Below are 72,089 nucleotides of genomic sequence, written 5' to 3'. Positions count from 1 at the left end.
TCGCCCTTCTTGAAAGAACAAATGGCTCCCACTCTACAAATACAAAGGAAAATGTTGATTTTGTCTAGCAACATTTTCAAAAATTACTATCCAATACAAGTAGCTTTATGCCAAGACTTAGAGTTTATGTGTGCAATGATTTTAGACTGTGTGGAGTCCCACAAGGTAGCTCTATGATAAGCTAATGGTAATAATACAACCATGACGATAGGTTGGGACAAGTAGCAAGTTAAACTGATAACTGTGAGAGAGCTTAGGCTAGCACTAACAAATTAGGCATAGAAGGGGGCATGGGTGCTTGACCTTAAATCTAAACCCAAAATGTTTCGCCTTGAGAAGGGTGATGATGTAAGGTCTAGGGAATGTTGAGGTATTTTACTGTGAAGTCTACTTAGGAATCATCGAAGTAATTTTAGTGTTTTATTGTTCCCAACTTGACTGTTGCACCAAGTGAAATCCCTACATGATCCCACATCCACCAACTGCAAATAAATTTGAATTTTCAAAAAAGAGAGGGAAATTTGAATTCATTATAAATTTGAATTCAAATTTGTGTTCAACATTCTTCTCATACTTTCTTCTCGTATGTTCCTTTTGAATTCAAATTTGTGTTCAACATTCTTCTTGATACTTTCTTCTCATAAGTCCCTTTCATTCTTCTCATAAGTCCCTTTCATTCTTCTCGTAAGTCAAATCTTATTTGTCGCTCTTGCTCGTGATAGTAAGTCAAATCTTATTTGTCGCTCTTGCTTGTGATAGTAATCTTATTTGAGTAAGAATCTTATTTGTCGCTCTTGCTCGTGATAGTTCTACTCTTAGTTGTAAGAATTCAAATTTGTGTTCAACATTCTTCTTGATACTTTCTTCTAGTAAGTCCCTTTTATTCTTTTCCTAAGTCAAATCTTATTTGTCGCTCTTGTAAGAATTCGACCTCTCTCCCTCTACTCCCTTGTTTCTCTCTCCCTCACTCTCTCTCTCTCCCATACCTTCCCCCCTCACTCTCTCTCTCTCTTTCTCTCTCCCTCCCCTCACTTTCTCTCTCACTCCCCTCCCTCCTCTCCCCTCTCTCTCCTTCGGCTCCCTCCTCTCCTCTCCCTCTCTCTCTCTCTCTCTCTCTCCTCTCTCTCCTTCCGCTCCCCTCCCCCCTCCCTCCCCCCCTCCCTCCTCGCCCTCCCCTCCCTCCGCCGCCAGAACCCCTCCCCCCCTCTCCCCCCCCTCGACCCCTCCCCCCCCTCCCCTCCCCTCCCGCTCCCCCCCTCGACCCTGCCCCCCCCTCCACCCTTCCCCCCTCCACGGGGCTGGCAGCCACCAGCCCCCCGCCCCTCCCCCCTTCCCTCCCCCCGCCAGCCCCCTCTCCCCCTCCCACCCCCTTCCCCCTCCACCCCCCATCGCCCCTTAAGCTTCCCCCCTCTAGGGGGGCTGATGGCCCCCCCTTCCCCCCCGCCCCCCTTCCCCCTGGAGGGGGGCGCCAGCCCCCCCTCTTCCCCACCCCCCTCCACAGGGTTGGTGACCCCCACCCCCCCTTCCCCCCCCTCCACGCTGGTGGCCGTGGCCGCCAACCCTCCCCCTCCTTCCCTCGGGCTGGCGGCCGCGGCCGCTAGCCCCTCCCACCCCCTTCCCCCTCTTCCCCCTTCCCCCCTGCCCCCCCTTCCCTCGGGCTGGCGGCCGTGGCCGCTAGCACCCTAGCCCCCCCCCTCTCAGCCCTTCCCCCCCCCCTCTCCTTCCCCACCCCCCCTTCCCCCGGGCTAGCGATCGCGGCCGCCAGCCCCTCCCACCCACTCGCACCCCCTTCCCCCTCCCGCCCCTTCACCCCCGCCCCCCTCGTAGCCCCTTCCCCCTCCCTCACACCCCCTTCCACCCCCCTCGCACCCCCTTCCCCCTCCCACCCGTTCACCTCCGCCCCCCCTCCATGGGTTGGTGGCCACGGCTGCCAGCCCTTCCACCCCCCTCTCGCACCCCCTCGCACCCCCCCCTCTCGCACCCCCCCTTCGCCCAGGCTGGCGGCCGCGGCCGCCAAGCCCTCCCACCCCCTTCCCCCTCCCCCCCCTTCACCCCCGCGCCCCCCTCCCCCCTTCCCCTGGGTTGGCGGCCGCCAGCCCCCCTCTCCCCTCCCCCTCCCCCTCCCCCCTTCCCCCGGAGCCCCCCAGCCCCCCTCTCAACCCTTCACCCCCCCCCTCTTCCCCACCCCACCTTCCCCCCCCCTTCCCCCAGGCTGGCGGTCGTGGCTGCCAGCCCCCCCTCTTCCCCACCCCCCCTTCCCCCGGGCTGGCGGTCGTGGCCGCCAGCCCCTCCCACCCCCTTCCCCCTCCCCCCCCTTCACCCCCGCCCCCCCCTTCCCCACCCCCTCTCCCCCCCCCCCTCCCCCCTTCCTCCGAGCTCCCCCTTCCCCTAGGCTGGCGGCCGCGGCCGCTAGCCCCTCAGCCCCCCCCCCCCTCCTCAGCTCTTCCCCTTCCCCCTTCCCCCCCTTTCCCCCTGCCTTCTCCCACCCCCCTTCCCCCTCCCCCCCCTTCACCCCCACCCCCCCTTCCCCGCCCCCTCTCCCCCCCCCCCTGCCCCCTTCCCCAGGGCTGGCGGCCGCGGCCGCCAACCCCCCAGCCCCCCCCTCTTAGCCCTTCCCCCCCCCCCCCTTCCCCACCCCCCTTTCCCCCCCTCTTCCCCACCCCCCCTTCCCCCCCCCCCCTTCCCCCGAGGCCGCCAGCCCTCCCACCCCCTTTCCCCTCCCCCCCTTCACCCCTGCCCCCCCCTTCCCTACTCCATGGGCTGGCGGCTGCCAGCTCCCCCTCCCCCCTTCCCCCCCACCAGTCCCCCCCCCCTCCCCCCCTTCTGCCAGCCCCCCCCCTCCCCCCCTTCCCCCCTCGCCCCCCTTCCCCCCTCCAGGGGAGACTGTCCCAGCCCCCCCCCGTCCCCGCCTCTCCCTCCCTTCCTCCTCCCTTCCCTCCAGCCCCTCCATCCTCTTCTTCTCCTCCCCTCAACCTTTCTCTCTCTAGTTCCTCTCTCTTCAAATTTTTTTAGAAAAATCTAGATAAAGAATTAATCAAAAAAATTTGCAAGTACCTGGAAAAAGTTTGTAAGTTTGCTCTTTCTTGCTTTCTTGGTCTTCCTTCCTTGCTTACTGAAACATGTGAAGCGCTGAAAGGAATATGTGGTACATCTTGAAGAGAGCAGGGCTCTATCACCTGTCGACGGATCGAGAGTGCCCAAGAAGGCGGCTCACCCTCATAAAACACCTAGGGCCCAGTAAGGGATAACCATGCAACCGAGCCCCAAGTCATGAAGAAAGGGGAAGTATGAAAAATGCTGAGTATCCAAGCAACTCCTTTCCAAACAGTCCTCGCTTGATTGCAGTCCCAAAGGCAATGTCGCACTGACTCCTCTGCAGAATGACAGTGAGGGCAAGTAGGATCAGCCCCAAATCGTGATCTCCATAGGTTCACTGCAATCCCTCCATGAATAGAAAGCCAAAAGAAAAGAGTGATCTTTCTATTTCTGAGGGATTTCCAGAGCCTCCTCCAGAAATTCAAACACAAATCTGCGGTGATGAAGAAGCTATCCCAATGGGGGGCTCTAGAGGGAATCCAACCTCTACTGCTCAGCTGAAATCTCATGGCATTACCAACCGTGAAACAAAAGAAGGAAATCCCCCTCTCTCAGTGCCCATGATCTATTCACTCCCACTCTCCTGGATCCCACTACAAGCACCTGATAGGTGTACCTCCATATAACCACAACCTCCAAGATCCCAAGGCCAAGAGCAGAGGGTCGGGGTCTAAGTACCACTGCAAGCCAGCTCCATGGTCCACAAAACCAGCAATCCCAAGGAGTCGCCTCAGCCTATGGAGCATCCAAATGTGCCAAGAGGAAATGCTAGCCAAAATCTCTCAAGAGGTGGATTCCTTGCTCTTTTTCTTCCATATCGAGATCAACTTTATTTATTGCGTTGCTAGCATCAATAATCACCTAGAACTTACTTGATTGGTAATCATCTTCTTAACCGTGGAGACAAACTGTGGTGTTGGTGGAGATACACTGCATTTGTGTAATACTTTTGCCATACTTTCCTGTTTTCCACTTCTTTCCATGGCCTGCACTTTCCTTCCAAGAGTTGCACGTTGAAGCTTAAGCTCTCTTATTTCCTGCTATTGCAAGTAATAGATTTGCTCCTGTGGGTCAATCATCTGTCTTTGGTATGTCTTTGCATAGGGGGAAGGTGTCTTCGCAATGGCCGAGTGCGAAGGCTTGCCAATGGCGGTTGAGGTTGCAAAACCTTCACCTTGGAAAACTCTGTGGCAGCTTGCACATGTTTGTGTACCCCTCTACTGAGGCTAACCCCAGAGTTGGGTCAAGGACTCAACCCAACTCAGAGTGGGAATTGTAGACTACAAATTGTCGGAGAAATGACTTGTGAATTGAATGATCTATGTATTGAACTGGGACTTGCGACTTGTGAACTGAACTAAGCAAAAACTCCTTGGAGCTTCAGGGATTGGAGCTTGGAGCAGGAACTGGAAACAAAGAGTAGGCGGCATGGCAACCTAGGAGCTGTTGGAGTCGTACAACTGTCGCGACTGCTCGATGACTTCTTAGGTGAGCTTGCATGCCTGTGATGAGCTCTGCAAGCCGCCCATGGCAACCTATTGCCTGTGCCTATGAGTCGTCAAGTTGCTGGGGGGAGGAAGTGAGGGAGGGCATTGCCGAGAGGGAGAGAGAGAGTTTATTGACGTCTATGAAAGGCCAAAGACTACAAAAACTAGATACAATGAAAGCTAAGGGTGGGTCTGGTAAACGGGCACCCATACCTAAGGTTGATGTTGTGATGAGAAAAGTAATACATAGGGTTGTAGCTCTAAGAGAAACTCAAAAGTGGCCTCCTTTGAATCGGTCAGTTGTCAATGTGAATGGCACCTACGTATGCAGTTATGTTGTTTGTGGGATAACTCCACCGGAGAGACAAGAGGAGCTTGTGTAATAGTAGCTCGGGATTTGGTGAGGGCTGGCGTAGAGGAAGAAAGTCAGTGATAGATTGTTGCTGTAGGTGCTCGGCCTGTCTAAGTCAAACTCTCCTTCTTTGTAGACTCCGTGATGTAGCTGGCTATTTGATAAGTGCTATCGTCACTTCAGTGGTTTGTCTTCCCAAGTCAAAAAGATAGAATATGGCTACAGTCCTCACATGGTGTCCACTAGGATTGGATCTATCGAGCTGTGCACCTTGGCTCTCCACTATGTCTGATCCCCTATTGTCCCTAGCTCAATCACTGGAGAAAAAATTATGATCATGCTCTAGCTGGGCTTAGTCGGTTGTCTATGTGTTTTGAGAGGAAAGGTTGCCACATGTCATTGATCAATATTTGCCAGGAACTCTCTGAGTAGGCCAAAATTGCTACTAAAAAGATAGTGATGTGGTCCACCGATCTCATAGTACACAAGGCATCTAAATGCAAAGTGATCCTCTATCCTGGTCTCTTGCATATCGCATTAAGTGCAGATTCATCTCTCATGTGGGATGCCCTTTGCTCGCCTTGTCTCAACCCGTAGCCTATGTGAAGATACTCGAAACTGACCAATCGAGCTTCTTAGTGCATGTGCGATATGAATTTGGTTGTAGCTTAGTAGTTGATAAACCCCTCCTTTGAGATCAATCCATACTTCTCTGTAGAAGCTGAGTTTAATCCAAAGCTCAGTAGGTGCTAACCAAGTTTTGTATGTGTGGAGCTATAAGAGATCCGCTCCAATGACCTGGTTCACCTCTTGACAAGTGAGCGTCGAGCCAATGGATGGAGCCTCAAAGTTATACTAAAACGGTGGCAATTTGCCCATATGTAGTCCCAAGCTTGCAAATCATCTATTTGTCCAAGCATAACAACTCCACAAATCCCCCTCTGCCTCCATTGCCATAGATGAAGTTAGGGCTAGCCCTAGCAATCTACATCGTCTGGATGTGGTGGTATTTAAGTTCATGACCAAAGTGACCACCTAGTCTAGTATTGCATTAAGCTATAGAGGGATAGTTGCACATTTTGCTAGTGTGGTCTGATGTGGGACCGATGGCTTGCTTTGGACCATTCGAGCAAAGCAAAACTTGAAGTCTCTCTATGTGAGACCATTCTGTTTTTGATGAGTTTGTCCCCCCCAGAAGGGACTACCGTACATGTCCACTAGTTGGACTAGTGAGTCAAAGAGGAGAGACTTTGTTCTAGGATTTTGAAAATGTGAGTGGAAGCACTGATGCTCGAGTCTGGCTAGTGTGGCATATCCCTTACTTTAAATAGGTTGCATAGTTGGACGCATTGTGAAGATCAAGCCTGAAAAGAAAACCCCAAAGTATGTATAGCATGCAACAATATCTATTGGAACCCCATCAAAGATAAACTGCTCTCTGTGTGCAGCCGCACAGGATGTGTTGAAGATCATGATCTTGGTTTTTCCAAGTTGACCTTTGGATCATACGTTTCGCAGAAATATTGGAGTGCAGCCAAATGCTGCTAGAGGCCCTCAGCCGAGGAGGAGAGTAGGACCATGTCATGTGCCTATAATAAAATTGGGGTCAAGGAGCCAGCTAAGGGACCTGCACCCCCAGAGTTGTGATGAAGGACGTGAGCTTGTTGATGTACATGCCAAACAAGATTTATGATAACGGACAACCTTGTTTGACCTCAATCGTATTTATTATCTCTCTGTTTACCCTATTGAAGGGACGTGGACCTTGGCTCGAGAAATTTACTCCAAAAATCCTTTGAATTGTTAATGAACAAAATGTTTAGTACTTCTTTCTCATTCTAGTAAAGCCTCTCTTCTTCTGACACACCAGACTATGATACTCTTGTGTGGTCTCTATCGTAGTCACATAATGTGATGCTTGGTCTCTCTAAGCTAACGGTGTAGAGCCTTACACTTGTCATCGTACTAGCTATTGCGGGAGACTGATCCAACGGATGGTGGATGATGGATCTAGTGGTCTGAGGAAAGGATTGGATGGAGGCCTCATGTGAGGAATGGGGGATAAGTGCAGATCCAACCTATAGAAGAGGGGTATCATTGAGGTTCTCAAGCATAGTGGAGAGACGGGTGGCATAGGCAGCGGCTAATGTATGATCAGAACAAATCTCCTAGAAAGTGTTGTGTGTAGGATATGATGTGCTTAGTGGTGGTAATGGGATGGATAAAGTGAAGAAAAGTTATGTATGATTGGCTCTAGGAGGTGGCTAGGGAATAGAGAAATATGTGATGTGAGAAGCAAACGTAGGGGATCCCATGATATAGTCAAGTGTGCTGGTCCCTCCTTCATGCGAAAAACAAGTGAGCCCACCAAAAGATGGCCAAACCATTATTTATGATCAGGTCATGCATTCTGTCCATATCAATGAAGGTAGGTCTATATGCAGTGACTATGGATCCTTGATTTGTGGACACCTGGGAGATAGCCGCCTCATGTAAATCAATGTTGAGAAACATAATTGAGTCATGTTGAAATCAATGATCCGGTCCTTGGTGATCAGTGGTCCTGGTGTTGAAGTCTCTAAGGAGGAGGAATTTCCCGCAACTCAAAATGTCCATGATATTTGGTATAAGATAGAGTATGGAGATGCCTCTCCCCTCTCCTGAAGCTCCTTGGCAAAATGTGAGGCCTCTGGAGGATAGGAAACTGCGATGAAAGTATCTCATAATGATGTGATCTTGATCCAATTTGGCATGTGGGTTGCATCTCTCCATGGTGATCATCTCCGTGAGAGGGATGATGGGTGCAAATTGGCTAGCTACCTATTGGATCCATGTATATCCCCCCCCTCCTCCCCCTGATTCCTTGGTCCCATTTCGATAAGTAGACTCCCATGTGTATTCACAAACCAATGGTAGTACATGTTCCAGGATCGATGAGTCTTTGTATAGAAGACAATGTCTTGTCCTGTATCGACTCTGAGAAATACCTTGGCTCTAGCCAAGGTTCCATTACAGTTCCAAATGGTACAAGTGAAGGTCTTGGTCTTGTGGGTCTCATTGACCCTACATCCTTTGCATGTATGTCAAGGGGCCTCGCTCCAGTAGATTTTTGATTTTAGGAGCACATGTTGCTCATTCTCTACCTCCCCACAGGGGCAAATTTTGTAGATGCTTTCTTCTCTAGGGATTTTGGGTCTTGCCTACCTGTCCCTCTCCACCTCTAGATCATGTGAATTGGTTCTGATTTTGGAAATTAAATGTCTTTTAAATATTGATATGTGTACTTGAGGTATATCTGCATCCCGTAGTCGTCCATCGAGGTACTACATTTTTGTCCCCAGGTTTTGCCATATTTTCTATAGCATTTTCTGTCACTATCTTCTTGATTTCACATGCATCTTCTTAAGCAGCCATGCACATGGAGTAGTTCACATTTGATAGATCCCCAGTAGAGATTGTCTCCTCATATTCTTACTTGGGTGTTATCTTCTCTGGCCCGATTTTCACGATGAGACCAGCAATACAGGCCCGGTTCAGCAGGGAATATGCCTCATGTGCTTAACTAGAGATATAGTTCTTGCACTCACACTTTCAGGATCCTCGGACCAAGGCTCTTCTCTTTGACTCCTTGGTTTGCCCAGCTGGCATGTATGGTAGCCCTTGTTGGGGACCCGACCTTTCAGACAAAGAGTGGACATGAGTAGAGCGACTATAATTTCTCTTGCTCTCATGCATGATCCAGAGGAAACCATCTATGCCACATTATATCAATCAGGCAGAGTTCGATGCCTCTCTAGTGTAGCTAGATGTGGCATTCTAGACCATTACCTATCTACACCGTGTTAAACGGTACAGAGATTGCACATTAGAGAAATGTAGGCTACCACGACTGGCTCTAGCTTTGTCCAAGAGTCTTGCAGATGGAAGGGATGGGAGAGGTTGGTTTGCATAGACACGTAGGTGGTTCGAAGATTGGGGCTCCACATGGATAGATTACCACCCTTCCAGTATAATTAGATGCTCCATCTATCCCAATTGGGTACCACGACAACCAGGTCATTCGAGAGTATCTCTTACATCTACACACATTCAAAACCTGGTTGGAGTTGAGAGAGCTTCCAACGAAGCTCAGCTTTTATAGAGATCAAAGCCTTCGCATCTCTGAGGAGGGCTTCATTGTCCCACTAGAGTATACTTGGATTCACTTACCGCACTCATTCAGGATCTCCATCGGGTAGTTTTGAGTATCATCCCCTTGACTTCGTATCGAGAGTAGATGATGAGCTGAGGGAATACCTAGGGAATGTCGCCTATGTAAGCTATGGAATTGACAAGAGGTTGAGTCAGAGGAGCACTTTGCACTCCAATGCCCTGTGTACTATGAGATTTGTGGTCGCTATCATTCTCTTTAGAGACAGCTTTGGTCACCTCTCTAGGCTCCTTTTGTATATCCAAACCAATGATGAGGCACTTCAACATAGAGAGCGCTTACTTAGGATACAGAGATAGGCCTCAGATACACCGCTTGACTCTTCTCAGATCATGATCATGGAGTTGTTCAATTTAGATGGTATGGGCTACACAGGCACCGATGGCAAATGTAGTAGGGAATCGGAGCTCGAGGCATGCCACACTCGATAGCGAATGGGCACACAGATCACAATAGGCGACCTTCTTCGTTCAGATCTATGATGCGACCCACCAGTATTATAGTAGCCTTGGTTAGGTGGAGAGCCACTGCTAGGAGATCGAGGCAGACAACGTCCACAGATAGTCGCCAGTGCTCCATCATTGGCTATGCATTAGCATGACCCCGCCCCCTCACGAGCCCCCCTTTACATTGATACATTAAGAGGCCTCATTGTAATGGCCAGGGTCGGCACGGCTTGGTGGCGTGGATTGATCGACATGTGGATGAGGATTGTCATCATGATCATGATGTCATTATTGATGATATGACTATGTACTACTTAGGACTTAGCATTCAGCATGGGTGACGATGCTCGTTTACTAGGCCCACACTTTTCGCTTTGTTGTATCAGGTTTCCTATCAGTCTCATAGACCATCGGTCTTCCATAGAGACTATAATAAACTTTCTTTGTTTCTTTGTTTCTATTCACCCTACGACAACAAGGGCCCATAGAAGTACAACCTAGAGCAACAAATATGAGATCATTGTGTATGTAGAGTAGCAGCAAAAGTTTTACTTGTAATATCTTAAGCTTGAAAGATGGTATGATTAACATTAAAGGATAAGTACACCCGAAATCCTCTCTAGAAAAGACCCAATCATACTTGCAAAATGAAGATCTAGAGAGAGAAATACTAAAACTAGAGAGAGAAAGACTAAAAGCCTACACTTTTGAGGTCCCCCCATGAGGTTCCCCATGTAGAGACCAAAAAGGTCCCCCCACTTTGTGGACAAACTCGAGGTTCCTTCACTTTGTGGAGAAACTCAAGGTTCCCCCACATTGTGTAGAGACCCAAAAGGTCCCCCACTTTGTGGAGGGACTCATGAGGTTCCCCCACTGTGTAGAGACCCAAGAGGTCCCCCCAAAAAGTGGAGGGACTCTTGTCCAAAAGGTCTCCTACAAAAGAGGTCCTACCTTGGAGGTACTTACGGATTGTGTAGAGAACAACATGTATAAATCTTTCTCAATGGAATGAAGCTCCTAATCTTTGGGGTTTAGTATTCAAGTTCACTACTGTGTTCATGCGATTGATCTCCCTTGGATCCATGTTCATTGCTCCCTTGACACTATTGTGTAATAGCATGCTCTAACCTTGCAATCTCCCATCCTCGTTGCTCCTCCTTCTCCTCCCTCCTCCTCCTACTCCTTTCCTCTCCTCTTCGCTCCTCCTCCTCCTCCTACTTCCCTCTCCTCCTCCTTCCTCCTCCTCCTCCCTCCACCTCCTCCTTCCTCCCTTAATCCTCCTTCTCAACCCTTTACCCCTTGAAGTCGCGAAGGAGACTAGCTCTCCACTCCTCACCCTTGGACTCCTCCTGAACCCTGCAACCCTCTCTAAACCCTAGTTAGCTCTCTCAACCTTATCACCCTTTTGAACTCTACAACCCCCTTCTAAACCTTTGAACTCCCATGGAGGTGAGAGCCTCCACCCATACTTGTGATACAACTCTCTTTCTCACCTACATCTACTTTTCACACTTCAGCCTACATCTCTCACTAGATTACGACCTGAGGACCTATGCTACACTTGTGAACACCTATGCTACAATGAGCAATGACACGGCTATAGGTGAAACACCCTCGGTACTTGGACATGGAGATAACGACAAGCTTTTGGCACTATTGTCAGGGAGGTTAGCACCTGAAGCGAAAGTGGAGCATGTGTGAAAAAGAACCCCCTTTGAAAAACCATTCAAGACAAATTCCTCAAGGCAAAGGAGTAAAAAAATGCTTTCAATTAGTGCAAAAGGATAAGATTTACATCCTAAACAATGTTGACCTACATAAGCACATTAATACTCTAATCACAAAAAATTAACCCTTAAACCCCTTACATCCTATAAAAGCAACAACACCCTTCCCCCTCACTTCTTTCCCCTCACTTTTTCAAACCACTTCCATCTCTCCTCCATCTCCGAACTCCGTCAAGCCTCCATTTTTTGTCCTCCACCTTCCATCCACCATCTCCACTACCACCACCACTTTTTCCATCAACCTTCCCCACTTTTTCTGTCCAACATTCCCCCTCCACCATCACTTCCATCATTTATCCCCTCCACCTCGCACTCACCATCTCCATCCCCTCCACCACCTCTTTTTTCATCAAGCTTCCCTCCTCATCTCCATCTCCCCACCTTCTCTACTTTTTCCATCCACTCCCCTCTCAATCATCACTTTTCTGTCAAAACTCCCCCACCTCCATCACCTCCCCACCTCTCTCCACCCCACCATCCCCCTTTCTCCCCCCACCTCTCTCCACCCTACCATCCCCCTTTCTCTCTCCACCCCCTTCCTCCCACCATCTCTCTATATCCCTCTACACCCCCTCCTCTCTCCACCCCACCATTCCCCTTTCTCTCCCTATCTCTCTCCACTCCACCATCCCCCTTTCTCTCTCTCTCCACCCCCTTCCTCTCACTATCTCTCTACCTCCCACCACATCCCCACACACCTCTCTCCCCTCCATCTCTCTCCACTCCACCATCCCCTACCCATCTCTCTCCACCCCACCACCCCCTTCCTCTCTCCACTCCACCATCCCCTTCATCTCTCCACTGTACAATCCCCCCATCTCTCTGTCCACCACCCACCTCCCCTTCCTCTCTCTACATCTCCTTTTTCTCTCCACCCCACCATCCTTCTTCCTCTCTCCACCACCTACCCCCCGTTCCTTTCTCTACACCTCCTTTCTCTCTCCACGCCACCATCCCCCCACTCCTCATCCCCTCTACTCTCTCTCCACTCCTGGTCTAGCCCCTCTCTCTAAACCTCTCTCTCTCTCTCTCTCTCTCCCCCCCCCTTCCGGTGATGGCCTAAGGTTGGCATCGTGCTTCGAGTGGTGCATGCCTCGATGCTCATGCCTAGGCATCACATGCGTACGATGCATGCACCTTGGTGCTGCGCCCCAATGCCACGCGCCTTGGTGCTCGCACCTCAACGCCAGGCTCCTTGCTACCGCACCTGTGGCACAGCACACCTTGATGCTCAAGCCCCCCCACCAATTGAAGGTTGCTGCTGCTGCTTCCCCAAGGACCATGTGGTCACTGTCACTGCATGACTTGCCGCCAACACAAACCTCAGGTTTTGTGCCCCACTGTCACCGTACATCAAATATCGCACTGGATTTTGTTGGCACTGCCGCCAATTAGAGAGAGCGAGTGGAAAGATATCAGAGAAGAGAGGGAGGAGAGAGGTAAAGAGAGGAGAGGTAGAGAGAGATAGAGAGAGAGAAAAGAGGTAGAGAGAGATAGAGAGAGAAAAGAGGTAGAGAGAGGAGAGGAAGAGAGAGATAGAGAGAGGGGAGGAAGAGAGAGGAGAAGTAGAGAGAGATAGAGAAAGAGTTATGATAGAAACTAACCCTTAGGTCAAACTAGCCATGGTACATTAGGTTAGGTTAGGGCTCTTTTAAAAATTAGAAAAGGAGCTCCTTCTTCAAAAATTGACCAATTTTGTCCTTAATTTAAGGCCCTGTTTCTTGGTCATTTGAAGCCAAATTGTACCCCGTTTAAGCCCAAACTTCATACATTGAAAGAGTACTATTTGTATGAATTTTCTAATACATTTGACCCAATGTTGGACATAATTTCAAAGGCTAATTGTTGCACCAATTTTGAGGGAAAAATCACCATAACTTCTGTAAATCATATCAGAATTGTTTGTGGTCTTCACCAATAGGTTTAGCCATTCAAAGGCAACTTTTTTCAACAATTTTGTAGATCATTGGGCAATTTGTCAGAGTATTGCTCAAACGACAACACTTCATCATCAAATTGACATTGTTCAACGACATTGGCAACAATTGAAGAATTTCAACATGAAGATCCAATGAGGTCATCACATCTTGACAAAATATGAAGAGGGGAGAGGAGAAGAGTGGAGATGAGGAGAGAGGACACAGCTAGAGAGCACACCACAAATGACTAGCTGTACACTAGATTTAGTTGAAAAAATAGAATATATACAAACCCTTTTATGGTTAGGGTTGGGGGATCTAACCCTTTCCTTTATAGCACTCTATAAGGTTAGTGCTATGCACATATGATCATGTGATGGTGCTACGCACACATGATCACATGATGTTGAGCGTGAACTCTCAACACCTTCTCTCAAGATCAACATCATGAAGTACGCCTTCCCTCAAGATGATGATTCTGGGGAATTGAAGAAGGACTGAGCATTACATTCCATCACACTACCATGACAAAATATGAAGAGGGGAGAGGAGAAGAGTGGAGATGAGAAGAGAGGGCACAGCTAGAGAGCACACCACAAATGACTAACTGTACCGTCGGTGAAGATAGAACTGCAGTATATAAAATATGATCTATATTACAAGGCTTGTGGCAATGATGCCGGGAATTGCCAAGAGGCTTTACAAGGCTGAAAATGATGTGCACGATGCCGTGAGATCGCTGAATAGGCTTTACAATGGTGGCATGTGTGTTTGAAATCAAATGCTATCTGCCCACTGAATCAATCTGCAATGCCTCTGAACTCTGAAGTCTGCTCATTGAACTGATGAACGTAAGGTTTTAGGTAATGTAATGATGTGAAACCGTATGTGAGTGTATGGACTGACTCTGAGTAGGTACTAGTCGATAATTTCGAGCATGGCTTAGATAGGCAACTTGGGGAAATTCAAAGCATCCCCTCTATGGCAATCTAGTCTACTCTGATCTACTGCTGTTGCGGAAACTCTGGTTCATCTGGTTTCTCAGGTTGAGAATCCTGGATGTGTTCTTGGACTCGTAGAGAGCTGCGAACATATCCCATGCTTCTTTTGATGTCTTGACTGTGTTGAGCTATCTTAGCATGACATCTTGCACATTCTACTTGATTAGGTGATAGGCATACTTGTCTTTCTTGTCCCATTCTGCTTGAGCTCGGGCAATGGCAGGATCTACTACTGGTGTGGAAATTATTTGTGTAGATGTAGATCCCGATGTAGATTCCGTTGCTGGTGCTGGAATGGCAGGTGGAGTAGAGCTACTGGTGGCTGGATTGTCCAATGGTCTAGGTGTAGACCCATCGACATACTCCCATTTGTCCTAAAGTACAAGAATGGTCTCCATTCATTTTTTCCATGTACTGTAATTGGAGTTGTCTAACTTAGAAGATGCCTCCAGATTGAGGTTGCTAGTTGACATGGTGCAAGAAATGTACTCAGAAGTGTCGTGAAGATCTCTGTATAAATCAACTGCAAATACATTGAATATGCCAAGTGAAATCTCTGTACCATGACAAAATATGAAGAGGGGAGAGGAGAAGAGTGGAGATGAGGAGAGAGGGCACAGCTAGAGAGCACACCACAAATGACTAACTGTACACTAGATTTAGTTGAAAAAATAGAATATATACAAACCCTTTTAGGGTTAGGGTTAGGGGATCTAACCCTTTCCTTTATAGCACTCTATAAGGTTAGTGCTATGCACATATGATCATGTGATGGTACTATGCACACATGATCACATGATGTTGAGCGTGAACTCTCAACACATCTTCCTCAACACGTACCATAAACTCACTTCAAGTTCAAGTCACCTTTTGGGTGATAAATAATAGTTCAAGCATCTTATACGAATCAATTAACCACCCAATTGGCTCTTCAAGCATTATGACAATCCATTGGGAATAAAATCAACAAGGTACTACCTCAGCTATCCCCTATCGGGTCCAGGCACAAAGGTTAAATAGTATTGAATTACAATCCTTGTACTTCCTTACTCTTCGACAAGACATAGCCTCAACAAGTGTAAAATCTTGCAATGGAACCCATATGGGATCAGATTCTAGAAGGCTACCCCTTATTCATAGACATGTGTACCAACAATGCAATGGATCATTTGGAGCACAAGAGATTGACACACAACAAGATCCAATTTTATACTTACCTATGTTCTCATGCAAAGGTAATCCCAATGAATTCATTGCTTTGTTTGAGTGCAAATGGTTACGAGATACCTCAAGGCAAGAGGAAGATTATTTGAACATACTCCCACAAGCAAATACAATAGCTTCCACCAACTGTACAATTAACTTCACAAAACCCTCGAAGATAAATTCCTTCACGAAAAGAATTTGGATCTTTGTACATAAAATCTTTAAACTTTGGAACCTTTGCGACAAATAATTCATCTTGAATCTCCTAACCTTATTAAGTTTACAAGAACTATTGGAAAAGGTCCAACTGCTACATAAACTGAAATTAGTAAAAAAAAGGGTTGAAGCTTTGTACTACAATATATCGACACTCAAGTCCATGTATGGTATACTTATACATGGGTTATACCATGAGAATTTGGATTAGAAAGCTTCACCAATGGAGATGGAAGCCATGATTGTGATTACCAACGCTCTATTGTTTTTATTGCTTCTCATTATCACCCTAGACCAAAGAGTCCATAAGCAACAACCAACAATATCTCCCATGTGTACAAAGTAACAAGTGAAAAACTACTTCAACATGAACGTATTTCAAGAAGAGGATGATGGTCCACATAGCTCATACCAAACGATGGCAATACCATCTTTTGTAGAAGCCAAACATACATTGTCATTGTTAGGACTTAACATTTTGCATGCTCACAAGAAACATATCAAAAAATTATCCACATGGAACCACACCCAAAGGACGACTCAACAAACATCGCCTTCTAACAAGAAATCTGAGATCAAGCAATTCAAGCAAATATTCCACTAAGAAAAACCTTGTGTGGTAGTGTAGCCTACTATGTTCTATAGTTTAACTACTTTATTTACTATGGTTTGGGTACCATGTACGGCTTGGGGAATTAAAAATGTCCTCATTTGTACTCAGTTGCTATTGGGGCTATTTGCACCTCGTGTGTTTCCTTCACACATGTTGGATATCAAATGAATGCACAGCTCTATCTCGTAAGATCCACTCCTCACATAAACAATGAATGAAGCTTTTAACAATTAGTTATATTACTCACGACCAAAGATGTCGAAATTGACTCAAAATGAACGTAGATTATCCACCGAACTTCTGCCTCAACTCTACTGAGTTTGTTGGCCTATTACAAACATAAAATGACCCTACTAACAACCCTAGCAGCTGTGCTAGCAACTAGACTACAACCTCATGGCTCTAGAGCACGTGAACACGACAAAGAGGAGTATCTGCATCACGATGGGACTATGTAGAGAGACTGCACCGCCATGCATCATAGCACCGCCAAGTGGAGCGCATGCAACTGCTCTTTCATCTGAGGAGCCATGAACGCTAGTCAACCAATCAACTTCAACAAGGTGTCTTCTCCAATTAAAACGCGCCATGTTGTACTAGTACTCAGAGCTCCCTAGCACTCAATTATTCCTATGAGGATCACCCCTCCCTTGATCCGAATAGGGAGAAATAAACACAACAAAAGATGCCGCATCCTTACCAAGCTTGTTGCTAATACAACACAACTCAAACACGTAATACTCTGGAGCATCGTAGCTCCATCAACATTGTCTCATCCAAGCATCAAAGCTTGGCAATTTTGGCAACGTGGCCAATCAACTCCAAACATCCGCAACTCAAAATGCCCAATCTTGGTCGGGAAGATTATCTTGATACAGAACCTCTTGATGTGTCCGAGCTTACCACAGTAGTAGCAAGCACACAATCCTCTGGTCGTATTCTTTTTATCTGTCATGGTAAATGCAGTATCACCTGGAAGGCAGACTTTTCAAGAGTATTGCCTTTTGATCATCGTCCTCAACTTTGGCACCATCCTCTTGCAGTTGCTTCAAGAGTGCCTGCATGCAATTCAAAAATGTTGCGAGGTCTTCGTTGTCACCCATATGGAGGTCGTCAAGTTGCTGCTCGAGATTTGCTTTGCAATGACGCATTTTTGTTCCGAACAGTGCCTCTAGGATTGCCCACTTAGCTGCTGCTGACTTTGTAAGCTCCAGATGGTGGAAGTACTCCTCTCCTAGCGCTCGTCCCAACATGCCAATTGCTTTGTCATTGTTCTTCCTCCACGATTGTTTCTCTGCTTCACCAGTTGTCCGTTCCTTCTCTGTTCCAGATACAATCTCCCACCAGCCCTTCTGCATGAACCATAGTTTGGCTGATAGCTGCCAGCTCGGAAAGTTCCTACCAGTGAACTTGACGACAGATGTCTCTGTCTTCTTCAATGACTCCATACTTCCTCTCTAGCATGCACCAACAGATTCAAGAAACAACTGAGAGAATACGGTAGCTAATACTTCTAAAGAAAACTTGGAACGACGATGCATTTTACTCCTTGGCTTCTTTGTCTTCCACACCAGCATACGACCATCAATATCAAGGCTGCCTGAGCCGAGTCTTCCGTCTCTGCTCATGAATTCTCACGACCGCGCTCTGATACCAAATGTTGGATATCAAATGAATGCACAGCTCTATCTCGTAAGATCCACGCCTCACATAAACAATGAATGAAGCTTTTAACAATTGGATATATTACTCACGACCAAAGATGTCGAAACTGACTCAAAATGAACGTAGATTATCCACCGAACTTCTGCCTCAACTCTACTGAGTTTGTTGGCTTATTACAAACATAAAATGACTCTACTAACGACCCTAGCAGCTGCGCTAGCATCTAGACTACGACCTCACGGCTCTAGAGCACGTGAACACGACAAAGAGGAGTATCTGCATCACGACGGGACTATGTAGAGAGACTGCACCGCCATGCATCGTAGCAACGCCATGCACCGCCAAGTGCAGCCCATGCAACTGTTCTTTCATCCGAGGAGCCAAGGACGCTAGTCAACCAATCACCTTCAACAAGGTGTCTTCTCCAATTAGAACACGCCATGCTGTACTCGTACTCAGAGCTCCCTAGCACTCAATTATTCCTATGAGGATCACCCTTCTAACGACACACAACTAACCAATATCTACGTGCAAAAAGTTGCAGCCACAAATTTTATTCTGAACTTTTACGCAGTTTGACATGCTTTGATGTTCTTTCTAGGTTAGAAAGACTCCGCAAATTCACTATTGAGCTGAAATTTGTACAAAAGATCTCAAAATCAATGAGAAAGGCAAGCTCCTTAGTAAGCTAGGATGCAGAGGTCACTTGTGCGTTGAAAAAAAAATAAGTCTCTTTTCTTTTAACTAGAAATGTTCCCATGCTAGACTGCCAGGGATAATCGTAACCAGGCCCATTCAATTATCAAAGTCAACGTTAAGAAATGTACAACACTCCACAAACTATCTTCCCACTTCCATTTTCAAATCCCCCTAGTGTTTTCTAAGCTCACCCTTCCAATATGCATATATATATATATTTTTTGACAGCATGTCTTCCTCTTATCTAAGCTGCCAACAAACTGCAGTATAGGCTTAGTCTAGATGACCCTTTGATTCTCTCACACCACTCCAATCTCTAACTTTCCATCAATAATTATGCACTTCTAACTTGTGGTCTTCTGGTATGCATCGCTTTTAATTTTCGTTTTAAGAAATGGTCCAAGAAGCATATCTTCTGGACTTCATTGTTGTGTTTCAGTCATTCATCATAGCCACCAGGAAGAAGTGTTCTGGGTTGAGGAGACACATCAATATCTTTGGAGCTTGGAAATATCCTCTTTGCACCCTCTGAGATAATCCTGGATGGGAACAAAAGTTCTGCTATACTGCCACTGTGAGAAGCAGTACCCAGGCGACTTTGAACCCAACCTCTGCCTCCATCAAATCCATCCCTAACTACCCAAGTATTTTTAAATCCTAACCTTGTCAAAGATCTTGCAACAAACTTTGCCATATCTCCATACCTGTCAATTAACAATGCCACACATAAAAATTTAATTCTCAGAACGCTTTCTTGCAGTTTAAATATCCAATACAAGGGCACAAAATGCTACAGTCATAATGAAAGATGCAACTCACTCAGCAGCATTCTTAGCAACTCTGAAAAATTCACACATTCATCTGCTATATCGTGAGCCGGCTATTGCATGCCATGAAGGCTTTATTTCGAAAACAATCAAGGACACATTAGCGCATAGTTTGACTGGAGTTGTGTGAATGCTTTTGCGAAGAATCAAAGTGCCAAAATTTCAGTTGCCATACTGAAAATATATTTGACATATTGGGAGAGACGAGGAGAGGGGAGTGACAAGGGGACTGCCCAAGAGCAAAGGGAAAGACTAAGAGTCAACCACACAATCAAAAGAGTTGTTGCGGAGGCAAACGAGGAAGTATATTGCATATACTGTCAACATATATGAGAACAGGTTAGTTGAGAATGAAGCAAGTATCATCACACTACACCCGCAGATTACATGAATATCTACATATACTGCATGACCTACGATCTAAGAAAGAAGACAGAAATATGGCTGGACATTGCGAATACAGGGCACTCAGCTTACCTATCCAGAATTACAAGTTTGGATGATTTACTGATCCTCTTCAAGTAAGAAATTTTGATGGCTGCCACCTCTGCCTCTGCTCTTCTATAATCTCTTAGTTGTCCTTTGAATTTGACAGACAGATCCTCCACTCTGCTCAAAGGTTAAAATTAGGTGTTAGTACCCTGTACCTCACATCAATGTCGATTCAATTCACTTCTAATGGTAGAAAGGACATATTTTGATTGAGGAAACCATTTCAGTATAACAGCTCCCATTTTCAGCAATTAACCATGACTTTTATTACCAGACTTAAAAAATCAACCTACCAAATTGCCAACAAAGTCAAAACATTTCTTCGAGAGATCAGCTCACTGTCTTACTTTTTTGTGACCCAAAATCCACCTATCTTTAAAAGTGCCTTTCTGTTTCCAAGAGTGCTCTCCTTGGATGCACTACTATCATTCGCTTGCATTGTCAGGACTTCCTCCTGATTTAAAACCTTACAACCGTAAAGCATCAACATGCAAACATTCATCCCATTCCCAATTAGAAAACTTTGGTCAAGAACTACAATCTACTAATACCTCAGAACCACCCATGTCAGTCCAAGAACTACAACTCTACTCATACCTCAGAACCACTGTTGTCAATGGCGAAAAAGAGCAACTAAACTGAGCTGCATAATATAAACCAAAGGCTCAGATATGCGCTCCAGTCAAGATGGACCCAATCAATACTTACCTCTGAACAAGGAACATGCATCATTACATTGATGCATAGTTTCAGGCAGTCAAGTTGGACTGAATCATCATGCTGCTGCGAAGGCAAAATCAAAGAACCGGAAGGCCAGTAGCTTTCCTGCATCTTACTAGAGGTGGACACATTAAGGGAAACCTTTACTGATACGAGCCAACAATACATGCCGAAGACAAGCAAATGACTTCTTACAGAACCCAACTGAGACTGATACATTAGGGTGATTTCACAAGAAATAGGTGCTCCATCAAGCATATACACATAAAATGACTGAAATTTCAAAAGGGAAAGTAATGCAGTCATCTTCCCAGAAACTGCAATGAAAGGGGAAACGGCAGATTAGAGAAAGGAGTAGAATTGGTAGGAGGGAGAGAGATGAAGGGGAAGAAGGAGAGGAAGGGGTAGAGGGAGAGGGAGAGAGAGAGAGAGAGAGAGAGTGAGGGAAAGAGAGAGATAGAAGGAGATTGGGAGAGAGAGAGTAGGCAGCACGTATAAGGAAGGAGGAGGGAGTAGATGGGATTAGATGTCACATGGAAAGGTTTACAATGAGTGGGGATGCAGACTTATATAGTCCCTCCACATGTCCCACCTAAAATCCCTCTAAAGGGCCTCTAAATTAGCCCATTTCCCCCCTTCATTACAGCAATCCCTTCCCATAGAATTTTGCCCACAAAATTTTACATCCTGGCTGTCCAAACGGTGCAGCAAACAGCAACTACTAATCAGCCCGGAAGGAGATAGGGGTAGTCTTGGACAATGCTTTCCGGCTGCCATGAATTTTCATCCTCGGGGAGACCTTGCCATTTGATAAGATACTCTACGTAGATCTTGTTTCTGAGCACATGGTCTCTGAAACAAACAATGCGCTCTGGGGCATAGAGGATGCGACCCTCCTCATCCATAGGTGGTAGCTCACGAAGAACTTGGACATGCTGTCCTACATGCGGCTTCAGCAAGGACACATGGAAAACATTGTGAATCTTGGAGGTACTGGGTAGCTCCAATTCATATGCCACCTCTCCAACTTTGCGGATGATCTTGTAGGGACCGTAATACCTGTGAGCAAGCTTCGTGTTGGTGTTACCTTTCAGCGAGGTATAACGGTTCTTATGGAGGCGTAAATGCACATAATCCCCTTCTTCAAAAGACAGATATCTTCTGCGTTCATCCGCATACTTGGTTTGACGCAGAGGAAGGACATTCCCACTTTGCTTGGCTTGGGCATCCTGCATATTCTCTTAGCCAATTGCAGAAGGGCATCCACTCTTTCCAAGTCACTCCTTGCTTGCTGATTTTTCACAGCTATGTCTGCCATTAAAGGCGGCACCCCAACCTTGCATCCATACATTGTTTCAAAAGGACTCATGCCAATGGAAAGGTGTTTGGTACTGAAGTAGCAAAATTCAGCCAAAGCTAGCCACTTACCCCAGGACTTCAAATGTATCATGACAAAAGTGCCTCAAGTATTCCTCCACCCATTTGTTCACCCTCTATGACTGTCCATCCGTCTCTAGGTGGTAAGCAGTGCTAGGTTTGAGGAGAGTACCCATCGTTGTAAATAAATCTTGCCAAACGTGACCTATAAAACTTTGCATCTTTGTCACTGACAATTTCTTGAGGGAAGCCATGATGCTTAAAAACATGCTCAATAAATTACCAAGCAACCTGTGATGTCGAATACCAGGTCTTAGTGGGTATGAAATGAGCCTGTTTTGTCATTCTGTCCACCACCACATAAATGCTATCCCATCCCTTCTCTTTAGAAGGCAACCCTGTGATGGAATCCATAGCAATATGAGTCCATTTTCCTTCTGGGATAGGGAGAGGCTGTAAGAGACCTACGGGTAGCTGGCTGCCCACCTTATTTTGTTGGCAAGGCAAGCATTCAATGACATATTTAACCACATCCCGCCACATGCCATCCCAAATGAAACTCCGGCTGATTCTTTCATGTCTTAGTGATACCAGCATGTCCTGTTGTAGGAGATGCGTGCATTTCCTGCAAAACCAGCCGTTTATACTTTGAACAAGATAAATTCTGTCCTTGCAGTACAACAGCCCATTATGAAGCTTAAATTCAGGATGCCCTTGGTTTGAAGGCTCTTGTAACTCCAAAAATATGGGAGATGCCTTCGAATCCTTCATATACTCTTCTTGAATCCCATGAATCCAATCTTGATAGATGGTGGAAACGGCACACAGACTGCAAGCCCACATTCTAGACAAGCCATCGGCAACCACATTTTCTTTCCCCTTCATGTACTCAATGTCAAAATCATAGGACTGGGCTGCAGCCAACCACCTCTTCTGCTTCATGGACAAATTGCGTTGCACAAGGAAGTACTTGAGTGTCCTATGATCCGTCTTAACCTTGATCCTACTACCATACAGGTAGTGGTGCCATTTCTCGAAAGCATCTAGTATGGCCAGCATTTCATATGATAGTCCAATTCCTTGGCTGTAAATTTTCTGCTCTCGAAAGCTATACCTCCATGTTGCTGTCTCTGAACAGCCCCCAGGCCTTTGCCACTTTCATCCGTCTCTACAATGAAAGGGCGTGAAAAATCAGGGCACACTAATACAGGTCCATTGCTCAAGGCATGTTTGAGGTCCTCCAAACTGAGTTGTGCTTCTCCTTACCATTTGAAAGCATCCTTTTTCAACAAGTCAGTGAGAGGGGCTGCCCCTTGGCAAAATGTTTAATAAATCTCCTGTAGTAAGAAGCCAGACCCAAAAAGCCTCTGAGTTGGGTGAGATTTTGCAGCTGTGGCCAGTCCCTTATGCATTTTACCTTGGCTGGATCCACCCGAATTCCATCCTTGCTCACAATGTGGCCAAGATATTCAACCTCTTCTGCCATGAAAGTGCATTTGCTGGCTTTAGCATAGAGCTGATGCAATCTCAAGATTTCCAGGCCTTGTTTGACATGTTTGATATGTTCCTGCTTGTCCTTGCTGTAAATGAGGATGTCATTAAACGAAACCAGCACATATTTGTAAAGAAGAGGCTGCAAAATCTTATTCATGAGTGCCTAGAAAGTAGCCAGTGCATTGGTCAGTCCAAAAGGCATAACTTTGAACTCATATAAACCTCTTTCTATGCGAAAGGCTGTCTTGTGCTCATCTCCTTCTCTCATTTTGATATGATAGTAGCTTGACCTCAAATCAATCTTAGTGAAAAATCGAGCACCCTTGAGTTCATCCAACAGGTCATTTATCCTAGGGATCAGAAACCTAATCTTGATAGTAGCCTTATTCAAGTCTCTGTAGTCAATGCACATGCGGTATGAACTGTCTTTCTCCTTCACCAGGAACACTGGGGATGCAAAAGGAGAAGTGCTATGAGAGATAAAATTCTTCTCAGGCAATCCTCGCACTTGTGTAGCCACTTCTTCTCGTTCTACCTTCAGGAGATGGTACGGAGCCTTATTAATTAGCTTGCTACCAGGCTCAAGCACTATGGCATGATCAACATTGGCAGGATCAACATCTCTTCATGGAGGCAACTGTGAAGGTATATCAGCAAACACATCTGTAAATTCTGAGAGCAAATTCTGCATATCACAATCAATCCCCTTTGTGGCTCCATTGTCAGAAGCCTCATCCGCATCATGTGATCTTGTTGTCTCATCATGAGAGGCATCGAATGAATCTGTGGCATCAACCAAATCCTCATCATTAAAGATTTCAACGATCATATTGAGCTTGGCTGAACCAGTATTCCGCATCTTGCAAACATCCCGATGCTCAAAGGTCCATTTCTCCCCACACTAAAAGCATAAGTTTGCCTTTTTTCTACTGCTAATTATGGCCCTGGTATACTACTCAGTTTCTGATTTTTCATTACCACCTGTAGGCTTAGTTCCTGGCTTGGCATCTGATGGTCTATATGGCTTGGCATAGAACATTTTACTACCTGAAACTGTAGGAGACCTTGGAAAGGGCACTGCTGCAATTTTTTTATCATGCCAGTCACCCATCTTAGGCTTCTTCTCAGCCTCATTTGCAGCACCATGTATGCTGCCCATTCCACTCTTTTACTTGCTGAAACACCTCTACCAGTTGGGCTGCTCTCTCAATAGTTTGAGGGTTATGCGCCTTCACATCTGTAGCCAGAGAAGGACTTAACCCCTGGATGAAATGCAGCGGCTTCCCCTTTTTAGATACGTCCTGCACAAACAGGAAAAGCCTCCAGAAGCGCTGCACATACTCTTGGACTGTACTAGTCTGCGACAAGCATAGAATTCAGCCAAGTACTGATCCAAGACGAGTGGGGATACGAATGTAGTGACCATCAATTCTTTGAAACCCCTCCAAATGGTTGGTCTCTGAGGTGAATCCCTCATGTATCACCACCATGTGTGCGCATAGTCCTGCATATGCATACCTGCAAAAATGATGCGCTCCTCATCGGACTTGGGGTAGAAGTGGAAATAGTCTTCTAGCTTCATGAGCCACTCCTCCAACTCATTGGGAGTGCGAGTGTCCCCTTTAAACTTATGCACTGAGAGCTTATCCTTCACATCCTTGGCTGCACAAACACGGAAAGCCTCCACAAGCACTGCACATATTCTTGGACCGTACTGGTTTGCGACATGCATAGAATTCAGCCAAGTACTGATCCAAGACGAGTGGGGATATGAATGTAGTGACCATCAATTCTTTGAAACCCCTCCAAGTGGTTTGTCTCTGAGGCGAATCCCTCATGTATTGCCACCATGTGTGGGCATAGTCCTGCATATGCATACCTGCAAAAATGATGCGCTCCTCATCAGACTTGGGATAGAAGTGGAAATAGTCTTTCAGCTTCGTGCGCCACTCCTCCAACTCATTGGGAGTGCGAGTGTCCCCTTTAAACTTATGCACCGAGAGCTTATCCTTCACATCCTTGGCTGCATATTGCTTATTGTACCCACCAGAATGTCGGGCATCCTCACGCTTAAGGCTCACATACTGAGGAAAGGGCATCTCATACCGCACTTCCTCAGGCAAGGCTCTGTAAGAGCGTAAGGCATCTGAGAGCATATAGTATGTGGTCACTTGCTGCCCATTTACAGCATTCTGCTGCGTAGTAACACCACCAGCCCGATGCACAGGCTATGTCTAACTAAAGGTGTTCACATAACTTGAGTCAAGTTAGTTAGCTAGGATTAGGTTAGATCAACTTAACTAGGGTGAGATTAAGTCATAGTTAGGTTAGGTTAGACTAACTACCTCTTCTAACTATCCTAAAGGTCTTTAGGTCAGCGGACTAACTGCCATAGGTGACTTAGGACCCCACACCCCCCCCCCCAACCCCCCCAAAAAAAAAGAGAAGAAGTCATAATTTCCAGCCTCTCTTTCCATAATGCATCTATTCTCCCCACTTTACCACAAGAGAAACTTCCAAAAATGGGTCGCATGCATGTCCTCGTACGTGCAGATGTGATGGCCTTGGAGATTACAGACTCGGAGGTACAAGCGGAGGTCACTAACATATAAACAGAAGATTGGCTTAGATCTACAGGAGCAAATCTAATATTCACAGCAAGTAAGAGAGCTCAAGTTTAAGGTTGCAGCCCTTGGAAGAAAAGTGAAGTACAAAGAGAGCAATGGAAAGCAAGAAACCATTGCAGAGGTCATAGACAAATGCAGCACATCTCCATCCACACCAATGCTTGTCTCCACAGTCAAAGAGATGAAGTAAGTTCAGTCAAGCAAGAAATGGCTATTGATGCCAAAATAAAAGTCAATAGAACAGTTTTGTATGTGAAAATAAAAGAGTATGAAGCCCTAGAACAAAATAAGAGAATCTCACACATTGGGGGGCTGCCAGATAGCTGCCTTGGTGACAAGGAAGGATACACACACATGCCTCATGAAGGAAATACCACACATCTAGTGGGATGAGAATGATATAAGTTATATTACTCAATAAGGGAACACAAGTGCAGATTTATTTCAGAGAGAGGGCAGCAAGGGTTATTCTCAGACAAACAAATAAGTTGAAGGGTATAAGGATTTGGATATCTGAGGAGCTCGCTCCAACCTAGCTCAAACAAAGGAGCACTAAACTCAATAAAGGGAAGGATGCACCTAAAGCTAGGTAAATGGGCTGTCTACTGCATTAGGGATTTTGAATCCAAACCCAAAGACCCTCAATCTTAAACTAATGCAATGAGGGCCACTTTTATGATAAGATTAGAAATTGGATGTGTGCTAAAATAATTTCGAGCTTAGATGCCATGTGCACTCCTTGACTCTCTGATACTCGCACATGTAGTGATGTGTACTTTGTCTCATAGGCCTGTTGAAAACGGTAATCTCTCTCTCTCTCTCTCTCTCTCTCTCTCTCCCTCTCTCTCTCATGAGGTACTCAGACACTGCGAGAGGATACTTCGAGCACGGAGACAAGAGCAAACTTTTTCCTTGGCTGATCCCTCTCAAAGCTCTATCATGGAGTTTTTTCAGCCAGACGACATGGACCCCCACGAGACGAGGCCTCGACATGACCGTGACCCGATAGCTCAGACAGAGGGTTGACACACAAATCACACTTGGGGACATCCCCTCCCTGTTTAGAGTCGGATCCCGACCAACAGGGGTCACAGTAGCCCTGGTTAGATGCAGAGCTATGACCATGAGACATGCCAGGGCTGCACCTTTGAGTGGCCGACAGCACTCTATTGCCATGATGTCCTGATGATGATGATGATGATGATGATGAGATAGTCAACTACCAACATGACTATGTTGTACTTAGGACTTAATACAACCATTCTGCATTTTTTGCATTTGCATTGGTGTGGATGCTCGTTTAGTAGCTCCACCACCATAGCTCGTTTGTACCAAGTTTTTCACAATCTCATAGGCCCATCGGTCTTCCGAAGACTTTTAATAAACTTTATTTCTCTCTCTATATATATGTGTGTGTGTGTGTGTGTGTGTGTGTGAGAGAGAGAGAGAGAGAGAGAGAGAGAGAGAGAGGAGAGCTCGCAGCTGGAGCAGCCAGCCCAAGCTGCAGTGACCAAGCTGCAGGAGAGGTAGAGCAGCTGAGCAAACGTGACAGGAGCAAAAATCGACAAAAGGTGCCCGTACACTTTTATATAGAAACCCTAATTTAGGTTTTCGCCAAAAAATAGGCTGTTTCACGAAATGTCTTGGGCAGAAATGTTTCAAAATGTTTCTGCAGCCCGAAACACGTTTTGAGATGACTTTGGATTGCATACATCCTCTTTTTCTTTCTATTCAAGAACACAAGTAAGAAAAGCTACGTAAGGACTTGCCAAAGCCGAAAAGCCGCCCGGGGGAGGGGGGAGGAAAGAAAGAAAGAAAAAAATTTTATTAGAGTCTTCGGAAGACCGATGGGTCTATGAGACTGAAAGAAAACTTGATACAAATCACAGTAAGGGTGGAGCTACTGAAACGAGCATCATCACTCGTGCTAAATCCTAAGTCTGATCATACATAATCAAATACATCTGGATGTAACAATGAAAAGAAAAGGATTGGAGCGGAGCGGAACTCCGTATGTCATGTCACCTTGGTTGGTGCATAGCCGGTGATGGGTCGCTGGCGCCCGTCATGGGGTGCCGTGCGTCTTGATCTCCTAGACGAGGCTCGACGCAAGACCAGAGCCACCGTGACTCTCGTGGGACGTATCCCGAGTCTAAATAATGATGGGAGGTCCCCCAAAGTGATCTGTGGGTCCCCTCGATGTCTCGTGTCGTGCTGCGATCATTGGGTCGGAGTCTCTGTCACGTCTGCCGCTAGAGACCAGACGATCAATGTCACTCGATGGGAAGAACTCTGTGATCTTGCTCTGAGAGGTGTCTGATGATGTGGCCAAGCCCCGTCGCCTGAGTAAGTACTCTCTGTGTCGGACCCCCTCGTGAATGAAGGCCACGAGGCATCTCTGATCTGGGTAGGCGAGGAATCTGGAAAGGAGCCCGGAGCTCTCTCTAAAGAGGCAATGGTAGCGACCTCGGATCTCGTAGTACACTGGGTACCTGAAAGTTAAATGCTCCTCCGACTCAACCTCCTGACAGTCGCACAATATGCATAAGCGATGCTCCCTAGGAATCCCCTCTGCTCTGCCGCTCTCTATGCGAAGGCGGTGTGATGATACTCGAAACTGTCCGATGGAGATCCGTAGTGAGTGAGGCATATGAAGCTCAGTGTACCCCGGTGGTGTGATGAATCCCTCCTCTGAAATACGAAGATAGTAATCTCTGTAGAAACTCAGCTTCACTGGAAGCTCCCTCAGCTCCAACCAGGTCCTAAAGGTGTGTAGCTGCAGGAGATTCTCTCGAATGACCTGATTGGTGTGTGGCCGATCAGGATGGTGGGTGGGAGCACTAGAGGGGCATCTAAACTGTACTGAAAAGGAGGTATCCTATCGATGTGGAACCCTAGTCTCACAAACCATCTTTGAGTCCGTGCATACCAGCATCGCTCGTCTCCCTCTGCTGCCAACCTCATGGAGGAATCGAGAGCCAACCATGGCAACCTCTGTCTCCCTGATGTGCAGTCCCCATAAGATCTAGCCCGGTGTAGATATGTGATGGTCTGAAAGGCTGCATCTAGCTGGACTGGAGAAGCACCAAACTCGGCCTGAATGATGTGATGTGGTACAGACGGTTTCCCCCGAATCATCCGTGAGAGCATGAGGATCTGCAGGCGCTCCACCCGTGTCCACTCTATCTCTGACTGGTCAGGCCCCCAACAAGGGCTGCCATACATACCGACTGGTCGGACCAAGGAGTCGAAGAGAAGAGCCTTGGTCCGAGGGTCCTGGAAGTGGGAGTGGAAGCATTGTCTCTCTAGCCGAGCCAGTGAGGCTTATCCCCTATTGAGTCTAACCTGCATCGCTGGTCTCATCGTGAAGATCGGGCCGGAGAAGATGACCAGCGATCGACCCTTGGTCCAGGGTCCTCGAAGTGGGAGTGGAAGCATTGTCTCTCTAGCCGAGCTAGTGAGGCGTATCCCCTACTGAGTCTGGCCTGCATCGCTGGTCTCATCGTGAAGATCGGGCCGGAGAAGATGACCCCCAAGTAAGTGTATGAGAATACGATCTCAACTGGTGACCCACCAAAAGTAAAAGTAAACTGCTTCCGTTGCATGTTTGCTCGAGAGGTGTTAAAGATCATGACCTTGGTCTTGCCAAGGTTGACCTCCAAATCATGGGATAAACAAAAAGCCTGCAGTGCATCCAGGTGTCGCTGGAGCTCCTCGGGTGTGGACGACAAGAGTGCCACGTCATCTGCATAAAGAAAAATCCTGATGATAATCCCGATAAGTGAGCAACCGGTCCCTCCGAATGCCCCCATGAAAGTCTCAAGCTCATCGATGTAGAGGCCAAACAGGGTGATAAGGGACAACCCTGTTTGACCCCTATAGTACTCAAGATCTCATCTGTCCAACCTGCACCTGTCCGAACTCAGCCTGAGACTCTCTCATAAAGTGCCATGACTGCCCAGATGATCTCCTGATCAAATCCCAGTGTCTGTAGGCATGTGATGAGACGAGCTCGAGGTACTGTGTCAAAGGCTTTGCGGAAATCCACAAAGTAGCAATATACCCTCTACTTCCGTGATCTGGCCTCCTCAATGACACCCCTGAGTGTGAGTATGTGATCCATAGTCCCATGGTCTCGCCTGAAACCGGCCTGACCCTCTGCTCTGAGCCCTCTCATCTCTGCGAACACGCTGACCGATGCATCCAATACAGCTACATAGATCTTGCACATCACATGTCCAATCATGATAGTTTTTAGTTACTCGGGTCTATGGGATCCCCTGCCTTGTGGATGGGGGTGATGGTATTAAGTATCCAAGTGCGGGGGAAGCCAAGGCAAACAGCGTCATTGAATAGCTTTGCTAGGATCGGGGCTAACGTGTCGATCCCATATGCGATAAACTCAATGCATAGCCCCTCGTGATCCTTAGCTCAGCCATTGTGCAGTTTCAATGTCACGTCCTTGACTTCCCCTCTGGTGAACAACGTGCAAGTGGTGGGGCGAGATGTGTGTATGAGATCTGGAGTGGGCTGGTGTGGGAAAGATGGTGTGCATACGTGTGCCAGACTCTCGTGTCGGTGAGGGGTGATGGAGACCTACGCTCAAGGAATGTTGTACAAGATGTGCAGCAGCAGCTCCCCATTTCAACAACTGAGGAGGGCCATAGGTCAAGCCCGTTGTAGATGATGAGATCATGCATCCTGCCCAGATCAAGGAGCGCGTGTCCATATGGTGTAATAGGCCCGTATCGGTCCGATGAGGTCCTGGTCATACCTGCTCCGTCTAGGTCCATGTCTGGTAGCATGATAGAGTCGTCTCGAAAGTCCAAGAGTGATGCCTGGCACGTGCTCGTCCTGGCGTTGAAGTCCCCCATAAGGAGAACTTCCCCGTGGGCTGAAAGGTCTGGGATATCCTGATGTAAGGGTGCGTATGGCGATGTCTCACCCTCCTCTCGTGCCACTCTAGCGAAGTGGGATGTGTTTGGCGGGAAGTAGCATATTGCTATGAAAAGGTCACGGGTGTCTGTGCGTCGGCCACATGAATTAGGAGTGTGTATCCTTCCTCTCAATGGAGATGGCTCCAACGAGGGAAGACTTGTACAATACTGCGACCTCGCCTGATCCTCGGACTCCTCCTGTATCCCTCGTCTCATCCCTGAAGGCTGACTCCCATGTGTAGCCACTGACTATCAGTAGTGGACGCTCTGGGCTCTGGTGTGTCTCCGTGTACAAGACTATGTCTCGTCCTGTATAACACTCCGAGAAGTTCCCTGGGTCTATCCATAAGGTACCATTACAGTTCCAAATGGTGCAGTCTAGGGTCTTGAAAACCTGAGTCTCATAGGCCCCGTCCCCCTAGGGGGTACGGGTGGGAGCCCGACGGGTGCCGGTGAACAACCTACCATCTCGGACCACGGCCCATTTTCCCTCCTTGCAGACAACATCCCGCTGCTGTAGAAGAACTCGTCGCTCCTCAATCTGTAGTGGTGTCAAATCCTCGTCCATGGACACGGTGGGATGCTCTCGTAGAGCGGCTCGACGTGGGAGTGTCGCTAGTCGAGCATGTGAATCTTTGAAGCGAATGACTAGGAGCTGCTCTCGGTTGGGATCTCTCCCAACACGCCATGCTCTCTCTATGCCATGGTTGAGAACCCCCATGGTGGTGGTCACAAAGGTGATCGCCTCCTCCATGGGCGTCGTAGTGGTGCTGGTGCTGTCTCGCGCGATCCCTCGTATCCGGATGTTGAGGGCCTTTGAGGCCCCCTGCTGCTGCTCCTGTATGGCGGCTGAAACGGTTGCCTTTGCGGGCTCCCGTTTCGCCACGTCCACCCATCTAGTCGTCTCTGTGTTGAGGTTTGTCAATGTCCTGCCTCTCCATAGACACACTTGTGATCCTATGTGTGTGCTAGAGGGGCAGTTAGGTGTGTTAGGTGGAGCTAGATGCTTCTAGAGGATAGGGGAGAGATTCTAGGAGCTTGGTGGCCTTTGGTATGAGGTCATCTATGATGTCAGTATGGATGTCGAGGTAGCCTACATATGGCCCTCATTTCTCTTCATTCTTAGAGACAGTTCTTCATTTGTGTCCATCTTCTTGTCTCCATTTTGCTCAGCTTGCTCTTTTCCAACATGGTATCAGAGCAGTACCAACCTCCTTGAGCCTGATCCCACCACCTCATCATCATCTTCTCCTCTCTCCTGTTGCTCACTCTCACTCTCTGCATCGTCTTTTGCTCATCAGACCTCGCGACCCTCAGCTATGGCGTCTCCCCCCTCCTCTTCCTCCTCCTCCTCCTTGCCTTTTCGGAGGCCTCTTCGGTAAAAAGCAGCAGCAGCAACCACAAGACCAACTCCCTCAAGCTTCTCCCTACCTCGACATCGCTGTTCCATTTCCCGATGCTCTCCTAGCAGACACTTTCTTAGCTGGTCGAGAATTGAAATGCTGCTACAAGGCGTCTGTCGATGGCTTCAATGCCGCAACATTTCACGAGAAATGTGACTTTAAGGGTCCTTGCGTGATCGTGGGCATCACTGAGAAGGGAGTCAGGTTTGGAACCTTTAATCCAGAGGGTTACAGAAGTACAGACGACTACTATGACACATTTGAGGCATTCCTTTTCTACTAGGCTGCCGACGACGGATTGGACCCAGTGATGTTGAAAAAAAAGTGGGAGGCAGCGGAGCTGCGTTATTCGATTATGCTAGAGGAGGCCCTCAGTTTGGGACAGACGGATTGCTGATAGGACCGCCGCTAGCACCGGTGATGGGTGGCTTCTCTGGTCCTGATATGAATTCGAGAGTGGGCATACTTAAGGAAGGGAAGTCGAGATTAGGACTGTCGTATGCCAAGAGGGAAGATGGAAAGGACTCGATCTTTGGAGACGACAGCAATCTAAACCATGATCTTCAGCTTCTCAAAACTCTCATTATATTAGCTTGGCTTGCTAGTAAAGCTGCCCATGTGGTAAGACCTTGCCTTGACATGGATATTTTGCTTTGCTACAAGAAGAGGCTTCTTATCAAGCCCACATCATCCGGGAGATGATGAGTATGTTTTTTGAGCTCCACTTATATCTCCCCTAGTTGTCAAGATACTCTGCCTGAACAGTCCTCCAAAATGATTGTAATAAACTGTGAGTTCTTTGTCCTCACCTCTGGTCACCTATGATGTAGACCATGTGAGTATGTGTTGCCCTCATGGTACCTCTTGCAGACATTTTGCTTGTACATGCAAGGGAGATAACCATTGGGGGGGGTTGTGTTCCCCACTCTGTATACCTTACACCCATGGGAACCCTTGCTAGCTTGAGATCCTAGCCATTGATAGATCCATGACCACCATGAGATGGCATGTGACACCTTGTGCTAGTTGTATCCTTCACATAGCTTGAGGCAGTCCCTTGAGGGGGGGTTTGTCAATGTCCTGCCTCTCAATAGGCACACCTGTGATCCTATGTGTGTGCTAGAGGGGCAGTTAGGTGTGTTAGGTGGAGCTAGATGCTTCTAGAGGATAGGGGAGAGATTCTAGGAGCTTGGTGGCCTTTGGTATGAGGTCATCTATGATGTCAGTATGGATGTAGAGGTAGCCTACATATGGCCCTCATTTCTCTTCATTCTTAGAGACAGTTCTTCATTTGTGTCCATCTTCTTGTCTCCATTTTGCTCAGCTTGCTCTTTTCCAACACTTTGCTATAGCCGACTGTATCGTGGCCATCTGTGCCTCCATCTCTGTGACTGGGGTCCCTCCAGGTGCTGCTCTGAGGGTCTCGAGCTCCTCTCGAAGCTATGTGATGTCGTGTCTGAGTCCCTGGATAAGGGTGCCCTGCTCGTGTATAATGCGGGCCTGCTCCTGGGTGTATCGGGCCTGCTCCTGGGTGTAATGTGTCAGCTCTGCCTGACGGGCCCGGATGCTGTGTATCTCAGCCAATAGGAAGTCCCAAGCATCTGGTGGGGACCTAAGATGTCCTAGTCCAGGTGGGAACTGGATCTCGAGAGGGGTTGGAATGAAGGTGGGCTGCTAAGGTTGTACTGAGGGTGGGGACAGCATGATCTGGGCGGGAGAGTGGTATGTAGGAGTAGCGAGGCCGGATGAGGTGATGAAGGGTGGCTGACTGAAAGATAGAGGTGATACGAGAGGAAAGTACTGTGGAGCTGTGGCTGGTGGGGCCAGTGGTGAGGCTACTGGAGAGCAGACCTATGATGATGATGCAGGAGAGGGGGAGGAGAGAGGTGGCGTATATGATGAGGCGGATGATGGTGGTGAAATAGTGGTGGTAACCATAGAGGTCGAGGATGTGGTGAGTGGCATGGGCTTTGGGTGGGCCCCTTTCTTCTGGGCCGCAGTGCTATCCATTGTCAAACAGCTCCGGTTGTTGCGTTTGTTGAAGTACTCCAGATTGAGTTGCTTTTGTGTTTTCGCCTTGTCACCGTTCCCCTTCCCCATCTCCACGCGTATGCAAATTTGGACCGAAGGGTCCCCCGCCTAGTCTCCTGTCCTCATCCCCCTGTTCCCTTCAATATGGGGGAGGCAGCAGCGGGCAAAGAAGGGATTGCAAGAGGTCGGAGCTGTTGAAGAAGAAGAAAAAGAAAAGAAAAGAAAAAAGCGAGGGGGGGGGGTGCTGAGCGAGGGGTAGCGGAGGGATAGCGAGGGGGTAGCAGAGGGGTAGCGAGGGGGTAGCGGAGGGGGTAGCAGAGGGGGTAGCGGGGGTAGCGGAGGGGGTAGCGAGGGTAGCAGAGGGGTAGCGGAGGGGGTAGCGGGGGGGTAGGGAGGGGGTAGGGAGGAAGTAGCGGGGGGGTAGCAGAGGGGTAGTGGAGGGGGTAACGGGGGGGTACGGAGGGGTAGCGAGGGGGACAGAAGAAACCTTCATTTACAAAACACAACACTCCAGGTTTAAAATTTGCAGAGCACAACAAAATTAGTAGCACTTTCACACTAATACATGATAGAACACTTACGGAACACAAATGAGCCTGTTGTTCACATAGCGAGGTAAACTTGGGACTCCAGATTTAGATCTCTCTTTCTCTGTTCGGATATCAATTAGCAAGTAATCATTTTTCATGACCAAGTCAACAGCCTGCAGAGCTGATATTTTGCCTGAATCCAGAAAGCACACTCTGAATCAGCATGAAAGTGTATTCATTACCGAATGCAAGCAGATATACTTATAAAATAGCCACAAAAAAAGGTGATTCCAAACCCACCTTTATAGCCTCTGGAAGCACAAGCAATACTTGTTAAAATAGGAGGTGCCAAGAAACACACTAGAACCACAGCTCCTGCAGCTCTAACAAGGAAGAGGGAGTCTGTAGCTAGTAGCAACTGCAAAACACTCGATGCAACCGGCTCTATAGCTGTTGATATCTGTTTGGTTGCTTCCTTCACAATTAAGGCTACTGTCTGCCCCCAGAAATGTGAATCAGAAAAGCTCTGAGCAAGATATTTGTGTCCTAAGAGTATAACAAAGCATAGAATTACAGTAAAGAGCGAACTAACCTTTATAGCTTCAGCTGCTGGCTTTGTATTAATGCCAATGCTTTGCAAGGACTTCTCTGCCTGCATGGCCACATTAGTGGTGTTCTGTACGTACGGAGTTGTTGCTCCTATTGTTGCCTTAACCAAACTCATAATATGTTGAAAAAACATTCCCAGCGTTCCACAAGCAGCTTTTGTCACCCCTGTAATCTGCAGATACACATTTTGAACCTGCAGAAAATCCACGACTATGTTGCTGTAGTAGCTTCTCAATCATGTCACTGTATCACCCTTACAAACCCCGACTTCAGTTCTATTTCCGACAAGCAAAATAATGCATCTTAGGACAAGCCTGATGGTGGAATAACACAAGCAAAGGCAAAATGTCTAAACTCCCACTTTTAGAAGGTTGAAATGACTGTTGGAGAGGTGCTGGAGTTAAAAATGCAGATACAGTTTAGACTAAAACAATCAAATTTCCATCATGTTCAAGACTGGGCTTAACTCATTACTGCACATGTGTGTGTATATGTGTAAGGCCTGAATGACTGAAGAACACAACATAAAACATACAAGCCCAAGTCTTTGTGTGCATATATACATAGGGATGTGTGTGCACATGCGCATGAGATTTAGAGACAGGTTCAAGAGTTACTTGAACAAGACCCAGTAGTTCACCAGTGCTTTTGTCCCTTGCGGACTATACGGCACTAAACAAGATGACTGCAGAACCATTTTTCTATCCCATGTATTGATGAGATTCTAGATAGTTTTAAGGGTGCGAATATTTTCAGCGAGATAGATACTTTTATAGATCAGATTTGTAGGATACAAATCCCAATGCTTCTAGCAATTCACAGCCACCTCAAGATGCCAATGTTCAGTCTGATGTGCAGGCACTTGATGATCATGCTATTGAATAGGCCGCTGCAGAGGAGAAGGCTGCCATTCGACAGCAGGTAAAAATGTCCCAAGGGTGGATCCTGGAGACTCCAAGAGACAGCAAGCAAGCTGCTGCCTGCACAAGAGGTGGTCAGAAACAGATGCCTGGCAATTCGCTTGATGTCGCATTGATTGCCATTGCTTGCAATCAAGAACCCTTATGCCATAAGGATGCATTTGATAGCAGGGGATGGATGGATGTCATGAGAGCTGTAACTTGATTTCATTCATGCAAATGGCACATTGTGTGACTTGCTAGCAAGCAAGTGTGCCATCAGCACTAAGTGGGCTTACAAGGTGAAACAGAAAGCTGATGGCAGTGTAGACCACCACAAAGCCCACCTTGTTGTGAAAGGTTATGCTCAGCAACACTGCATTTGACTTTGAGGAGATGTTTGCTCCCACGTCACACATTACGACCATTGGATGTGTCATTGCCATTGCGGCACGTAGGCACTGGGAGGCTCACCAACTTGACATTTAGACAACTTTCCTTCACGGTGATCTACTTGAAGAAGTCTATTTCAGCCAACCTTTAGGCTTTGAGGTTGAAGGTTCTGAAAATCAGGTTTGCCGGCTGAAAAAGGCCCTTAATAGATTGAAGCACGCACCCCGGGCATGGTATGCTAAAAACCATTTACCTTTGTAATACAGATTTTCTGATTTTAATTTTATGTGTGGATGGCATGCTTATTATTGGGCCAAATACACAGCAAATCGCAGCTCTAAAGCTGATTTACAGAAATCATTTCCCATGACAGATATGGGCAGGTTGCATTACTATCTTGACATCTAGTTTACTAGTTTTGAGGGGGCAATAATGATGAGCCAATCCAAGCACATTGGACAGCTCTTACATCGCTTCCAGTTCGAGGATTGTAAGCCGGTTTCTACAACATTAAAGCCTCGCTTCCGTTCCTCCTCTGAGGATGGGGGTCACCTATTTGATGCTACCCTTTAACAGCAGCATGTGGGCTGCCTAATCTAGTTATATCGCTCCAGGCCAGATCCAGAGTACGCAGTGTCTCAGTTAAGCAAGTTCATGCACAAGCCCAGTACACAACATTGGCAGGCAGTGAAACATGTCTTCCAATATTTGAAAGATGCAGCATATGGTACTGTTATAAGATGATAAGTCTTCACTGTTTATGCATGCTTTCATGGACAACGAATTTGTTACGACACTTGTGTGTCTCACAGTGGCAACTATTTCATGCTTGGCTCTTCATGCGTTTTTTGGTTCCGCAAGAAGCAAGCCACAGTTGCTACTTCAAGTTGTGAAGTTGAGCACCAGGGGGGTTTGTTGCCACTTAGCCCTGGTATGGCCTTGTAGGCTAGTTAGACCTAGTTAGGACATCTAGTCCACTTGGGACACTAGTCCTAAGTTGAGTTTGAGCCCTATATTAGCCACCATTTGTACCTTCTCATTATCCATTTGCAATTACACTTCAGTTCCCTCAGCTTGTTATTAACTTGTTTGCTCCCTTGCATTCCAACTTTGGTCCATTGCTCCCCCCCCATCCAACTCTCACATTATGCAACATCATTGAAGCCTTTTGTACATGCAGAGTGCACTGGAGAGTGTAGACAGATCTACTTGTCAAATCTCAGCAGTGTAATCACCTGGATTACTGTTTTCTTCCAAGCCCTTTTCCTGGAAGCTTTGTGCTCTATTGTGAGCTATTTTCCCCACATCTGAGTTCTCTCTCTATCTTATTCTCTTCCATCTATCGTCTACTCTCTTGAGTGAGCCTTTCTTTAATGAGTGCATCTAGAGTGCTTGGAAGAGATCCTCAATTCATTCCGCTGCGTGTGAGGTTTGAGTGATTCAGACTTGTATTCCCTGACATCATATCAGAGCCAATGTTGGAACTCTTGTTTCACTCTGAAAGAAGGAGTCCCTCCAAGTTCAAGACAGCAGGGCATGCCGCCTTGTGAAGGCTATTGGCAACATTCCATTCATGGTAGACTTGGGAGACGAGAAGGTAATCTCTTGTGTACTCTATGTACCCGATCGTTGTAATTAACCTACTATGCGTGTGTCAAATGAGCAAAAACAGGTTGAAGGTAGCGTTCGGCGACAAAGAAATCTTGGTGACATCCAAAGAGTCTAGGGATATCATGGCTCAAGGAGTTGAAGACAATGGGTTTTGCAGAATCGATGCACTATTGGTTCATGATGACAAAGGAGGCTCGCATGAGAGATTTAGTCTCATAAATCACAAGACCTTGTCAAAGAAACAGAAGGGAAAGATGGAGGATGGCCTTCCACCGATTGCAAGCCTGAATGAGTCTACAGGGCTTGCTTGGAAGGCAAGCAAATTAGAAGCCATTCTCGAAGGAGGCCATATTGAGGGCCAAAGCCCCGCTAAAGTCGGTGCACTCTAATCTACACTGGGTCCATGTCATTTGCAGGTTCTCGCTATTTTCTAGTTTTCATTGACGATTGTAGCCGTATGGTTTGTGTATACTACCTAGCCGGAAGTCTTAAGCATTTCATAAATTCAAGGAGCGGAAGGCCAAGGTAGAAAAGGAGTCAGTTAAGGTTGTGAAGGCATTCTGTACTGAGAGAGGGGAGGACTTTACTTCAGAACCATTCGACATTTCAGTAAGAAGAACGAATCAAAAGACAGCTTCTTGTAGCCTTTACATCTCAGCAAAACAGAGTTGCAGAACAGGAAAACTGTGTCATAGTGGAAAGGGGTTGACCATGATGAGGGGGAAGAACCTCTCAAAGGTCTATATTGTGAGAGTTTGGGGAGAGAGAGAGAGAGCAAGAGAGAGTGAACTTGAGAACTAAAAGCTTGAGAGCTGAGTTGCAATAGAAGAGTGTAAGAGAGTACAACTGAAAGAGTTAGAGATAAGGTTTTGTCCTAGTGACAAAACCTTAGTAGTCACTAACCATAGTTAGTGAACTAACTGCGGTTAGGGGAAAAAACCTCTTAAAGAGGGAAAAGTGCCCCTAACTAGCTTATTAAATTACATTGGTCACTACTGAATTATATCTATAATTCTAACACCCCCCTGCAGTGCCAATGTCATGTACAAGGCTGATCAATCACCAAACGGATATAAGTTCAGGGAGGTATGAAAGCTGAGATAAGACTCAGGAAAAGAATTCAGAGTGGTAGTAATCATCTCTGAATCAGGAATAATCTCATCTATGTTCAATAATTGCTCTCTGAGATCCTGTAGCTTTGTGAGGTGGACTGACATGGAGTCACCCTCTTCCATATGTGTATTACTTAACTCTCTTTTCAAGAAAGATACCCTTGCATCATTCCGGGCTGCATACATGCTTTCTAAGATATCCTACGCTGCCTTTGAGGTCTTACACAACCGGATATGCGGAATGATAAATCTTTTTACTGAAAGAGAGATGCATGACAAAGCTAAGGCATCCCGTGAATCCCATCTCTTCTGCTCTGGAGTAGTGGCTATAGCTGCACCAACAACTTGTTCTGCAGCTGCACCCTGTGCACGACCTCTTCCACCTCCTTGCTAAGGAGGGGTATTAGGTGCCATACCTGCTGGTCGGATCTCACCCCCATTCACATAATCCCATAAATTGCGAGAAATCAGAATATTGCGTACCATAAAACTCCAAAGGGAGTAGTTGGTACCATCCAACTTGTCTTCCTGTGAAAGACCACCGAACTGGAAGTCATTCTGATTTTGCTGGGCCATATTTGAGAAAGAGATTTAAGCAGATACAAAACTGAATTCCCTTACCGGGAATGAAATGCATAACTCCCAAAAAACACAGCCAAGCATTGGCTGTAAATGCAACTCAGATTTCTGCACTTGCACTGTCACAAATCTGTCCAAGCATCAAAAACTCTCCAGAATCTGCCAAAAGTGCTGCAAAACACTTCCAGAAAGGCAGTATGAACTAAAATCTCCAAAATTGCTCTCCCAACACAAAAGCCCCAAAATAGGCCCGAAATTGCAACCGGAAAGGAGTAAATTGATCAAAAGCCCCAAATGTTGCAAGAATTGCGCTCTGTCTGCAAAAGCCCCAAATTTCACTGCGAAATTGCAGTGTTATCACAAAATCCCCAAATTTTTGCAAGAAATTGTACTGCAAAACTGAAAGCCCCAAATTTCGAGCTTGAAATTGCAACCAAAAAGAGGCAAAAGCACAGAAAGCCCCAAATTTTGCAATTTCAGCAGAAAGCCCCAAATTTTTGGGCTAAACCTCTGAATCTGCTTGCAATGTCTGCTTCACAAGCAACTACGAACCCAAAGATACCCAAATGACTGCAAAAGACTGCAAATGTCTACACAAACACTACCAGATCTGCTGGTACGGTGACTGTACGATAGAGTACGGATGACTGTACTGTACGGTCGATGTAGGTTGGTGCCACACGTGTGGTACAGAATATCTGTACGCAGTTGTATGGAAGCAGGTACGATGCATGAGCTGTACGGAAGCATGTACCTTTTTTTGTGCGCAGGAGCTGTACGGAAGCTTTGACGACAAATGTACGGAATATGGCGCAGGGCTGGTACGGCGATACAGCGTACGGCGCCACACGTGCAGTACGGCCTACGATCTGTACAGCCGTACGATCGACGAGACTGCATGTGCGAGCACGTATGAATAGTGATGACGCAGCTGGTACGGTACGTGTAGGTTACGGATTCCGTACAGTCGTACGGACTGTACGGACAGTCGTTTGATTGCTTCGAGCAGGTACGGACGGGATGTAGCAGCAGGAGCGTGGGTTGTAGGCTAGAGCTAAACGAGGAAGGAGCAGGGAGCAAGATCAAACTGCTCTGATACCAAATGTGAGAGTTTGGGGAGAGAGAGAGAGAGCAAGAGAGAGTGAACTTGAGAGCTGAAAGCTTGAGAGCTGAGTTGCAATAGAAGAGTGTAAGAGAGTACAACTGAAAGAGTTAGAGATAAGGTTTTGTCCTAGTGACAAAACCTTAGTAGTCACTAACCATAGTTAGTGAACTAACTGCGGTTAGGGGAAAAAACCTCTTAAAGAGGGAAAAGTGCCCCTAACTAGCTTATTAAATTACATTGGTCACTGCTGAATTATATCTATAATTCTAACATATATGGGTGAGGAGGTTAATACAGCTGTTCACATCCTAAATAGGTCGAAGACAAAGGCAATTAAAGACAAGACCGTTATGAAGTATACTCTTGTAAGAAACCTATCATTTCACATCTAAAGGTTTTTGGTTCTAACACCTATGTACATGTGCATAAGGATGAAATAAAGAAGCTAGATTCCACGAGCCAGAAGTGTAGATTTGTCAGATATACTGAAGAGTCCAAAGCCTATCATCTCTTCAATCTAAACAAGAAACAGATCCTTATCAACAAGGATGTGGTCTACGAGGAGGCAGAGCCCTAGCCACAAGAGGTGACACAAGAAGCTCCAAACTAGTCCCCTACCAGTACTAGGTTGGCAATCAAAGAAAAGGATGAAGCGCCCGAACAAGCATCAAAACCTCTTAAGAAGCCACCAACAACAGGGACATAGTTTCCAAGGTGGTATGTGAGGATGTTGCAGGAGCCTTGGGTGACAAAACTACCTAAGTCAAGTTCTGGGATAAGAAGGATCTCAATGCATTTCGAGAAATCCTATTGTGAACTTTGCATTCCTGGCTCAGATTGATGAGCCAAGATCTTTTGAAGAAGCAAAAGACGCATAGAATGGCGAGCAGCTATTAAGGCCAACATGGATGCGATTTCAAAGAATGACTCCTAGGACTTCGTCGACAGACCTTTCAAGAAGAAGGTGATAGGTACTAAGTGGGTGTACAAGGTTAACTTCAAATTCGATATTGAGTTTGGACAAATACAAAGCCAAGCAAATGGTAAAGGGCTCTGCTCAGGCAAGAGGGTCTCGACTGTGATGAGACCTTTGCCCATACAACACCGTGGTGACCATTCGAATGGTGATAGCCTTGGCTGCCCATCATGGGTGGTCCATTTTTCAAATGGATGCCAAATCTGCATTCTTTAATAGAAGCCTAGAGGAGGAGGTATACGTGGACCAGCCAAGCGTTCTCAAGTTCTAGGTTCAAGTTCACATGTTCGCAAATTAAAAAAGGCTCTGTATGGGCTGAAACAGGTCCCTAGAGCGTGGTACCAATGCATCGACAACAACTTCAAAGTCCATCGGATGCTAACCTTTATCTTTCTCTGAGGGGGCGAAAGGAAATGGTTATCTTGAACATTGATCATTTGATACTTACAAGTGATCATAAGGAGATCTCACATATCAAGAAGCTACTGATGAAGGAGTTAGAGATGACGTACATGGACCTTCATTACTTCCTCAGGATAGAAGTCGAGCAGAAAGAACACAACATCTTTATCCATAAGGAGAAGTATTGCCGTGAGGTATTGAAGTGGGTCCAAATCAAGGACTGCAAGGAGGCATCAGAGAGGTTGGGCTGAACTGAGTCCTCCCAGATGATAGATGATAGCAAGCACCGGAGGTTGGTAAGCAGTTTGCTCTATCTGACTAACACTAAACCAAACATTTCTTATTCCAATGGTGTGAAACCTAAGGAGAATCACTGAAAAGCAGGATGACAGGTATTGAGGTACTTGAAGGGTACTAGCCTTATGGTATCAAATATAGAACAGGATTGGAGTTGGGTGGTTCTATGATTGAGATCGGGCAAGTGACCAGGATACTCAGCGTTCCACTTCAAGCTATTGTTGCATTCTTGCTTCAGGGGTCATTTAATGGCTAAGCAAGAGACGGCCAACAGTCACCCTTTCTTCTACAAAGGCAAAGTACAAGGGGCTGCTTGTATTGTAGCATGTGAGACATGGTGGTTGAGATGGATTGTAGAAGAGATGGATGTACTTCAGGAGGATGCAAACGGTGATCATGTGTGACAATCAAAGTTGCATTGCCAATGCAAAGACCCCGTGTTCATGTATGGACAAAGCAAGTTCATTCGGGAGCACATCATCGATGAGATGGCAGTGGTTGGGTCAGTCTGTAGCAGATCTGCAGACCCAGACCCCAGCAGACTGAAAGCATGGCAGATCCGGTCAGTAATGCAGCAGACCCAGTCGGCTATTCAAGGATGGGACCTGCCTATAAAAACCCATCTGTAGTCTCCACACATTGTGCAACATCACTAAAGCCTTTTATACAGGCAGCGTGGACTGTAGAGAGTGTGGAGTGATCTACTTGTGCAGGAAAAAGGCAAGCCCAAGAGAAAGGAAATGAGCCTTCCGAACCCGAGGACTCCTCACTCAATGTTGGTCAGGATGCAAGTTGAAAAGCTTTCCTACAAAGTTAATTTTGACAGGTGAAGCGGACACTAAGACTTCTCAAAGAGGACCCCAGGCATGATGTTGGACGGTGTTGGTTACTTGATTGAAGACTGTGTCAGATGCTGGGGAGCCATGTAATTGTAAGTGGTTAAGTGATACCTTAGTGGGCTTAGGATTCAACCTTGAGTGCAGCTCATGCAAAGCTTGTGTTTGGAGACAGTTGGGAGCAGTTCCACGGTAATTATGATTGCAGAACAAGTTGAAACAGATCCAAGAAACCTGGCAGGGCCTTGCTTGTTCCCAGCCTCAGAGGCGGACAGCTGGATGAAAAATATTGCTTGTACCTGGACTTGTTGATGTACTTGGGGATATGTAATGGATATTGACAGTTCATTGAAAGACCTTATGATATTTGGGGTATCCAGCAATGGACACTCAAGATCGGTGAGCAGGATGGCAGATTTGCCAAGTCAAACGGATGGTAACACAGAGACCCTCTCACAGCCAACAATGTCTAGGAGACAGTGGACAAAATCACAGCCTCGCATATCTAGGTTGCTCGTTGCAGCCTTGCGATCGGGGCAGGAGGCTTGGCTTGCCGCCTAGACATCATTTATAATATGCTCTCAAATTGGAAGCATGATAATGACGTTTCTAGGAAGACGCCTCTGCAAGATGAGTGTTTCTACAAGGCCAGCTAAAGGACAATATCCACACCCTCAGGTTGAGGAAGAAAACAATCAAGAAAAAGCTTGCCAATGAGGAACACATACAGCAATCCTTACAATAGTGTACGTAAACACTTATACGTAGATGAATCCAGGAACATTCCCAAACTCATCCTCTAAAAACACAACATAGTGCAGTTTCAATCTCACGATAGTCACTCATAAGATTGAAAACCATAAACTCCATCACACATAATAGGGACTAGCTACTATGACATCCCCACTGACGTCATCAGTGCCCAACACTGGGTGTAGACCATAGTATAAAAATATGCTCTCACACATACAAATCCACACACCCACACATACTTGAGCATCCTTTTATACAAAGTCTTCATACTGAGTTTCTGTCGGCACTCCGGAGGTGAAGGGCAAACTCAGCCATGATGAAGGCTAGCACTAAAGGAGAAGGCTAATCAAAAAGTAGTCCAAAATCTCTTCATTCAAGCTACAACTGCTTGTGAAGTCTAAACGATTTCATTTTAATCTCTCCTATTTAATGTTTTTCAAATGTTTTGGATATCCTATACAGTCCAAGATGCATGCTTCATAGGCGTTATAGCATTTGCAATATTATAATGATCTCATTCAAGATGCAAATTGTGTCACTTTTTATCTCAGAATGTGTAGATTAGGTTAGACACCAAGTTTGTCAAATTCCATTGAGAAATACGTAAGTTACGAATTGAGCAAGTTAGCCATATGCAATATTTTCCTTGAACTTCACAAAAATTGGCTACACTCAAACATGCATTGGCCCTCTCTTTCTCTCTCTCTCACTCTCTATTCACCCACCTGCTCTCATTTAACACCATATATCCAGCCATCCATTACACCTTTCTGACTAATTCTAATGGCTCTAGGGTAGAGACCCTGAGAGTGATTTGATGCTCAAGAAAATAGACTAGAAAATAGATAGAATATTGACCTATTGGATAGGCCCTTCTATCTTGGGAGCCTCTTCATTGTATCCTTTCTTTATACATCTGCCATGCATTCTAAAGACCTCTAAAAAGGCTCAATCCCTTCGAGATAGTAAACTTTGTGTAACTGAATAGGTATGCACATACTTTATGTACTAAGAAATCCTACATGCCAACTAAGATTTCCAATATTATAGAGATCTAGAGATAAAAATTATACGTATTGCAACAAAAAAGATAAATCCATCCACAAGGCATGGCCTGCATGTATCTTTTACTCTGTTGAAGGCCTTTTCGAGAGGCTCCAGCTCAGTTGGAGAAAGACCCTGGGCGGGAGCATGGGCTTTAGCATCGTCAATGGCACTCACATGAATCAAGGAATCTACAAAGTTGTATAGCCCATCACAACACCTACTACAAGGTTACCTTAAGTAGTGAGTTAGAAACCTAAGAAGCAGTCGGTCTCTCTTTCTTGTAGATGATCGATTTTCGAGCAAAATATAGCAGGTTCTTTTTTTGGACAAAGAAAAAAAATCTTTTATATTTTCTTTTAAACCTGAGACAAAAATTGCTGAGCCTATTTTTTGGGCTTAATAGTGTACAAACACGCTTCTAGTTGAGGGCATGTATATGTTGGTCAAAGCTGCCGGCTGGTTACTCTTAGTGAATAGCATAACGATTGAAAACCTCTCTCGTCTAAGAAGGAGAGAGAGCAGAATTGTTTATGCAATCTTTTCTCTGCGTAGGCAACCGAGGTATGCTTTCACACAATCGCATCTGTATGGAAAGGGATAAGCTCTATGCAGTCCCATGGTGAAGTTGAAGGACTCACCCAAAATGAACAAGGCCTACATTAGCCAACGACTACGTACTGCTTCTGTGCCTTTCCCACTGTCCTGGATTGGTATGGAGCAGTATTCTGGGCATATTGGACCAGGCAGCTCAACGCCAGCCACCAACTTGGTGACCCGACATCATGTATTACCTGCCTGTTTGTTCTAAGTATCTACTTTATTAGCACTACAAAGATAAATGGGTGCAATAGTCACGGCCCAAAACCCAAAACTATAAAGAGAGTAGTATCTCTTGCTAGATGGTTTTGATGTATTGCTTGATCTCTCTTCCGCCCAATTAACTCTCCGTAATTGCCCATAAAACACGAGGTAGTGCTCGTGCTAGTTCCATACATTAGCTTCTCAATGTTTCTTTCCTCCAGTCGTAAGAATTCTTGTGGTTATATTATTTCATGGACGCGAACTAACTTCAACGTTCCATTTTCTAGTAACGATGACTATCTTCCTGAAGGAAAGAAAACCAATGCTACCCCCATTGACTGCTAAGCTGCAAGTAAAGGAAAATGAGAGCGACGAGGAGAAATACTTTGGTGAGGACGACAGCAACTTCCTCGGCAGTGACAGCGTGAGCCGGGCTTGCGTTGAGAGCGGCAGCGGTGACGGCAGCTGCGCTAGAGAGAGATGTGAGGAATGGGGAGCGGGAAGGGGAGGTGGTAAAGCAAACATTGGGGCGAGGATGCGAGGAGGCGGCAAAGAACGTGAGAGTTCTGGTTCTACCATAGCTATGGTGTGGTGTGAAGCAAGGAAAGAGGAGAGGGGTGCGTATTGAAGGGAGAGAGAGGATGGTATCACCCCCAAGGCTAGCCTCTGCCATGGCACCTTTCAAGAATCGCCCCGTGTTAGCCTCTCTCACTATGGGCCATTGAGGAGTTTTGGCAAAGGCTCAAACACCTCGGGTGCCTGATGAATGCAAACGGACTACACAAGGAGGCAAGGATGGCACGAGGCGGATATCCACTGGGAATGACAAACCCGGCTTCTCTTGCCTCAATCCTAACATATGGCCGTAACTCAAATAGGATGTCATGAGCTTCACGCTCACATGTGCCCCGGCATCCAACATGAAACTTGCTTAACGGAATGCAATCGATGCGCCCGACCTAAAGGCTTGGCCCTAGGTGGTTTGGGCATTGGGTTTTCACAAGTTCAAAAATTACAAACATGACGCCTGGTGTCCTAAGCCCAGCGGGTGTGTGCCTATGGGTGTGCATCCGGCTATGCACCCTGAGCCTATCGGTTTAAGGCAATGTGCCCCTACGGGTAAATGAGCGCGGGGTGGGTACTTGTGTTTTAAACTACCATTTATAGAGAACGTCTTACAAAAATTGCCTTTTAATAGCCTAATGCCTTTTTAAAAATCGTTTGCTTTCTCTTTTGCATCTGAAAGCGCTTGCTTTACCACTATCAGTGCCCATGCACACTTGTTACGAAAGGTAGCCCAGGGAGATGTTTGGGTTTTCTCACACCCCCTTGAGCCATGTGTCATGAATCTAAGCCCTTGATCTCGTTTCATCTTATGCCCTTGATTTCATTTGATGTAAAAGCTAAGCTTTTGACTAAAGCACTAAAAGCATATAAGTGCTTTTCACAATAAAAATACTATATAAACATTTCAAACCTATATAAAAGACTATTTTCGCAATGACCTTATGCTCTACTCTCACAAGCCGAAAAGCTCGACTTACTATAGTGATCAAACTCCCAATTTCTCGAGGTTGGAGAGGCACGTAACACTAGTTAAGTGGAGAGTGAGAATGTTACGTGCTCTACTTCGGACTTTCTCTAACGATAGTTTTCTTTTTGTGCTGTCTAGAGTCTACTGAACGATCTAAGAATGTTGTAATCATCCTGCTCAAGGACACACGCAGATCCTCTCAGGGTCACATTGGCAAATTTTTCAGATATTGCCTCTCGACGTTCTACTACGATTACGACTATTGACATTTAGGTAATATGCCAGTTTCTTATCCATTCGCGAGACTTATCCTCAGCGCTAATATTCTCGACACCTAGGGAAGGGCTCGTTCCCTCGGATTATAACTCTTTAGGGAAGGAAGTGCGCCGCCTCCCCGCCCACACTATGTGTGGTTATAATAATTATATATTATATATTATAATATAAATATTTTCAATTACTCATCCATTCAAAAATGCTTGCTTTTAATTTGAATTCTTACAACATTTCTCTTGTTTAATGCATGTTATCGATGCGAGGGAGCAAGGAAATTCAAGATGGACGCAAGATTGAAGGATGACTACACCTTTATTCATATGGTTGTAGTCCATGTGACAATATTGTAAAAACTGCAATGAGGATCGGTTATTGTATCACCTTATTCATGTATTTGTTGGACTTCAACTTCCAAATTTTGGACATCACAAAATAAATAATAAATCACCACCCCTGACATTTGTAGCGAGGATCGGGTCCTAATTGACCTCGTGTCACGTCTCATGTCCACTATTTGACTCATTCTCTTTTTTCCTTAAACAATTGATAAAATAGAAGGATTCAGCTTCAATTTCGAGTTAGTAGTTACTTGCTCCACGATGGAAAGACTGCTTGTCGCAAATCTAGTTTTATTTTGTTAAGGAATCTCCCCTTGCCAACACATTCCCTCTCCTTTACTTCCTTGTTTTCTCTTGTGCACATGGAGCACATCACATTGGCCATGTCAACATCTCGACTCTCGACCCACAACACTACCCTCTCCCATGGTAACTTTCAATATTCACAAAGAAGGAAAGAGGACACGAGAGGATGGTATCACCCACAAGGCTAGCCTTTGCCATGGCACTTTTAAAGAATCTCCCCTTGCCACTACATTCCCTCTCTGTACAAGTTACATCCTTGCTCTCGTGCATGTGGAGAGTATCACCTTGGGCCATTGTGCCCTGTCACAGCAACTCGACTCTCGCTCTTGCTCCCATGATAGTCACACCTTCCCATGCACAACAGGTGCAATTTGTAGCTATGTTCACCAAAAATCGAGGTTTAATGTCATATGAATTTTTCGAATCTAGGAAAAACCTTTTGAATTTTGGGAGATACGGTTTTTTAATTAATGAAAAGACGCTTTGCAGCAAAATAGTGGATCTCATTAACAAAAGTCCAATACCTCTATGAAACAACATAAAATCTATAGAAGCTTTCACAAGAGTGAAGGAAATGGATGTGATATCAAGAGACTGCATCCTATTGAGATGCAATATAAAATCCAAAAGGCCAACTAATTATTGGATCTTGTCCAAAAGAAGCTCATCTCCAAAGAGGTAATTGTTGATATTGTGTTCTTACTATGATCAACACACAAATTTACCAATCAATTGGCTAGCAAGTGTGGAGTTGAAAAGAGCCCCATATATTTACTTGTATAACCAAAATGGATTTGGTTTTATTGTTTAGCAAAAGTTATAGCTTTAGGTGTAACATCCATGGTAGCATTGACAACATTCTCATTTTGGCAATAAATTTTGGATGAAACATTCAATGAATCATTCATTTTAAGCATGGGAACTAAAAGATTTCACCTTAAACATGGGAATTAAAAGAGTTAAGCTTGCATTGTAGGTAAGAGTAAAAAATACATTTAGTGGATAAAGTTAAAGCAAGGCTGTTAGCAAAAGGATATGCAAGCAATCTAAAAATCTACCTCACTATACTATTAAGATGCAACTATGAGCTATATAGTCATTGTAGCTGCAACACTCGATCACTGTAAAGAACGCCTTCTTGAATGGGCATGTAGACAAATAGATCTCTTTAGATTATCCTCAAGCATATATTCTCTTTTGATCAGAAGCACATAAATTATAAGGTTTATAATCCCTTAATGGATTCCCTAAGCTTGGAATGCAAGCACATAATAATGCACAATCTATGACTTTTAAATTCAATGATTCAATGTAAGCACTCTAGTTGTGCTCTCTCTCTCTCTCTCTCTCTCTCTCTCTCTCTCTCTCTCACACACACACACACACACACACACATGAACAAGCACATTGTGCATGCACACACCACACGTGTGCACAAACGATGCATGCATGCAGCCCAAATGCATGCACGCATGCACACACACACACACGCACAAACACAAAATGCATGCACACATTACTTTACCATAAATGCAGCCTTCTCTTGTAGTAGATCCTTGCCAAGCTGACATGTTTTCACATTCTTTTCATACCACAAGAGGATTATTACCCACTGTATCTTACAAGTATAATGGTTTTGCACAAAACTACCATGGGACACTTGAAAGGCAGCACTCTTCCCTTTAAATCTTTTAATTGGGTAATTAGCTCCTCTCTCATTGCTTGTCCTTCTTAAGTGTTTCAAGTGTTTATTTAAGTAACTTTGGTTGGCTAGCGTCTATGCCTATAGAGACTATAAAAGAAGGTAAAGTTTCTCAAATCAACCTATGTCCTTGGGTCATTTTTTTATTGAGCCACATTTTTTTAAGTTGCAACTTGGCAAGTAAGCTTTATGCAACAAACATTCATGTTTTTAGATTTTGTCACTTATATGCTCTTTTCGAGGGGGAAATGTCATTCGTTTGGTCTTTGACGCATATAATATTCACCCCCATGAACCAATACAGGCAAATGAACGCCATGTACATCTATTAAAATAGGTTTAAACACATGTATATCTAACATATGTATCACGAACAAATGAATGTTGGTGCAATGTTCATTGATAAAGGCTAAGAAATCCAAAGGAAACTTTGCATTCAAATTCTATGATCTAGAGAGACTTTTTGGAATGGAATCAATCATGGATCTCTGGGGAGGGCGGGTGATGAGGGTAACACTGAAGAAGGGCAAGCGGAGAAGGCTGAGGTGGAGAAGGTGCAAAAGGGGGTGGTAGAGAGGGGACAGGTGGATCCTGGGATGGTGGGGAAGGCAGCTGGGTGGGGTCAGCTGCTATTGCAGTAGGAGGCATAGAAGGTCATTGTGGTGGGGGTACCTATGGTCCCTGTGGCTCCCTCTCTGATCTCTAAGCAGGCCCAGGGGCATTGGTACTCTGGGGGTCCCTGATGCTTGCTCTTGATGTTGATGTTGTTGTGGGTCGTATGACAGGCAAGGAGTCTCTCCTTCACAGGGGCCCGAAGAATGCCTCGACGTCAAAGGCACTCTCTCTGGGTCCCATGATACTCCTCTCTTTGGGTCCCATGATACTCCTCTCTCTGGGTCCCATGATACTCCTCTCTGTGTGTCACCATCCTGCTCTCTCTATGCCTTAGCCGCCGCTACCTGTGCTCTCCTCTTGCAATTGGCATGATGCCTTTGATTCTTTTTTACCCATTTGCTCCTCTTCTTTTCCCTTGCCTTGTTGCATCTTCCCTCTGAGGGCTCCACCCAAGGGGTCTAGGACTCCATTTGCTGTCATTGATATTGCGACTGTGCCTGCCTAGGTGGGCTCCTCTCTCATGTCGCTATGTTGCCCTCATGTCTCCTGTCAGGAGGGATGCGCCCTGCTCAGTCCTCTCGTATAATCTCTAGCTAGGTGTCCCTTCTACGTACACCTCAAACACCGTCTTGGTAGACCAGAGACCTCCACACACTGGCGAGGTGTACCTCCCTCTTAGCTCTCCAGAAGGATCACCTCTAGAAGTGTGTTTGGGCTCTCCACCACCGGCCTGAGTCGAGGGACTCCATCATTTGTCACCACTACCGACTCTGACTCTGAGATGTACTCTAAAACTGTGCTAAAGGCGCTCCCTATGGAAGGGTGGATGGACCTGTATTCCCTTGGAAGCCAAGGGAAGCGGAGCATCATAGGAAAATAGGGGACATGGTGAGTCGCATCCATGTCCTCCACCATGAATCCATGGTACCAAAGGATGAGATACACCAAGTGAGGGCCCAGGAGAATAGGGCTCCTCTCTACGAGAGCCAGAGCATTATTTGGGGAGCCAAGATGGAGGAGGAAAACTCAGCATCCATAGATAGTGACCTCTTGAATATGGTCACCATCTAGTGCCAGACTGTCCTAGATCCAATCTCTGATGTGTCTTCTCGAAAGAGTGAGGCCATCGATCCTTCCTACCATTGCCCTGCCTTAATACGATTCACTGCCTACTGTACCTGTTGCCTATTCGACGATGAAAGAAGCCCTTTGGCAATTGTGGGGATCGAGGGTGCTGCCATGGAGCCCCTCTGGCCAGACCAAAGGTTGCCACCCGCTGAAAGGTAGGCAATAGGAAGAAGAGGGTGAAGAGAGTGGAAGGAAGCACCCATGAGGAAAGGGAGAAGGAGAGAGAGTGCACATAGGAAAAGCCTTGTAACTAAACCTTTGAATAGGAAAGTTTTGGAGGTGACTAGTGGAGGAAGGTAGAAGGTGAGCCCACAGAGGTATTTGTGCAAGTAAGCTCGCAAGCAAGGAAGAGAATTAACTATAATGGGGAGCTGCTAGTCCATTTGGGCTCTGACTTCTACAACTGAGCTTGAAAGGACTGGCATGGAATTTGAAGAGGATTTGTTGGCTGTTGGTTCATGCCAGTCCCGATGCAAGAGGCTCACATAAGATAGACAAGGAGGCAAGGAGTAGCGCTCAATACATTGAGGGAGCTGCGGATGACGATGGAGCTGAGCAAATCCCAAACGAAGTGCTAGTCGTAGCTTAGCATGGGGGCTACTACCTTGGAGTTGGTCCCGTCTCTTCAGTTGTGAGCCATGGTGAATGCTAGGAGTTGGAAGGTACAAGGCCATAGCCCGTGAGCTATGGCACAAAATGGCATGATGAACAACAGCTCGATGACGTGAGCTTAGCTCGTAGCCCTATGAGGCAATGGCACAGCCAGTGGGTCTTCATCCCGTTCATGACACAAGCATTGGCAGAGGGGCTAGACGGGGGTGTGGGAGGGGTGGGGAGCAGGGTGCAGTTCGTAGGGAGGCAGGGAGGTCATTGCTCTTCCTTTTGGACCATCTTGATTTCCTAAGATTTGTACTAGAGATAGGTATGATCTTGTGAACAACACAACATACTTCTCAAAGTGTTCTTGCCATGTTGACTACCACAAAGGTGATTTTAAAACTTAGTGGTTTTGGTTATTGGATGTAGGAGCCTAAGTCAAGACATTTGCTATAAATCCCTCCATATCTTGTATTTGGAGCCACTCCTATCTCATCTTCAAGCAATTTGATAGGTATAAATAGCAAGGTAATTGAATCTAAGTAAGCTCTTTTCTATGACATGAGTGTCAAATAACATCATTCACAAAGTGAGTCCCTCAATCACTTAAATCTCTATGGGGCATCCAAATCCTTGTAGTGGAGTGGACATTAAGGTTCTTCATTGCCTTGGCTTTTGTCCACTTTCTCATGTAGTTTATCGCTATGATGACATATATTGTCTATGCACCCTTGGAGACTAGTGATGGACTTGGCATGGTCAATTCTCCATAATTCTAATGTTTGTGATTTAGATTACACAATTCAATGGCATGTGGTCCTCCTGACCTAAAGGTTTATGGGTCCTTGGAATAGATCACATCTTTTGTACACATCAGGTTGCACAATTTACATTATGCTATGCCTAGGGCAACAACATTGGTGGTCACATGGGAGTGGCAAGTGGAAATTCGAACATTCCTCTATTGAAGAAGCCAGCAGGCTACTACACATTACTAGATCTTCTTGCAATTGAATGGCTTGGGATTGTTAAGGAGACATCCATTACTATTACATTCTAGGCAATGTTTTGGACAACAAAAATGATAGAGCTCTTGCCATTATTGTGTGACTTGATGCAATGTCATGTGAATTAGCCAATTCTAACATTTTGTCTCCCAAAACATTTTCTACCTCAATGCGGCAAAATAAAATTGGTATAGTTTGGACCGACCAAGAGAAAGATTATGATTTGTTCATTCAAATTGTGGGAGAAGATGATCAGCATGCAATAACCCATAGGATCCTCTTAATAAGGGCTACCAAGTGCATTCAATGTTGCCACATAATCCCAAATTTCCTCCTTCTTTAGCTACTTGATGGCTTTAAGGTGGTTTAGTAGATCGCCCATCATTTTGCTAGGTTGGAACCTCAACAAGACATTCGCTCGAAAAGTATCTAGATCTACTTTCTCCTCCATTTGAGATGCATGAACCACTCTAGTGCCTTTTAACCATGGTACATTGAGAAGTCACCAATCAAATTTGCATAAGCTGCAAGCTCAATCATTTTGCATATCTAGATGAAGTGTTTGAAATATTAGCAAGGACCACCTGTCCGCAGCACTTTGGCACAACATTTTCCATTATAGTGGTAGTGTTTCCTTGATTGAGTGCTACTTGTGCTCCTCTTGCTATGGAATAACCCATTCAATCATTATTTAATTTTGCTGATAAAATATTTTGGTTGAAATTCCATCCTAGTCCTTCATAATCATTTGTTTGGTAAGTAAAAGTGTTTGTGTGGTAACTAGGCCTTCATAGTCATTTGTTTAGTAACTAAAAGTGTTTTTGCCAAATCCTTCTTGATTTGCCAAGTTTCTTTCATCCAAATTATCAACTTTGAGATTTCTAGCTACAAGACTGTGAGAGCTAGGGTAGTGTCCCTTTAACCCTTCATAACGTTTGTGAAAGTATGTACTGATTAGAATATGATTGATGTTTACTTTTACGGTACTAGTGGGTTGGAAAGAGTCTTTTTCAGCATTGATTTTATTTAGTATCCTTAAAAGGGTATTGCTAAATAGAGTTATGCATGATCTTAGGCTCGTTCATTACAAGCCTTTGTGATTTCTCTTGGCATGAAAATGGGATAGGAAATGAATGAATGGGGAGAGTGAGTGGAAAAGAACTTATGCAAGGATTTGTGAAAATCGAGAGAATTTCTTCCCCTTATAGGCTCTTATCTATCTTACCATGCCTAAGCGTGTCTCATATAAAGGCTTGAGAGTTTTAGAGAAAGCTTGCAACCATCTCAACCAGAATGAATTTCTTGAGATTTTAATGATTTCTTGGCTACAAGAATCCCCTCTAACCAAATCAACCAAGGTGCCTTTCCCCTAGGATGTCACAATAGTCCTATTATCTTAACATGGCAAGAGACACTCCCCTCTCCCTCCCTACAGATAGCAATAGCCTCTCGCCTGAGGCCTCTTCCTTAGGCACCCCATCAGGCCCAGTGGCAGGCTCCTCTTTTCTGAGTAAGGGGAAGGCATCAGCTTCTATGCTGACCTCTCCCAGGTTGCAGGCCACTCAGGATAGAGCTTCTTCTCATACGTCCGGGGAGAGAGCTCCGAGACTGAGCCCTCACACCTTCACATGCAAGCGGGCTAGCCGTTACCGAGAGAGTTTTGGTGACTGGGTACCTAGAACTATTTGGAGATCCCGGATACATACCCTATCCCCCCGGAGATGACCATTCTGATTTTATAGCCCCAAAAAGGGGGCATCAGTGTGGTGAGTTCTCGCACCCACCCAGTTCAGATCCTCCATTTCGCCTCCACAGGGAAGGAGAAGTGGACCCCAAAGCTTTTTGATGCGATGTTAGAGCATTAGGTATACCAGATGATGGACAAGTGGTTAGGACCCCATAGTATGGATCTTTGGTTGGGGCCCATGGTAGCTTTGCATATTTTTGGCTTAGCTTTCCCCCAGTAAAACCTAGATCAGACTTGGCTGTAGCCATGATTTACCTACCTACAAAGAGGGTTTTTTCACAGCTTTTGGGCGCTCTAGCGATGCGCCAATCTATTTGGTGTAGATGTTTCTTTCATGTAGTATTGGGCTCGAAGAGTGGGGATTGAGCTAGTGGTGACACTGGTTCAACAATGCATGGATACAGATTATTCGCTCTCTAAACCCTTGGCAAAGTCACTAAAATTTGTCTTCCTAAAGGAGTCTCCCATGTACAGGCAAGCCTTGTTCACTACCATCCCATCTCCATGAGTTTGATGGTGGTGAGTTGGAATGTGCATGGACTTCATGACTGTATAGGCAACCAACTACAGTACTTGATTTTATGCCTAGAATTGCAATAGGATCTGGTAGGCAGGTCATTTGATTTTCTTTTGATTCAAGAGCATATGTTCTCAGCAATAGATGTGGCACGCCGTCTCCTCCCTAGGAGAGGCTTAGAGATCTGGTCCCCAGTAGTTGGTAGGAGCGGTGGGGTATGCATTTCAGTATCTCAGGCACTGGCCCTGTAGGTTTTTGTATAGGGTGATCTCATTCTAGGCTGCATAGTTTGGATGGGACTTCAGGCAAGAGAGGCTCGGATTGGTATCCTGAACGTGTACGCACGTGCTTGCAGCTGACACCGCTAAGCTTTTTGGTGGCGGCTCACATATTGCGTCCCAGAGGTGGACTCATGGATTGTTGGGGGAGATTTCAATAACCTTGAGTTCATGGAGGATAAGCAAGGAGGAGCCTCTTTCACAGAGATGCTAGCGGGGGAGAGTAGTACTTGGAAGCAGTTCATTTTTGTGATCAGTGGTAGGGATCTAGAGTTTACCATACTTCTAAGTATCTTGTGCTTTTCTTTTGGCCAGAGACAGCATGATGGGCTGCTAGAGCATCTTGAAAAATTATATATTGGTGACCGAGCTTTACTCCATGGTGAGTCCACTGGAATTCTAGCAGGTACCATGATGTCAAACCATGCACCAGCAGTTCTCCATGTGGAGCAGCCCCATTGTGGATTCCCCCAAAAGGGGGTCCACATCCGGATGGTCTCTTATGAGTCTCTTATAGGAGAAGGACGTCTAGCAGGTGTTGGAGAGATCTGGAGTCAGCCCCATTGAGGGGGGGGTGGGCGACATAGGTGGTTGAGCGGATATAGTGGAGTGGTCAGGACTTACAGGGCCAAGCACTGAGACAGTGAACTGCTCTTCATGAGTGGGAGTGGGAGTACTCCCCCGTGCACCAACAGCCAAAAGAAATAAGAAATCTTCCGCGAGCGCAAACTCATCCAAAGGCGGGGCCAAAAGTGGCCTTTGACCTCTCTTGGGACATCCTACTCTAGCCAATGATGTTCCCTCATGGGGGACCATGCTGCTATCTCAAGGTGTAAATGGCACCCAATACGAGTGGTGTATGAGAAGAAAGAGATCTCCTCCACCCGGTCCAAATTCCCTATGCAGGGTGGCCACAACCACTCCCTTGTGTCCCACGCAATGTCACATAAAGATCCGACCTCCCAAATCCATAAGAGCCACACTGAGTCGATAAGACTATGGAGGGGTCGATGTATCAAGTCTTGGCCATGTGGCCCACAATCCTGACCCTCTGCCACTCCAAGTCCTCTAAGTCCACCTTTGTCTCCTCCACCATCTTTGACTCAGCCTCTGCAGCAGAGATCCTCTCGGTCCCACTTGATAAAAGCGAGACTAGGGGAAGAAAAGAGACTCCTGAAAGAAGAGTATTCAGAGTGGTACCCTTTTCCATGAGAACTGTTCTGACTAGCAATGGGGGGTCCAAGGGCTTCATAATCCCTCCCACCAAGAGTTCAAGATTGCCTCCTCAATCTCCTATATCTTGGTACCTTCTCCTCGGAGATAAGAGAGAGCTTGTCTACCAGCCTCTGTCTCTCTAGGAAGTCGTCTCCATGTCCTAAAGGATCTGGCCGGTACACTGTCCCACCCTGCCTATCCGATATGAGTCTGCTACCCAAGCATGCACCCCTCCGAATCTCTAACCTCTAGGTGCTAGATGAGTAGGTACCTCTCAAACTCCTCTCTGCAAGATGACCTAGCCCGAACGAGTCCCCCTGTCAACCTTTGCCACACTTTGTAGAGCAAACATTGACCCTTAACCACTAAAATGTTCAAGAGACCTACTGCTTTGACCACCTTCTTGAAAGTTGAGGCAATTGCCAAACCTCTTTGACCACCTTCTTGAAAGTTGAGGCAATTGCCAAACCTCTTTAGATGTTCCTCCTTTTCCTTCTACAGTTGGAAGTAGGCTTCCTTAAAATTCAATCTATCAAGAACAAGTTGCTCTTGGGCCTGTTAAAATTTTTAAGAACTTGTTGCTAGTATTGCTTGTTAAATAAGGCTATCATCTAGGCACGCTATTGTTTGACTTACATCTTCCATCCAACTCTTGTGCATTAATGACAATTAAATTACAAATCATTTTTGGAAATCCAAAACTTCCAAAGTGTATGTGCTCTGACAGGTAGCCAAACCTTTTGGAGCATCCCAAAGTAGAATAGCTTTCTAGTCAACAAGGTCGCCTATCTAATTTTGAATTGTTTTCCACACATTCTTGGTAGAGGGGCAAGAGACAAAAAAATATGTTCACGTTATGCATCGTTGTCCTTGAAACATCCACATGATGGAAATAGTCAGCACCTAAAGTAAGTCTAAGCATACCTAGCACGTTTTCATTCTTTAGATCCCATGCCTTGATCTTTTCAAAACCTTGGTTATTAGCAATAAAATTTGAAGAAAGCCCCCACACATTCCCCTAATAAGAATCAATTGAGCAAATAACTACCATGATGCAAAGTTCCTTCCACTAAATGTCATGACCGAAGACTCTTCCACTATGGGCTTGTCAAGCTTGGACTATAATCTTACATCTCTATAAGAAAGGCATGCCTCACTAATCTGATCTCAAACTCAATTCTCACAATAATTTTGCAAACTCCTCTTAGAGGCTTGTAGACCCTGAAGACCTCGTGCTTCCTTTTATACCACTATTGTGTATTCAAGAAAAGAATTTAAACCTTTACAAACTTTCACTCCCCCTCTTTGTCTTCAATGAAGAGATTCAAAAGGAAGGAACATTGAATAACAATGGACACAAAGAGAACTCTAAAGTTGTACTATGAAAGGCAGCTCACCCCTATCAGATTTGTTTCCAAATACAAAAGACAAGACACATGACTTGATTACTGCCAAGAAAGAATAGCCAAGTGGTCTTTTAACAAATAAGCTCTACTAGACCTTAGTAGTCGACCTTGTGAAAGGCGACTAGCCTAAGTGATGAAGAAGCCAGAGGACTACTCTCATTGATTATCAACTATGCAGCACCATGGCATGAACAAACCTTCTTCACTACCATGAGCCCTTACATCATGAGAAAATGAACATTTGATTGGATTGCCATGTAGCAATGAAGCCAGATTGACACTACATGGCCACCAACCCCCTCAACTATGGTTTTCTCCAAGAAGTTATTCCAATAAAATGTAGCATGTTTAATAATGCAAATGAGGCAAGGGAAGATTTGAGCTTTTGGTTCTTCATGTCCTTAAAGATCAATACATTAGCCAACATATGATAAGCCAAGAGAGGGAACTAATCATCTTAAATATGTGAAAAGGAATGACTTTGTCTTGGTAAGGCCACTTGATGATATATACTCCATTTGCATGAGCATTGTGCTCATATATGTAGTGTTAAACATGTCATTAACAAACTACAAGAAAGTGAGCATATAGTATTAGGCTCCAACGAGTAGAAGGAGATGCAATAGCATAGCTAAATACAAGACGTGAGAATAGAGTATTAGCCTCCAACAAGTAGAAGGAGATGCAGTAGCATAGCTAGATACAAGAATTACCGAGCCAAAAAATGGCATTGCAACAAGAAGCTGATACGCTAATGTGGAACCATGTCAAAATAAATTATGTGGAGCTAGAAATTGCAAGGTTAATATCACAAACTACTTGTGAGAAAGCACAAGAAAACCCTCAACTATCAAAGGATATATAACTACATGTGAGAAAGGACGAACTACTTGAGAGAAAGCATGAATTACTTGTGAGAAAGCACAAGCAAACCTTCAACTAGCAAAGGATGGATAGTCAACATACATGATATCTTGTAAAGTTGAGCTTGTAATGTTATGATTGCAATGAATGACAAGAAGTTCTAATTTTGTTCAATGTCAGTCTCCTTTTTTAATTATTGTACTTTATTTAATATTATTTTAAAATTTATTATAAATGTATATTAATTGAATTTAGATTAAAACAAATTAAATATGAATAGTTATTTTATTCTTGGTGAAGAAAAATAATCTTTGTAATAAAGATTGAAAATGAAAACAGACACATTTTACTAGTCTGTTTTGCAATAGCATGGTAAATTAAGGCTAAGGCATCTTGTAAGACTCTGCCAGAATGTAGGAATTAACAAATGCATCAAAAAAAATTCAGAGCAACCAGATATAAATGGATGATTTGGACCTTTGATATTTCTACATTGTCATGCATATGCCCACCTACTACAAAGCAAACCCATACGGTTGAACTATGGAAGATAATGGATAGTAGCATCCTTCCTTATAACATTGTTGATACTTCGATTCACTCACCCATGGCTAACTTGGAAAGGGGTATGGTGTTAAGCCAATCCAATGCTATGCACGGTCAAGATGTGCACTCTTGCAATCCTAAGTATAACATGCTTGGGTGAAAGAATGGGACAACATTAACACTCAGAGTTCAGGGTTAGCTGTCCACAGGAGAACTTTATAGTGATGGGAGAATACCGAGTTATACACACTTAAATAAAGAATACTGAGTGCAATTCATAATGAAAGACAAGTATATAAACAAACAAAATCAACTTGTATTGATATGCTTACAACAAAAAGCCGCCTTAGCTTGCAATAAACACTCAGTAGCTTCCTATCCTAGCAAGCTCTAGTGAGAGGAAGAGAAGTTGGCACACTGCTCTCTTGTACTCTTCTCTACTCCCTATTACAACCACATCACACCTAACTACACAAGACTGTCTTTCAAGTGTAGTAGCGCTCAATGCGTCATGCTGCTATTGTTGATTGGTGCATCTATTGCAATCTTTTGCACCTTCTACTACAAAATGGTGCTTGGTCTAAGACTCCATCGCTTCCGAGTAGATTGGCACTTCAGTGACTGTACTTGGAACTCTGTTAGCCTGACTCAAGTTTTAACATCTCACCTCGGCTACCCTTAACCATGTCCTCACAGACTGGCAAGGCCGTTGCTTGAATGCGAAGGCGCTTGGGTTGAAGCCGTGCGGACGCCGTTAAAGATGGTGTCTTCACCTGAGTGGTGGATCGCGGTGAGCTTGTTGATTTGAAGCACCAACTTCATCTATCAAGGCTTGAGGAGGAGAGGTTGGGTGCTCAGCTTCAAAAGTCCATTGTCCTTAGGGAGGCCATGAATACAAAGACCTGATGTTGGCAGGGGGCCACTCAAGGTTGATGAGCCAATCTATTGCCCATGTTTCAACCCCACTAGATCTCCATGTGGTTGGGTGATGCCCAATGCCATCTCAAAATTTGTAGTATATTGCTGGGGACCAGGGTCATCCTCTCCTACCACTTAGTAAGCGGATCCTTACATAAGTCACATACATTGTTGTGCATCGCCCTCGCTCCTTCTGTAATGTGGCTAATAAGGAGTTTTTCAAGCTATCACAAATTTTTGGAGTAATAGGTAGGGAGATCGGGAATTGTAGGCTTGGGCAACTATCAAATCCAATCAGCACAATCAACCGACACTTTGCCATAATAATATTACAAGTGTAAAGTGCACTGTTTGACAAAATGGTTGAAAGATTTGACAGTAACTAATGAGCTAGCTCAATAGCCCATACATATTTCTTTGTAGGTCAAAATCTAGCCATCATCATCAAATCTAGACCTCCATCTATCATACCCACCTTTGAGTGTATGAGGTTGTGGAACCAAATTGGAGAGTAATCAAAAAATAGAGAAAAGCAACAGTAGATAACCACCAAAGGATTTATCTGCCTAGCAGGTCTAATTGGCTAGGCCAAGCCCTATAAAGGCATCATGAGCCCCTTAACTAAGGCCCAATACTAGGCTATTATGGGCTATACTATCTCGAGCATACACTAAAGCCTTGATTGTGGGGGAGTAGCAAACTCAACTTCCTCCATCTGCCACCAGACCTGATACCCAACAAGTATCTCCTCCCAACCTAGGACTCAATGCAAAATAGGATAGCTATAGGGAGAGCCTGCCTTGGAAAAATGGATTTAGCATCCAAAACTTGCTTGGTATGCACTCCCACATCGCTTGTGTTGCCAATGTTGTAGCTATGCTCTTGCACTCTGCTCAGCTTGTTGGATTGAGCATTAAGAGAGCCTATTGGATTGAGCATTAAGAGAGCATGGGCCATGATTCCTTCTGCAACATTAGTCTGTAAAGTACCTCCACCTTCAATTGACTTTGGTTTCGAGGTACCCACTTGGTTTGGTTGTGAAATCTCTCACACACAAGCTTGACCATCCAAGCCATCCTGGTCTAGTGGCTGTCTTTGGGGCAACTTGTTAAAATGTTCATCAAGAGCCTGGAGGAGAAAAATGAGTGATTGTAGTTGAGTGTATCACTCCAACTACTTCTTGAGGCATGTATTATTCTCCCTTAGATATTCATTTTCATCAGTAGCTTGACGTAACCAGACATTCTCCTTCTCGGTCGTCTCAATTTTGTACTGGGCCACCTAGTATTCCTTTGGGTTGACCCTCTCTATTGTGCATTCTTCATTGCATGCTACAAGTGAATGTTTTTTCTTTCAATGGCCACGAGTTCACTTTGGGACTTGGCATCGAGCAATTTAAATCTATCTACTTCACATTGGAGGTTAACGAAGTCTGTTTGCAGCTTGATATGTGACTCACTCTGTTGGGAGTGGCTTTGGAGTAACTCATAATCCATTGCCCTCTTGTTGTCCAACTACTCTTGGAGACTTCTGCATTTCACTATTAAGTCTACCTCAACCCTCTCAAGTTGGCTGTTTGCTCCTCGAAGAATTGTGTCAATTCCTCCTTGTACCACATCTACAAGAAAAGGTTGTATTCTAGTACCTAGGGAGGGAGCTAATGGTTGTCTAAGAAGTCAAGAGCCTATGCCGCATGCACCATATTCTCCCTTAAGACTTGCCACTAGGACTCGATGGTAGCCCGATCCTGATGATCATTCTAAGTTAGCATTGGATCAAGGGAAAATGGCTCAACACAAGGTAGGCTTCATAGGAGAGGGAGGCAAAGGCAAAGTAATGGTGGTGGTCTAGCCATTTTGCTGCTCAAGTTGCTACTCAGATGGCTTCTGTGAGGGCTGCTTGTGTTTTCCCTTATTCGCTCCCTTTGTAGCTTCCTTCCTTTCCTCTTTAGGTATAGCCTCCTCTTCCCTCCACTTGGGAGTTTCGCTACCTTCTACCCTATTGGTAGATTCTTGAGCCAATCGTCCCTCGTAGGTGCCCTTCCCATTGTTCCCCTTCTAGTTTCCTTCTTTCTCTGGCTCCTTAGAGGTCCTCTTGTCATCATTCCCCTCCGGTGTCTGTTCTTGGGTCTATTGCTCGGTGTTCCCTTTTGGCATCTTTTCTTGTTCCTCTCTAGCACCCTTATCAATTTGTCCTTGCTCCTCAGTACCTTTGTTGCTTGGCTTCTATTCTTGGCCGTTGCCATCCTATCTCTATTCCTACTGTTCTTGATCCCCACCCTCCTGTCCAATTTCCATTCGAGTGCTCAGCATCTTTGGCTCTTGAAGAGCTAGAAGTGCAAAGGGCCATGAAACCTTACCAGTGGTAAGATGGTGATGTAGCATGTAGAGATGAGGTCCGAGCTTACAGTGCATCTAACCTTGGCTCACTACCTTAAGTTGGGCTTAAATGCCTTTTCAAAGGTGGTGAACCAATCCACTGGCAAGTTGCTCTCTAACACTACCACTAGCTGAGCCACATACTGTCTTGGGACATATCCCCCGCTCTTCTTTAGGCCAATGAAGTTGGACAGGAACCTACATGCTTTCCTTAAGCTCTCGTTGAATGCCATGCTAAAAAGATAGCCCTGTGAGGTTGAGAAGCTCTCATCATTATAGTACATATCACATCTATCAATAGAGGTGAGCTTTCCTGTCCTTGGGTGCACTTTAATCTAAACACTTTTTATTTTTTGAAACATTGTGATGTGAATTTAGCTTACATGGTGTGTGTCTTATGAAACATGTAGTTTTATTTAACGTTTGCTTGATCGAAAAATTTGAAAAAGAAAGTTGAGGAAGAAAAATACTTGGTATGAAGCAAGTACACGATGGCAAGCTGAAAAGTAGAGGCCTTTTGTTTGGGATAACGATTGTGTACACTTGAAGCAAAGACCTCGAGACACAAAAGGGAAAAATGAATTTCAAATTGTACACAAAAGACGTAAACACCTGCCGTAAGAAAAAAAATGAACGACACAGATTGTCCAAGCAATATATTAAAATATACTATACTATTATTATTATAACCACACATAGTGTGGGTGGGGATGTGGCGTGCTTCCTTCCCCAAAGAATTATAATCCAAGGGAACGGGCCCTTCCCTAGGTGTCGAGAATGTAAATGCCGAGATTATAAATGTCGAGAAACACCGAGAAGATAAATGCCGAGAATCAGTCTCGCAAATGGATAAGATACTTGGGCATTACCTGAATGTCAATAGTAGCATTTGTATTGCAACTTCAAAAGACAATAGATTGCACGCACAAGTTGCATACTTGAAATCAGTCCAACCACTACCTTAACTTAAATAACTCACAAGTTGATGACACAATATCTTTAGTGTTTTAGAACTTATTTATTGAAAAACGGGAAATTGAATCTTCAAATCATAAAAAATATCACTTTTAAAATAGTTCTGAATCCAATATAAACATAGAATATACGATTAGCCAGTGTACAATGCCTTTATATTACTTGAATTGGATTTACATTAATTTAAATAACTCACAAGTTGATGACACAATATCTTTAGTGTTTTAGAACTTATTTATTGAAAAATGGGAAATCGAATCTTCAGATCATAAAAAGTCTCACTTTTAAAATAGTTATCAATCCAATATAAACATAGAATATATGATCAGCCAGTGTACAATGACTTTATATTATTTGAATTGGGTTTATTACACCATAAAACTAAATTGGGATCATATTGTATCCCATTTCTTGTATTGGTCACATACATATATCAAGGTTGATTCTCCTTGATGAAATAGTTTGCATGAACTATCTAGTGATATGCGATCTTTCGGATGTTGTTTAAGCATACTTTTGGAAATGTATTCGACTAGTTTAACATCTTTTGACCATTGTGCTTGGTCTATGAGAATCTGTAAACTGGGTACATATTTCAATATATAAAAGTTGATTTTACAGAGCTCTGAGAATATCCAACCTAGAGAGAAAATATCCGATGTAGATGTCCAAGGCTTTTTTGTAGTACCATCATATAGCTCAGGAGCTAACCAACCCATTTTGGTAAGTTTCTCTCCTTCGAGTTGAATTGTATTCTTGTACTCATTATTCGTCCCGCTAGAATGCTAGGCTAACAAGTTCTCCTTTGAATTTATTGTATATGTAGTGCATCCCCAGTCACAAATCCCAATCCGCACTCGTTTAGCAGATGCATAGTCCAATAGGACATTTCCTCTATGCAGATGCATAGTCCAATAGGACATTTCCATTGTGCAGATCATTGTGGATCCAACCTTGTTTGTGCAACGTTTGAAGGCAAAGGCAAAGAGCAAAAAAAGTTTTAGTACTATAGTCACAACCTCTTCTGTGTTATTTGAAGGGATTTGCTTTGCATCTAAGTCAGGTTTGTAATGCATGAATCTTTTTTTAGCTTCTTTGAAAAATGTATACAATGTGCCTCCATTAAAATATGGCGTAAAAATCCAATGTGGTGCACCTATTGACATAGCGATTGGCCGAATCAAGGCGCTATGTTTTACTTGCATTATTGATTCTTTCATGAAAGTACACTGCCTCTTCTCTGCATTGCCTTTAAAACTTTTGGCAACATAATAAGTAATTGGGCTGATGCCTAAGACTCCTTTTATTTGTGCTTGGAAAAGCTGCCCTTCACACCCAGATCCGATTTTTTTATCCTTAAAAATCTCATATGCATGATCTTGTAGCTAGGCAGTATAGGTCGTTGTAGGAAAATTCGTAGTAGAAATCTCCACTTCTTTCGTAGAAGCATTGTTCGATGTGTTTATTGTGGCATGTGCATATTCCTTAGTTGCATTTGCACCAATCTTCTTCTCAGCCATCGCATACAAATTTGATCGTATACCACGAGCTTTCCTTTGTCTCCACGTACTATGCCAAGCCAAACATTTCTCATTCGAAGATAGCGATTCATCTACATATTTTGCATGATATGTAATATTTCCTATGATAGTCGTCACATGCCTCTCTAATTCATCTGACCAGGTTACATCTTTGAATATGTCTTTTGCTTGATCTTGTATCTTTGACAAGTCTTTGAGTTTATTTACCCTTTGCATCACATGTTGTTTGAATACATCCAACATATTGTCATCGTCCCTTATTTTTTTGATTATAGCCTTGTCCATGTGTGCAACAAGTAAGAGTACTTCTCTTTGAATATAGCCAAATAGCCTCTTCATTTCCTTCGAATGTTCCTTGTTTGCCATGTCAATACATTCAGCATGTCCTAAATGTAAACAAATTACAAAGTTAAGAGTCAAAAATTTTAAAATCATGATAAAATATTAAAATTCCTAAGACAACATCAATCAATATACCATATGAGCAGATCCTTGTGGAAATACCCCAAGGTACAGAGTTGATATTGTATAGCATAAACACATATTTAATTATGTTGAAAACATGGTCAATCAATATACCACATGAGAAAAACCTTATGGAAATACTCCAAGGTACAAAGTTGACAGCATGTATAAAAACATTAACTTTTAGATCATGCATCTATAATCTTTTTCTTTCTGAGGTTTCAAGGTAATTAATACAACATCATTCAATATACCATATAAGCAGATCCTTGTGAAAATACCCCAAGGTACAAAGTTGATATTGTATAGTAAACATAACAAAAATGAAAATTTAATCGTGTTGAAAACATGGTCAATCAATATACCATATAAGCAAATCCTTGTGGAAATACTCCACGGCACAAAGTTGACAACGTGTATGAAAAGTTTTCAAACACAATCCAGCTTACATTATATAAAGAAGGCTTACCTACTTTTTTGAGCCTAGGAAATACACATATTTTTTCGCTATGTAAAAGGCTTCACGATATAGAAATTATAATCATGCCATGTTGTCCTAGCTTCTATTCGCATTTGCTACCTTTTCAATTAATTAACTAATTAGTATGCTTCTCTCTTAGTGTTAATTAATCTTTTTTTAAACCTAAGCCTGCCTATTGAATGAATTAACTTGCCTCATTGTAGCACCTCCCTTTACCTCTCCCCTTTGCCTCGCCTCCCTACAACTCCACACCTCTTTGCTTCACCCTCAGGTCGAAACAAAATTGCCCTCTTGATTTTCTAATCTGCACAACTCCACATCAAGAGCAATGTACAAGTGTCATTGGTTCATGATCTCTGCGCGAAATGAACAAGAAGCAGCGATCTGAAAGGGAGATTCTCCATTGCTAAGGACATGTGATTCTGTCCGATCTATCAATGGTCTCCAATTTCTTGCTACGATGCACTACGAACATTGTGTCTTAGCATGCATCAACGGAATCAACTGCAGAAGAAGGGATAGGAATGTAGTATGTGCAGTCAAGATAGTTTGGATTGAGCAGACCGAATCCTCCTTTACCAATAGCTCTGTGTCACTGAAGTTTTGGGTGGCTATGCTAAGCTGCTTGTAGGTGAAAATGCACGGTCCTAGAGGCAGCTACCCAAGCTTGTTTTATCTCCCGTTGCATGTCACGCCCGCTCAACAATGATCGCCTTCTCCCTCATTGCTCCAATGCCTGTCCCCTTTGCTCTCAGCCCTTCCCTCTCCCGCCTTCAGCCCTCCCCTCTCCCTCTCCCACCGATGGCTTGCAGACCACAATGGTTCTCAAAAGGATAGTGGCTAAAGAACATGGGAAAGGAGATGAGTGAATAGCGGACTCCACCTTTTGAAGTGATCACTCGTGTTCATCCAAATAGTAAAACATCCGAATTCATCAGGCTTCCTTCCTCTAGCCTTATTCAATGGTGCTACTTGCAGCAATACCTGTTCATGCTTGATTGCGAGCTACAGCCGATGGAGGATAGAGCTTGTGCTCTAGGCAATGCATAAAACAATCTCCTATTAAAAATGACCATTTACCTTCATTGCAATCGTAGGAGCACGCTCCAACCGCAAAGGACGAAAGAGGAGGCTTAAATGGTGGTCAGAAATGCACCTTTTGTTGAAAAATGGTGCTTGGTCTAGGGATCCACAGCTTTCGAGTAGGTTGGCACTTTGGTGACTACACTTGGAACTCTATTAGCCTTACTCAAGGACTAACAAACATTGCAAACCCAATAAAATGCTACACTTAACTAAAATGTGTCTAAAATATTGAAGCACTTTTAAGTGTTGAAACAATAAGGTGAAAACCTTCATAGGACCTACCAAGAGGGCCTGGGGCACCAACTCAATATGTAATATGTTACTACCCTCGTCCAAAATCTAGGGTATGGGGGGACAAGGTCCATATATAATTTGCATGGATTTCCTTTAAAATTTTCAAATATGCAAGGGAAAAATATGTAAATTTCATGGCCCTCCTCCCGCAAAATATAATGTATGTACCTTGAAAAATATACAAGATTTTAAGATTTCTACAAATTTTTCATAATGTGTGAGGTCCAAGGGGGGGGGGTTCTTTTGGATGAGGGGGGGTAAAACAAAAAGTACACTAAAATATGAAAACCATCTCCTTTCAAATTTATGTAACTTTTTCATGTGTTACCCAAATTTCAAGGTGTAAAGACATATTTGAAGCCTTTTAGTGTAGAACACAACCTGTTTGCCCAATATGATTGTTCATTTAGGCTAGTTCTTGAATAGGAACTTTGAAGATATAGCATCTAGCCCACTCAATTCTTTTGTGTGATTGTGTTTAGTTGAACAAAGATAAGTGTCAATTAAGTTCAACATCTTTTAGTGAATGAGTGATGCCAAGTCAAAAACGACTAGCCTCAGGTTTTGTATGACGCACTACTATTAGAGTTGTTGGTGCATTTGTCATTGATGGAAAGTGCAGTGCAATGCTGAGTGGATTGTCATCCTTTTAATCTTGAACATAGCTTTGCATGCATATGCCCTTAGCAAAGCTACCAAGAGCTCGATGTCATTCTCAATTGTCTTTTTGTATTGGCCTTGGACTATTATGCATAACATGAAGGTTTTGCATGTGCTAGCACTTCTAGTCAAGAATAGGTAGATAGCTTCTATAAGCACCAACACTTTTTGGAGCATTATGTTGTCATGTAACAAGTTTGGTGGTCATTGATATTTGGCATGAACATGTATGTTCTAAGCATTGTGTGATTGCTATTTCACCAGGATCTAAATTCTTGTATGTCTATGGCAATGTCATATGTAGATTGCTTGTTTGATTATGTGTTGGATGATGCCTCAAGTTGTTGTGTCTATTGATAGCGATTGTTAGCTTGGTGTTCATTTTTTCTAAATTATTGGTAGTTATGTTTTCTTGGTATGCATTGGACCAAGTGCTAGCATAAATGGAGGGTATAGCAAGTAGTTCTCATGGTAGGTTCATATGTTGGTTGAAGTGTTTGAATCATATGATTCATACCTCTTTAGCTTTCTTTCCTTGTAATATCTTGTTTTGTAGTGTGTCCCATAGTCGGCAAGAGTTTACATTGGTGTTTAGAATATTTTTGTATTGTTCCTTTGTAAAACATGTCATTGTCAGGCAATCTTTGCAAGGCTACTTTTTGTTTCAATAGGATCATTCTTTAAAAAGGTGGTGTAGTTTACATTGGTGTTTGCAATATTTTTGTATGATGTCTTTGTAAAAAATGTTGCTTTCCTTGTCATGCAAGCTTTGCAAGTCTACTTTTTATTTAAGTAGAAGCACTCTTTCTTCTTCAAATTTTGTATTAATGGATGTAAATTCTCTTTGGGAGCTTATTAGTGGTAGTGATAGCATAATGTAAGTAGCTTATTGAGAGCATGCAATGTAAGTAGCTTATTGGGAGCTCAATTCCTTCATGTTTATCATTATGCTGCCAAGCTTTTTTAGGCATTTGAATGTGACAAGCTTACTTTTGATGCAATAGTCAAATGCCTCTTTCATGTCTTTGCTTATAGTTGTGTAGTAACCGCAGTAGGCTGTTGCACCATGTGCATCTAAGATGAATTGTATGCCTGCCTTGGCATTGCATAATGAAGATAGTGTAGAATTGAAGTTGTTAGTGTACAAGTATTTTGGCCCTCTTTTCATTAGGATCAATGTTTTCATGGTCAAATATTTTATTCCTTACATTAGATTTCTTCTATTATCCAAAGTAATTGTACCATTCATAAAAGAAAATGGTTGTGTGTATTTGTAGATCATGTAGATAGTGATTGATTTTCCTTGCTAGTGTTTGAAGACTTGGTGTGCAAACTTCTACATCTTTGTTAATTATCTACAAGACAAAAGTTTTCCATGAGGGTCTCTTCGAGAAGCCATATCTACATGGTCGATTTGCTTTCGTATAACCTTAACAATGATGATGACTTTGTGCACTGCAAAGAGGATTACCAAAAAGCGAGCGAGGCCAAATAAGCGAGCATGGACAAACAACAATGCAAGGTGTTATCTATTTAATAATAGCCACATCATATTCATCCAGGATAGCCAATTACCATAATTTATGCTCCAAGAAAGCTTACCCACTCGCCTGCATCTTGGCTGGCATGTTTCCTGAAGTACATGTTCAAATCATGTTTCCTTTGCTGTGAAAAAGTAATGATAAAATAAAACATTGAATGCTTTCAATAATGAGAATAGTAACATATTACATTAACTGCTCTTCATGTTGTCAGAAGACACCTTTTTTCTAAAAGTTATTAACTCCATAGCACAAAAAGCATATGTCATATAAAAAAAAATTAATATAAAAATTTGATGCTTCAAAATATCTTCCAACCCTTGGAATGATTGTACAAAATGTTTTTTCGTGCATTGCCAAAACATGGAAGCACACCTATGTATATCATCCGCTTCCAAAGGAAATATAAAAAAGGGACATCTAGGTTGCCTACTAAATGCTTGATGGGTTTCTTCCACCTTCAAAAAATACAACTTAGTGCAGCTTCATGCAAGGAAGCACACCTACATATATTATCCGATTATGAAGGAAATGCAAAAAAAGGGCATCCAAGCCATACACTACATACTTGATGGGTTTCTTCTACCACCCAGAGCTTGAAACAATTCAACTTTTGTCAATGCAGCCTGATGCATAAACTGATGCACCATTTCAGTTAAGCCCAAGACAACAATAAACACGAAGTATATGTGCTTGCAAGGCATGTAGGGACTTTTTCTTGCTTCCCTTTCTGTGAAATCAAGGCATGTGCAATGTGGAAACTCTGAAATCAAGACACTATATGTTAGCCCCTTGGACATTGATCCTGTTGTATGAACATGAAATACATGCACCTCATGTGGAATAATGATGTTCTCTCTCACCACCTCCCCATTTTCTGTAACTGCCTTGTGTATCATTAGGAAAAAAGGGAGCTCATTTTGGGGCCTTTTAGAAGAGAGAGAAAATAGGCTCTCAACCAATCAGGAGTGGGCCAACGTAACGTTGAAAATTCAACAAAAGAAGATGAAAATAAGAAAAAGAAATAGTACTATATGTTCGTAGAAGCATGTCACATTAATGAGGTGATCTAATTTGAATCTTTTAAAAATTTATTTTATGTGCAGAATTTGGTGATTC

At 44.5% G+C, this 72,089-nt stretch overlaps 1 protein-coding gene and 1 pseudogene across 1 annotated transcript; one reads left to right on the top strand and one right to left on the bottom strand.

The window, feature by feature from the left end:
- Positions 1 to 18,746: 18,746 nt before the first annotated feature.
- On the bottom strand, positions 18,747 to 47,366 carry LOC147901026 (calcium sensing receptor, chloroplastic-like). Its single transcript, XM_087376071.1, has 6 exons — positions 46,941 to 47,366; positions 35,728 to 35,937; positions 35,436 to 35,631; positions 35,187 to 35,328; positions 20,002 to 20,133; positions 18,747 to 19,401 (listed from the first exon to the last, which is right to left on the bottom strand). Exons 1-6 carry the CDS (start codon positions 47,226 to 47,228, stop codon positions 19,137 to 19,139), a joined length of 1,233 nt encoding a protein of 410 aa, XP_087232197.1. The 5' UTR covers positions 47,229 to 47,366; the 3' UTR covers positions 18,747 to 19,136.
- Positions 26,130 to 33,276, top strand: LOC147901027 (uncharacterized; annotated as a pseudogene).
- Positions 47,367 to 72,089: the final 24,723 nt, after the last annotated feature.

Source organism: Dipteris shenzhenensis, chromosome 6 (assembly GCF_047967505.1).
Source record: "Dipteris shenzhenensis isolate YYH24624 ecotype China chromosome 6, Dip_SZ_1.0, whole genome shotgun sequence".
In the NCBI taxonomy this organism is placed as follows: Eukaryota; Viridiplantae; Streptophyta; class Polypodiopsida; order Gleicheniales; family Dipteridaceae; genus Dipteris; species Dipteris shenzhenensis.
The sequence above is the reverse complement of the archived record's forward strand: the minus strand, read 5'-3'. Positions and strand labels throughout refer to the sequence as shown.

Excerpts from the sequence above, each read along its gene's own strand:
- LOC147901026 (XM_087376071.1), bottom strand. The coding sequence starts at position 47,228 with ATGGCAGAGGCTAGCCTTGGGGGTGATACCATCCTCTCTCTCCCTTCA. Across the intron at positions 35,938-46,940 it reads TTGCTGTCGTCCTCACCAAA|GTTCAAAATGTGTATCTGCA; the intron begins GTATTTCTCCTC and ends GATTTTCTGCAG. Across the intron at positions 19,402-20,001 it reads AAACTTGTAATTCTGGATAG|GTATGGAGATATGGCAAAGT; the intron begins GTAAGCTGAGTG and ends GTTAATTGACAG.